This window comes from Pinus tabuliformis, chromosome 4_1 (assembly GCF_031772625.1).
Source record: "Pinus tabuliformis cultivar Carrire ecotype Pingquan chromosome 4_1, CPIR1, whole genome shotgun sequence".
NCBI classification, from domain to species: domain Eukaryota; kingdom Viridiplantae; phylum Streptophyta; class Pinopsida; order Pinales; family Pinaceae; genus Pinus; species Pinus tabuliformis.
Window position 1 is genome coordinate 663,231,152 of NC_142303.1, and position 72,089 is coordinate 663,303,240.

Consider the following 72,089-nt stretch of genomic DNA (forward strand, 5'->3'; position numbering starts at 1 on the left):
TTATTCAAGAAAAGTATTTTCCTAAAACTGACACATAGTCATGCGCTTTAATGCTAATAAATGAGGTAGTTGCTAGTTTTAATGGATTATGGGTGCGTGCTTATCGAAAGAATCATTTCATGTAAGGTGGTATGCTTCATACGTCTGTGGCATTTAAAACTTTTCCCATCACCTTTCCCTATCATTCATTTTCGCTTCACTTGTGAATTGCAGGAACGAAGGACAAAGGCTGATACAAAGCATTACGCAAGTTGAAATGGGAAAGAAAGGCAAAGCCCCGAGCTCAGAAGAAAAGGAAATGGCGCCCTTATATATAGACATGGCCTGTAACAGAGACACGGGAATAGATACATGGGAAGGCATGTATAATCTACTCGAAGAGGAAAATCCCAGGGTGATGGAAGTAGTTGCTACCGCGGGCGCAAATGGTTCTTCAAAAGCATCCCTTTCAAAGCTAGCCTGCTCATTCTTACACCGGATAGCAGTAAGGCCAAAAATCCTCCCATATACAGACATGGTCAAGTGGATACTGGACAGCGCAGAAATCAGAAACAAACAGTTTAAGACTCAAGGTCAAGAGTTCACAGAAGTATTAGTTTTACAAATTTTGAACTTTATATCTATTGGAAGGAAAAAGCGCAAAAGGCGAAAAACGCATCAAGGAAACCTAGATCGAGAAACAGAGGCAGTTTCCGAGGCACGATTAGCACCTAGCGCCTAGTGCTAATTGCGCATCGCTGAGAAAAATTTCTAAAAAATGAAAGCTGTTAGTTGCCCAGCCACCTACAAGTCTCGAAAATCACAAGAAAGTAAAACCACAGGCAGATTGGAAACAGAGAGCTCAAGAAAAGGCATAAGCAATCCAAGGGTTAACCAGGTTGAACTGGGATTATTACTGGGTTTGTTTGGTTAAGCCACACAGCCAATGGATGACTGTTAAGTGTATCAACAATTCGGCCGAAAAGATGGCACTAGCACTTGTCGATTCTGTTTACTCAGCTCAGCTAAAAGTGGAAGTCAGCCAGCTGACTCTGCTCAAACAGATGCTGCATGCGTGCAATTTCAAGGACCAAATACAGAAGTAGTTTAGTGTTAGATTTAATTTTAGCTTTAATTTTGTTTTATTTTCTTGAAAAGAGGACGGTCATTTAAACTGCATCCTACATTTTTGTAATAATTTATTTTTAGAATTAGTTAAGTAGTATTTAAACCCTTCTCATGCATTTAGAGAAGGGTCTTGAAATTTATCAAAAACTTATCCCCAAAACATGCACTTCTGTACCCTCTGAGGAGGTTTTGATGAATGAATGGAATAGGATTTATTAATGTTTGCATTTGATATCTGCTACTGATGTTGGACTTTTGTACTCTTAATGGATATTTGATCAAGGAGAGATAAATCGTGATCACTTGAAGCTCATGAGTAGGACTAGTTATAAATGGTATTTCTATCTCTTAACTATTTTTGCCTTGTGTTAGAGTGATTTCCAATTCAGTTATTTATATATTAATGTATGAATTCTTGAGTTATCATTTGGCACTTTTGTATGGTGATAGCTATTTATTTATGCTTAGTGTATGAATAGCTCATTATGCGATATGTTTTGCACAATTGTTTCGTCTAACTTTTTTTACGAAGTAGTTCATCTGTACTGAATTCTTTTCTTATAACAACTGAATGATATTTATTACCAGTTGTTGTTTGAAATCATTTTAGATCGCATAGAAGAAAAATCACACCCCGGGTTAGTGTAAATTTACATATTTCTGTCATTAGAATATAGTTTCTTTATTATTAGATTAGAATTAGATTAAGAAGTATTCCATTTAGAAACTGTTAGAAACAGAGATATTAGATCTTTCTCACACACACACACAAATTGGTAAACTAGTCCCATATCCCCAGTCGAACCCCCTATACCAAATGGAAAAGGAGCTGCCAACCAAGGTCTGGACCGGGCAGGTATCCCCGTTGTTGTAGACCCGATTTTTAGGGCTTCAACAGGTCACTCTTTTAATGTTGTAATTACAGAGAAAAGGATAGAATGCCTCCACTTATTTGGGGATGATCTCCTACTCACCCATCAACAATTTATGGATGACACTATAGGCATGGGAACCTCAACAACTCATGAAGCTTGGCAATTCACTAATATTCTAGAACTGTCATCTACTACTTCATATATGGATGTAAATAAAAATAAATCCCAAGTTCTCTTCTTTAATACCACAATTGCTATCCAATGTCATGTGGCTCAAATTTTTGGTTTCCAAAAATGTAAATCCCTGCAAAATATCTAGCTTCCTCCCTAGTAGTGGAACCTATGGGAGGAACTATTATTCAAATTTCACAATAAATCGACAGGTTGGAATTTTCGGTCCCTTAACATTACTGGAAGATTGGTGCTCTTCAGAGCAATACTGTAATTCCTCCTCCCACATTTACCTAATTTCACTGGTCTTCCATGGTAAACATGAGACGAAGAGTTACTATGACATGACCTGATCTCCTAGCTCTAGTTAAGGAAGTGGGGCTGACAACTAAGACTTATAGACCACAAACTGATATCCTACAAGACTTACAAGGCACTCAAGGGAAAAAGAACCACCCCATAGTTAGATAACTTTTTCAGTGACCTGAGCCCACAACTACACCCACAACAAGACATGCATGTTGTTATAGGCCTCCAACTGCATGCACAACCCTGCATCCATGTGGTTATAGCCCAATTTCTCCAGTTCTGAGCATGCGGTACCAAGATCTATGCCACCTTTTCAGGCTTGCCTCCAAACCACTGCCCAAAATTTCCTGAGACTTTACAAAATCATAAATGACATCATGACAATGTTATTCATACAAAACTTGAATAAGAACTTGACCTAACCAAGCCTAACCATAACAACGATTTCATCAAACATATGGTGAACATGTAAACTACTAGTCATGAATGCATATATGATCGTAGGAGTTTGAAACATATCTAAGAATCACCAAGAAGGTCTAATTCTCTCTCATAATAACTGCAATAGCACTTGTTAGCCCATGCATTCATTAACCATCAAATACTTATCAAATCTTGAACAAGTCATAGCTAGAATACAGTACAAATCCATGCTTATAACCAACATATAACCAATTTTTTAACCATGACATAACAACCATCAAATCATCATAATAACAAGTACAAGTACTCATAGATTGCACTAGGAAAATAACTCTTTATTAGCTTATCCAAAAACCAACCAAGTCAGGGACTTCCATGTACCACCTAACCATAGATTGGACTAAACCAAATATTTCTTTCAGCCAATCACCCTCGTATCATATTCCAAGCATGAATGTGGGATCTCAATGTTGGGTGTGTGTTATATTCTTTTCACGACTACCCCACATGGGGGGGGGGGGGGGGGGGGGGGTCATGGGGGGACGACAACCCCCCCTGTATGTTGTGTCGAGTGCAACAGGGGGGGCAGTTTCCCCCCCTATTGGGCGGTATGTAGGGGGTGGTAGCCCCCCTATACGGGTTCCGAGGTAGTTCCCCGGGAAATTTTTTTTGGACCCTATATTAGGTGGGTGGAACTGTTGAAAATAACAACAAGAAATGCTAAAAATAGAATTGCTAAAAATAGCACTGCTATAAATAGCAATTTAGCCAGTGTTGATCTTAGCAACAATGGATGGAAAAATGGAAGTGCTAAAAATAGCATTCTATAAATAGAATTTCGGGATTCCTTCCTATTTTATTCAGTCCATAAATTAAAATAGTAAAATAAAATTCGAATTTGATCTTAGCAGCAGTTTGTAAATTAATTAATTAATTCATCTTCAATTAATTAGTTAAGTAAAATGAAACTTGAAGTCTATGTGGGGACATGCAACAGTTTCTCCATTAATTGAGGAATTTATCCATCAGTTAAAGAGATAAGGATGAGTTGTAATTAGTTGACTTAGTTAACTGAGTCAAGTCCAGTTAGATTAATCCAAATAGTTTGTTGAATTAATGTAAGTTCAGTTAGTTAATGCTTGCATGCATGTAACTACTGCACTTCAGATAACTAAGTATTCTCTCATAAATAACTCATGCATGTCAGTTCAGACAGAGACCTAGTTGAGATCAGATGGAGGGGCAGTGTACTATTAGTTGCTAGAATATTCCATTGTGAATATTCCTTGCATGCAGAAGAAATTCTTTCCTTGAGGATTGCGTAGTTACTTCTTCAGGTTTAGTGAGTGTGATGAGGCCAATTCACACATGTGGCTTCACTGGACCCCAAGAAAAATTGCGCAAGGAAATAGGAGGCTTGAAGGGCTTGAGGAAGACATATACAGTGTCTATTTAGTCTGTGAGTTGTATTGTTTGATTACAGAGAGAGCAGTATAGCTTGAGAGCTTATTCTTTTTGTAACTTGAACAAGATTTCCACTTGTATGATAATACAGAGTTGGGGTTTTAGGTTGAGGCTTTCCCCATGATATTTCTTCTGTGTTATGTGTGATTGATTTCTCATTCTCAATTATATGTGTTCTCTTGATCTTGCTCAATTCGATTAAGCTTCCATAAAGTGTTGTAGAAGTAGATCGTGTATTGTGTTTTAGTATATTGCATAATTTGTTGATCTACAGTGGGAATTTCTACAAGAACTACATATGGTTTTGTGCATGGATTTCACACATGGTTTTGGGAATGATGGTTTCTATCCATGGTATTTTGTAGATCCAGTCAAGGGAACTACGATTATGTTCTAATCTAGGGTTAATGGATTGGGGTTTATGGATGCTTCAGCATGAATATATATGTATTGTAACATTGAAGGAATATAATGAAAAATCAATCTGGTAGTCTCAGTTTTGGGATCTAGGGGAAAATCTCTGTGAATATATGTTTTATGTTTTATGCTCTTTCCATCGTTTATTTTATGTTTTTGGAACTCATATGTAGGTAACTTCTGTACGGGGTTAAAACCTACATTTGGTATCAGAGTTGTTTTGGCTTCAAGGGGACGCCCTTGTTGCTGAGGGGTTTTGCTCAAGCCTATGGTAGACCCTGTTCAGTGGAAGATCTGCGGGATTGATTGTTGTGGTGAAAGAAGATGATGAGCAGTGGAAAGATAAAGATTGAGAAATTTAATGGTCAAAGTTTTAAGTTGTGGAAACTCAAGATGGAGGATCTGTTGGTGGATAAAGATCAGTGGATCGCAGTAGATCTAGATACTAAACCAACAAAAATGTCAGCTGAAGACTGGGTGAAGTTGGATCAGAAGGCAAAGAGAACAATACGATTGTGTGTCTCAGATTCAGTGTTGTTGAATGTATTAGGGGAATCTTCGGCGAAGGCTTTGTGAGACAAGTTAGGGACTTTGTACCAATCTAAGTCTCTGGTGAATAAACTGTTCCTACGGAAAAAGTTGTATAACATGAGGATGAAATATGGAGACTTGGTGAAAAAGCATCTGAATGCCTTTAATACTGTGGTAAGCCAGTTATTATCTGTTGATATTAAAATTTCAGATGAAGATAAGTGCATCAGTTTTTTGTGTTCTCTACCAAATTTGTGGGATAGTCTGGGTGTTGCAATAGATAGCAATGCAATTACCTTACAGTTTGATAAAATAGTCTCATCCTTCTTGTCGTAGGAGATGAGATGGAAAAATATGGAGGGCAAAAATGGTGATTCCTTGTCTGTACGAGGACAGTCGTAGAACAGAAACAAAAATAAGTCCTCGAGTGGGAGATCTAAATCTCTAGGAAAACTTGTAAAGGTGTGTTGGAAATGTGGAAAGGAAGGGCACTTCAAAAGGGATTTTAAATCTAAAGCTTTTGAGAAAGGAAAGGGATCTAATGATTCTCCTTCTGTAGAGGCAAAAACCACCTCAAATGAAGGCAGGGATGTGTACTTGGCTTCTTCTTCAAGTACACATGTAGATCATGAGGCATGATTGATTTACTGAGGTGCATCCTTTCACTTCACTCCCCATAGGGAGTGGTTCTATGAGCATGAGAAATATGATGGTGGTGATGTCTTCTTAGGGGATGACAGGAAGGCTAGAATCATCGATTGTGGAAAATTCAAGTTGAAGTTGAAAGGTGGAAGGATTAGAACGCTTATGGGTGTTCTGCGTATTCCTGCATTGGCTAGAAATCTGATTTATGTAAGCAAGCTAGATGATGCAGGTGTAAAAACAATGTTCGAGAAAGATACTTGGAATATGGTTCAGGGAACACTGGTATTGATGTGGGAGTTTGGATTGGAACTCTATACAAGCTTCAAGGTAGCACTATTATTGATGGGTGCAACAGTTCTATGGTTCCTGAAAGTGGAGCAAAAAATCTGGTGGTCTCTAGAGACAAGACCATGTTATGGCATCAAAGGCTTGGAAATATTAGAGAGAAGGGCCTTCGAATACTTCATGGTAATGGTATGGTAGAAGGTATGCCTAATTTCTCTCTAGATTTTGATTTTTGTGAAAATTGTGTATATGGGAAGCAGAATCAAGTGAGTTTCCCCTCTAGTGCTAAGAGGGCAAAACATATATTAGAGCTTGTGCACATTGATGTGTTTGGACCTGTGTCAGTTACATTACTGGGTAAGTATGTGTACTATGTATCATTTATATATGACTTCTCAAGGAATGAATGGATATATTTCCTTAAGAATAAATCTGAAGTCTTTGACAGGTTTAAAAAATTTAAGGCTCTGGTGGAAAACCAGACAAAGTAGAAGATAAAGGTGTCGAGGACAGATATTAACGATGGAGAGTTTTGCAAGAAGGAATTTGAAGAGTTATGTAATAAGTGTGGTATAGCATGATAGAAGACTACTCCATACACACCTTAGCAAAATGGAGTTGTAGAAAGAATGAACAGGACATTGATGGAAAAGGCAAGAAGCATGCTCAGTGGTGTCAGTTTAGGATAGGAATTCTAGGCAGAGGCGGTGGAGATTTCATGTTACCTGGTCAACAGATCACCTTCATTAGCGTTGGAAGATAAGACTCCACAAGAGGTATGGACTGGTACGAAGCCTTCTATTTCACATCTGAGGGTATTTGGATGTGATGCATATGTACATGTTTCAAAGGAGAAAAGAACAAAGTTTGATAGTAAATTTGAAAGGTGCATCTTTATTGGGTATAAGGATGGTTTAAAAGGTTACAAGCTTTGGAACCCAGAAACAAGGAAGGTTGTCATGTTTAGAGAGGTGAAAGATGTTATTAAACATGAATTCCTTCCAAAGGAACCTTAGAAGATAGAGTTTGAGCTAAAGGAGGAAGAATCAGACTCTACAATAGAAGAGGAATCAAAAAATGAAGAGCCACAAACTCTAGCTATGAGAATATCAGTTCAAGAAAGAAGGAAACCAGAAAAGTATAATCCATCTGCTTTTTGTTCAAATTTGACTTTATCTATTACTGATGATGATCCCAGAACTATGAGGGAAGCAATAGATTCAGAGGATTGAAAACTCTGGAAAGAGGCCATGGTTGATGAAATTGCGTCTTTGCAAAAAAATGAGGCTTAGGATCTGGTGGAGTTGTCAGTTGGAAGGAAACCCATTGGTAGCAAATGGGTGTTTAAGAAGAAGATGAATGCATATGGCAAGGTGGAGAAATACAAAGGTCGGTTAGTAGCAAAAGGTTATTCCCAGGTGCCGGGAATTGATTTTGGTGATATTTTTTCGCTTGTTGCCAAGGTAGCTTCTATTAGATTACTTTTATCTGTTGTTGTTGCTTTTGATTTTTAAGTAGAACAAATGGATGTGAAGACAACATTTTTTCACGGCGATATGGAAGAAGAGATCTACATGAAGCAACCTGAAGACTTTACGGTGAAGGGTAAGAAAGAATTGGTACACAAGTTAAAAAAGTCTCTGTATGGGTTAAAATAGTCACCAAGGATGTTGTATCAGAAATTTGATACATATATACGGAGACTTGGCTTCACTAGAAGAAAAGCAGATCATTGTGTGTATTTTAAATTAATTGGTGACACTGTTATTTATTTGGTCTTATATGTGGATGATAAGTTGCTGGCCGAAAAAGGCAAAGAAATTATCTAGGATTTGAAGACCCAATTGTCCTCCAAATTTGACATGAAAGATCTTGGTGCTGCAAACTATATTTTGGGCATGGAAATTAAACAAGATCGGGCAAAGAGGAAGCTGTGGTTAAACCAGAGGAGGTATGTCAAGACAATACTGCAGAGGTTTAATACGCAGGATAGTAAACCAGTGAAGGTTCCTATTCTTGTAGGTGTACAGTTATATGCTAAACAGTGTCCCAAGAGACAAGAAGAGGAAGAGGACATGTCCCATGTTCCATATGCAAGCGCAGTCAGTAGCCTGATGTATGCAATGGTCTATACTAGACCAGACATTGCACATGTAGTGGATTATTGAGCAGGTTTATGTTAAAACCAAGGAAGGAGCATTGGACATAAGTGAAGCAGGTTTTCAGGTTTTTGTGTGGCACTAGTGATTATGGGACAAATTTTTGGAAATTCATGGCTTTGTTGATGCAAACTGGGCTGGATATCTGGATCAGAGAAGATCTACAAGTGGGTAGGTGTTTAACCTATTTGGAGGTGCGGTAAGTTGGCGTAAGAGACAGTCTATAGTGGCACTTTCAACTACAGAGGCAGAATACATGGCAGCCACTCATGCAAGAAAGGAAGTAGTTTGGTTGCAGATATTGTGTTCAAGTATGGGGTTAGTACAACGAGCTATAAGGATATATTGTGACAGCCAAAGTGCAATTTTCTTGGCAAAGAACCCTGCTTATCATTCAAAGACAAGGCACATTGATGTTCAATATCACTTTTTGAGGGATATGGTTGATGACAAAAAGATGTTGTTGGTAAAGGTGGACACTTTGAAGAATATTGCAGATGCATTGACAAAGTCTGTGAGCACTAAGAATTTCTCTTGGTGTAGAGAAATAATGGGCGTTGTAGGGCTGGATCAATGACTAAGCTCTACTGTGGCCCCCTTTGGAAAGAAAACAACAAGTGAGAGAATGTGGAGTGTGTGTTATATTCTTTCCATGACTACCCCACGCACCAACGAGTCACAGTACATTCAGTTGGGAGCAGTAGGGGGGCCGGCTACCCCCCCTATCGGGAGGTATGTAGGGGGGCGGTAGCCCCCCATTGGAGGAATTTTGATGTCTAAAATGGGCCTCCTAAGAAAAATGTACAACCAAAATAAACTTTATAAGAACCAATAGGATTCAATATGATGATGTCAACCATGGGGGTTGATTCACCATTTTTAGAGTAAAAAAATAAAAAAATAATAAACAATAAAACTACTTTTTCAACTCGTATTTTCAACTTATCTCCCTAAGGATTTTCTCAAATTTTGAATGGGAGTACTCATTGGATGCAAAAGTTAATTCCTCATCCAAAGAGTACCCATGTTTCCTACTTTCGATGGACCCTGCTACACAAAAATGAGAAATACATGAAAAAACGTGATTGCAATCACGTTTTTTATGTATTTCTCAGTTTTCGTGTAGCAGGGTTCATCGAAAGTATGCAACATGGGTTCTCCTTGGATGAGGAATCAAATTATGCATCCAACAAGTGTTTCCTCTCGAAATTTGAGTAAACCCATAGGGATATAAGTTAAAATTACGAGTTGAAAAAATAGTTTTTTCTTTTTTCCCTCTAAAATTTGATGATGTCATCTAATCTTGTTTTATTATTTCCACTATTATTTTATAATTTCCTTAGGAGGCCCATTTTAGACATCAAAAATCCCCTAATTCTATATGGGGTTTGGGGCAATGCCCCAGGAAATTTTTTGGGACCCTATATTAGGTGGGCGGACCTACCTATGGTTTTGTGCATGGATTTCACACATGATTTTGGGCATGATGGTTTTCTATCCATGGTATTTTTTAGATCCAGACAAGGGAACTACGGTTATGTTTTAATCTAGGGTTAATGGATTGGGGTTTATGGATGCTTTAGCATGTATATATATGTATTGTAGTAACATTGAAAAGAATATAATGAAAAATCAATCTGGTAGTCCCGATTTTGGGATCTAGGGGAAAATCTCTGTGTATATTTGTTTTATGTTTTATGCTCTTGCCATTGTTTATGTTTTTAGAATTCATATGCAGGTAATTTCTGTATGGGGTTAAAACCTACACTCAAGACATAAACAACCAGGGCTTCTCGAAGATTAAATCACCTCCACTATCATGCCATCATGATCTTGCCAAACCAGTCAAGAGATCAAATAAGAAAACCAAAACACAAAAAACCAAGGCTTTTCGGAGATTAAACCACCTCCACCCTCAGGCTATCGTGATCTCGATAAAATTGGTTAAAAGATCACTAAGCCCAAAACAAGCTTGGATGCCTATGAATTTCTTCACCATTACCTTGAGGAATTTTCTTGTCTCTACCCACTTGTGGAGGACTTCCGAAAGATTAAACCACCTCCACCCCCAACCCTTGGGAATTTTCTTGATACCACCTCATCTGGTTCCAAAACCTTTCAGAAATCAAAATCTCAACCAAATAAAAATTCCATCACACCATTTCTATCTAGAAATGGAAAGGAAAGGTTGAAGCCATCGTCAAACTAGGCAAAACCCATGCCAATGAAAGAAAATGAACCAAATGAAAAAATGTATGTACCATGCATTCACACCTCAGCTAGGAAATCACACATGCAACCTATTACCAACAAAATCCTCTTGCTGAAGTTGCTTGATCCAACCTTCCTTTCTTGCTTTCCTTTTCCTTTGCTTGCTTGTCCAAGTGCTTGTTCTCTTTTCCTTTGCTACACCTACTCCAAAGATGGGCAAAATTTGAGCAAAAGTTGGGCAAAAGCTGTCAATTGATTCTCAGGTGCCTTTTTATCATTGATGTCTCTATTTTCTTCATTTTCCTCTATTTTCTCTTCAATTTCCTTCTCATGAAAATCTATGACCTTTCATCTCCCTTTTCTCTTATTTTCCTTTATTTTCATAAATAAATGCCAATAAATTCATTTTTTCCTTTCCAAAGTCTTTTCCAATGCCTTTGCCAATTTCCTTAGCCATAATAAACAACAAGTGATGCCCACTAGGATATTTTTCCCAACATTCATCTTGGAATACGTGTCCCATGACCTTGGTTTTATTTTGACTTTATTAAATTTATTACATTAACTTTTAACCTGGGGCTGTTACAGACCCCTTCCCCTTGGGGGAACATTGTCCTTTGTGTTCCATGACATGTATGACCAACAAACCATTGAAAAGAAAACATACTGCCTATGGGGCTTCATAACCTAGCTCGATGCAATATTTACAATCACCATTGCTGCAAAATATGATAATCATACCATTTACTAGAGCTTTATAACATAGTTCATTATGGTATTTACGATACCAACCACACATACTTATGCACATTTTCTTCAACCAGAAAATAACCATACTCTCTGTGTGATCCGAGTTGACTCAACTCCCGAATTTAACCAAGATCTTTTACTTTCGTGATGTAATTAGAATTGCATTTAAAATAGCATAATTGAACATATATGCATGTTGTAAAGAAGAAGTAACATGACAATCATCAGCAACATAAAACACAAGACGTTGATAATGGAGTTCATCCAGGATGGACTACGTCTCCGGGCCCCGGTGTTAAGATGTTATAGGCCACTACATTAAGTGCTGGAAAAAGTGACAATGTACATAGGTGGTGACATCGCTATCATACAAGGAAAATTCCCTCACACAGGAGTGGCTCCAAGAGATGTTCCACTACAGGATCTCTCATTCAAGAAGGACTCCTATCAGTATGACCTAAACTCATGCATGATGATAATGAGCATCCCACCAACATGGCATAAAAGGGATCTCAATGCAAACATACATGGTGACACATGAGTATCCCATCAACATAACAACAAAGGGATCTCAAACAAAACATGACGAATCATGACAACAAGTACATCCCACAGATGATTTCGCATCACATCAAGCAAGAATCATGAAACAAGTAATAAAACAAGATCCCACATCAAACATCAAATAGGAATTTGTGCAGCACAATGCATCTCATAGCAAAAGAAGTATATGAACATACTTCATATACCTCACATCCTGGGGCCATCTGAAGAAAAGGATGTCAAACTGCTGAAGTTGGTTGTACCATCAATCTTGCAATGTCGAATCGCATGGATAGGACTACTCGCACATCGAATGCTGACACCTACACTACACTTTGAAAAGTGGCCAAAAAAAGAAATGATCAAATGGAAAATTTGAATGCACCATCAGATTTGTGGCACCAAAGAGGGTAAAATCAACTGTCAAAATTTTCAATTCTGAGAAAGAAGAAATCTGGGGCTCAAGGAATCTTTTAGATTCCCCTTAGATTCCTCAAAGATACCCAAAGATACCCTCCTTCGGGTCATCTGAAAATTTGCTGCTCATATCAAAATTCTGACTGCACCATCAAGTTCATTTTGCTGAGAGGTGTAATATCAACATAAAATTTGTCCAATTTGGACAATTGCAAAATCTCACCCTCCTGGAAATTGGCTCAGTCATGGTTCCACCTGCCTCTTCTCTGGGCTCATGGTTCCACCTGAAAAATTAATAAAAAAATTAATATGTCTAGAAAAACACACTCTCCTCTACCTGGGAACACTAACGAAATGAGGGTTTATATATAAAATTTGTGGCGAATATTACAATGAAAAGTTGTTTGACATTGTGGCTAAGTCTAGCGTGCATGTTGGCAGTGGTTCCGGGTTCAAATCCCTACAGAACCAAATTCAACATATATTTCTTTTTCTAAACATAGAGCAGTTATGTTACATTTTTTTCATTTTGGAATGCTGCGTTAATTTTTGGGTGCGCAGTTTTGAATGGTGGAACCATGGCATTAATGGCGGAGGTTTGTATTGAATGCGGTTGGCTGGGTTACCGTTTTGGGTTGCGCATTGTGTTTAGTTGGAATGGGGTTTGTGAGGGTGCCCGGGAGGCGGGTCGGCCACACCGGCCAGGTGGGTTCAAGCCCTGCCACCCTCGGTTCATTACATGGCAACGTTGGTGTGGGTGTGGGCCTAGTCCATCGAAGGTGGCGCGCCCAACACCTATACATAATACTCACGGTGGTTGGGTGGTTGAAGGGTTCGGCGTGGTAATGGATGCCGACCCATATTTAACATTAATTTTGTTATGAAGTTTGGGGCCGGTGGGGGTCATGGCCTATCGGCCCAATTTTAATTAAAATTTGTTTTATAATATAATGTTGGGTCCAGTGGAGGTGGCGGGGATCATGGCCCGCCACCTATATATATATATATATATATATATATATATATATATATATATATATATATATATATATATATATATATAGATATATATATTTAATAACAAATAGCCAGTGTTTTGATTTTATCTAATATAAGGGGTATTAGACAAACTAACGGTCCAACAAATTCACCCGCTTTCAGGAGCTAGGTTTCATGCCTTGAGATCGGTCAAATTGTTGGACACTTAAACCTGGCCCACAGTCCAACTTTGACTGGCTCATTCTCCCCCATACGAGCTCGGATTGACGAACCGTTCACATCGTTGTAATCAGGAGAACAAGATCTATGCTTTGGTCTTGGTTTGAAAGAATTCTGATCACTTTGATTTTTGAGCTTCCATAAGCTTTCTTTGCCCTGTGTGTTCCCTGGAGCCACTTGGATCAATCCTCCCCACTGAGGAGATTTTGGTCCTCCAAAAACATGAAAAATAATCTGCAACTTCTTTGTACCTTGTCTACATCACAAGTGTCCTGAAAAGGTCTCGCTTCCATCTCCTTCACCTTTGTTCTTCGGAGCCTTAAGTGATGAGCTGACACCTGCAACCTCTACAACCTGTAGTACATTGTTTTGCAAATTACATGCTTGAATTACATGACCAGCTAATGACCCAAGCATCCTATACTTGCCACGAGTTTATAACACATACTCGATGGTTAAGTTTACATCAAAATGGAAACAATACCCTAGCTACGAAAACAAGGCCAACATATAATTGTTGCTTCAACAAGTGATGGAAAACACATCATCACTGAAACACATGATTTACAAAGATAAGGCCAAACACTATCTTTGCTTTGACAAGTGATGGAAACAAAACATCACTTTCAGAGTGTAAAATGCAACACAAAATAAGACCAGACATCATTGTTGCTTAACAAGTGATGGAACACACATCATCACTTTGACATCTTAAAATGCAACAAATGATTTACAAATGCATGACCATGACAAGATAACATATCTAGAAACCATTTTTCACTTATCAATGTGAATGGGTCGCCTCGTTGTGGCGCATTTGTTGGTCGAACAATCGTTTCATCTGGTTCATGCACCGACACTCTGTCTTTAAGGCGCTGCACTGGATGGAACCTCCAACATGTGGCTCTTAGATGGCCACCTCTATTGCAATGACTGCAATACATCTGTTTCCTCTAGATTGCTTAACATGTTCTTTACCTACTGTTGAGAGGGTCTTTCATGCCTCCTCCTTTTGGGTGCTGTTATTCTTTTCCAACACTTAGAAAATGTATGGTTATGTAATCCACAAAAGGTACATGTTTTTTGATGCCATGTTTTACGTTCATCTTTAACAATATGATTATAATCGAAATGAACATTCAAATATCGAGACTGGTTATACCTTTCCTTGTTGTCTTTGGTGTCATTATGGTAATGAGAGCTTGCCTCCACTCTTTCCCTGCAATGGGCATTGTCATGGGATTATGGGGATGTGTTCCCATCATTCTCTTTCCTCGATGATTTCGACAATGTCTGGGAAGAATCTGACACCTTCAAGCATTCTCCTTTGGTGTATCCCAAGCCTGCAAATTGAGGTTTATGCACAACCTCCAACGGTTGAGTTATGCCTTGGTTATTAACACCAAGTTATTTTTCCTCCTTGTACCTCATCCTCATAAGGAGCCTCATGTTTGTCCCTTTGTAATTGGTATCTCCACATCTCCAACAGAAATCATACTATGTGAAGACAAAACTGAAGGGAAATCAACATCTTTTACTTCCTTTGTTGATTTGGAAATAATTGATGAGGGCTTCTCATCATCTTTTGTTGGTGGTTTGCTAGCTGTCTCCGTGCATTCCCCAACTTCCCTTCTGACATACCAAAGTCCTGCCTGATGAGGTAATTCCTCTACTTTGATGGGTTTAACCATGCCTTAGCCATTAATGGCCAATCATTTTCCTTCATAACCCATTTTCTTCAATAGTTTGGAGCTAATTCTTGTGGTATGATTTTCAAAAACAAGAAATCATCATCAGGAAACATACATGAAGATGGAGAGTTACTTTTTACCTCACATGGGTCACGCTGTAGCTTTTCGAAGGCCTCGTCCTTTGCTTGCAGCTGTTGTAGTAGACTATGTTTCTCCTCTTTCTCTTCATGTAGAAGCATCTTCAATTCAGTATTCTCTGTTTGAAGATTTTGGTTTTTGTGCTTAAGTTATTCTAGGGCCTCTTTCATGGCTCGCAACTGAAGCTACAATCACTCCTTTTCCTCTGTCTCTTTTTGTAGAGCTTCATACACTATTTCCACCCTTTTGGAAATTTTGAGCATGGTCTCGTACATTGCTTTTTCATCCTCTGTCGCTGCACATTCCATTGTTCACGCTTGCAATTCACATCCATGCAAAGACCACTCTAATACTAAACTTGATCCGAGTTGACTTAGCTCCCAGATTTAACCAAGATCGTTTACTTTCGTGATGTAATTAGAATTACATTTAAAATAGCATAATTGAACATATATGCATGTTGTAAAGAAGAAGGAACATGACAATCATCAGCAACATAAAACACAAGACGTTGATAACGGAGTTCGTCCAGGAGGGACTAAATCTCCGGGCCCCGATGTCAAGATGGTGTAGGCCATTGCATTAAGTGCTAGAAAGAGTGACGATGTACATAGGGGGTGACATTTCTATCATACAAGGAAAATGCCCTCACACAGGAGTGGCTCCAAGAGATGTTCCGCTACAGGAACTCTCATTCAAGAAGGACTCCTATCAGTATGACCTAAACTCATGCATGATGATAATGAGCATCCCGCCAACATGGCATAAAAGGGATCTCAATGCAAACATACATGGCAACACATGAGTATCCCATCAACATAACAACAAAGGGATCTCAAACACAACATGATGAATCATGACAATAAGTACATCCCACAGATGATTCTGCATCACATCAAGCAAGAATCATGAAACAAGTAAGAAAACAAGATCCAACATCAAACATCAAATAGGGATTTGTGCAGCACAATGCATCTCATAGCAAAAGAAGCATATGAACATATTACATATACCTCACATCTTGGGGCCATCTGAAGAAAAGGATGTCAAATTGCTGAAGCTGGTCGTACCATCAATCCTGCAACATCAAATCGCATGGAAATGACTACTCGCACATCGAATGCTGACACCAGCACTCCACTTTGAAAAGTTGCCGAAAAATGAAATGATCAAATGGAAAATCTGAATGCACCATCAAATTTGTGGCGTTGAATAGGGTAAAATCGACTATCAAATTTCTGAATTCTGAGAAAGTGGAAATATGGGGCTTAAGGAATCTTTTAGATTCCCCCTAGATTCCTTAAAGATTCCCTCCTCCTGGTCATCTGGAAATCTACTGCTCAGATCAAAATTCTGACTGTGCCATCAGGCTCGTGTCGCTGAGAGGTGTAAGATCGACATAAAATTTGTCCAATTTGGACAATGGCAAAATCTCGCCCTCTTGGAAATTGGCTCAGTCATGGTTCTGCCTACCTCTTTTCTCAGCTCATGGTTCCACCTACAATTTAAAAATTAAAAAATGTCTCGAAAAATGCGCTCTCCTCTACCTAGTCAAACTGACGAAATGAGGGTTTATATATGAAATTTGTGGTAGATATTACAATGAAAAGTTGTTTGGTGTTGTGGCTAAGTTTGGTGTGCTTGTTGGAGGTGGTTCTGGGTTCAAATCCCCATGGAACCAAATTTAACATATTTTTCTTTTTTTTTCAATAGCGTGGTTATGTTACAATTTTTTCTTTTTGGAATTTCACGTTAATTTTTGGGTGTGCGGTTTTGAATGGTGGAACCGCAGCATTAATGGTAGAGGTTTGTATTGAATGTGGTTAGCTGGATTACCGTTTTGGGTTGCGCGTTGTGTTTGGTTGGAATGGGGTTTGTGAGGGTGCTCGAGAGGCAAGCCGACCACACCAGCCAAGTGGGTTCAAGCCCCACCACCCTTGGTTCATTACATGGCAATGGTGGTGTGGGTGTGGACCAAGTCCATCGGAGGTAGCCCACCCAACACCTATACACAATACTCACTATGGTTGGGTGGTTGGAGGGTTCGACGGGGTAATGGCCATCGACCCATATTTAACATTAATTTTGTTATGAAGGTTGGGGCTAGCAGGAGTCACAACCTTTCAGCCCGATTTTAATTAAAATTTGTTTTATAATATAATGTTGGGTCCGGTGGAGGTGGCGGAGGTCAAGGCCCGCCATCTAATTAAATATTTTTTATTTTATTTTTTATAACAAATAGCCATTGTTTTGATTTTGTCTAATATAAGGGATATTAAACAAACTAATGATCCAACAAATTCACCCACTGTCGGGAGCTAGGTTTCATGCCTCGGGGTCGGTCGAATTGTAGGACACTTAAACCTGCCCACAGTCCAACTTTGACTTGACTGGCTCGTTCTCCCTCATACAAGCTCGAATTAACGAACCGTTCACACTGTTGTGATCAGGACAACAAGATCTATGCTTTGGTCCTAGTTCGTAAGCATTCTGATCACTTTGATTTTTGAGCTTCCATAAGCCCTCTTTGTCCTGTGTGTGTCCCTAGAGCCACCTAGATCAATATGGAGCTTTACAAACATAACTCGATACAATATTTACAATAATATAGACATATATACATATACACATTTTTTCTAACAAAAAAATAAAAGGATATGATGCATGAATCCGTAACAAGGGAATCCAGAGGCTCACACTTCCACCCTCAAAGTAATACCAGGATTCACCTCCTTCTGAGGAAGTCAAAAATCCACTACCAAAGTCAAACCTACATCCAAGTTCCAATGCCACGATTCTAGCGCTACTTGTTCTCTCTATGAAGAATTACTGGCTCATTGTTCTAGGGAACACTCCCAGTATGCTTTTGATTCCATTTGGAAATTCTAATGACCAAAACCAATGTATTCCCCATCCTTTCCTTCTCTGCTACACAATCCCTTGGGAAATCCAGTTACTCCATTCCATGCAATCACTCACCTTCCAAGTTCCCCAACATCCCCTTCCCGGGCGATCCATCCCTTGGCAAGGTTTCCTCACATCGAAAGGTCCAACAACCAAGGCATATCACTACCTCAAAACTATCATACCATTCATAGCATGATCATGGCAATCAATGGACACTATTGGGTACTAGTGTTCATAACAAACTTCTCATAAATACTTTACCCATATACTACTTCCTGTTCCAAATCATTTTTGTTGTTGCTGCTAATTCTTGCAGTAAGTTTCAACCACCCAAATTGGGCATTTCCCTGATTTCTTGTGCCAAGCACATAATTTCCATTAGACTCAATAGGAATTGAAATAAATTCAAATCATACCTCTCACTGGTGGCCCGTTAATAAAGTACACTTATAATTTTGTTTACTTCCTGTCACAACAAGTCAAACTAGCATTTTTATCAAATCATCATGTATAAACATATCACATCTGGTTAGCTCAAAATGCAACCATCATAAATTAGAACCATAGATCGCATGTAACCATCATAAATCAGAAGAATATATCACATGCCACCATCATAATTCAGAATCATAGATCACATTCATAGTTAAAAACTGAAATAAAATATTGATACTTATCTTTCAAATGATTATTTTTCTTTTGCCCTTATTCTTTTTCCTTTCTGTACCCACATTGAATCAGCTGCCAAACTCGACAACCACCCAGTTCCTCCTCTTCTCTTTAACCACACACCAGTTTGGTTTCCTAAATCTGGAAAGCACCCCATGCCTTCTCTTGTCTTCAATCTTGTACACATGCTGGATCGATTTCTAAACTCGACAAGAACTTAGTGCCTTCTCTTCTCTTCAAAGCAAAAAGGGAATCTAGAGACTAAACTGCCTCCTCTCTCAATATCAACAACAAGGGTATCTTGAGACTAAATCGCCTCAACCCTCAATATGAGTAATAAAGGCATCCAGAGACTAAACCACCTCAACCTTTAATAGCAACAACAAGGGCCCAAATAGTCCCATACCTGCCTATCCTGTCACACTATGACAACACATACACATACATAGTGTACAACACAACACATACACCTACACTTGGTGTACAACTCCACACATACACCTACACTCAGTGTACAATGCAACAAATACAACTACTCTTGGTGTACAACACAACACATATATTTATGCACCGTACAATACAATGAATACACATGTCGTGACACAATGGCTACACAATACCACATATACACAACACAACATGTACGACATATACACAATACCAGATGTACATAGCGCCACTTGCACAACATGTACACAACACCATATGTACACAAAACCACCTTCACAATGTGTACACAACACCACATGTATAATGCACCACGTGCATAACATGTACACAACAACACCTGCAAAACATGTACACAACACCAAATGTACACAACACCACATGCACAATGTGTACACAACACCGCATGTACAACATGTACACGACACCACATGTACAATCATGCACATGACATTAAATGTACATAGCACCATATGTACACAACACCACATATACAACATGCACACAACACCACACATACAACATGTACACAACACCATATGTACAAAACACTGCATATACAACATGTACACAACACCATATGTACACAACACTACATATATAACATGCACACAACATCATATGTACACAACACCACATATACAACATGTACACAACACCACATATACAACATGTACACAACACTGCATATGCAACATGTACACAATACCAGTACTTCACATTCGGAGATCACACTGTCTCTACCAAGCAAACTTGCTTCTAGTGTCTTTCCACTATCCATGATTATCCCAACATGTCGTTGACTGCATTTCTTTCATTCCATCGATGTATCCCTCAACATTACCTGTCATAACATAAACATAGGCATAGTATAAGCACATAATATGAATTCATATCCACATGATACTAACCTCATAGATTTGTCAGGATTACTATTCCCACTTGATTCCTTATGAAACTAGGAACCTCTTCATGCATGCGATTCACCTGCTTAAGCAATCATTCCTCCAGAAGCATGATCCCTGATGACCCTATCAGACAATGATACACATACATACATGTATACATATAAAAATTAGCATAAAGCAATCATGATCCTTAACGAACCTGTCATACATCAACATAATCATAATCACAATACAATTACCAAATGTGATAAGGTCAAGGTTAAGAGTACTCCCTTTATCCATGCATCACATGCACAACATCGAGAATGACAACTCCTAACTTAACAAGGGCATTTGATGCCTCAAGTCCATTTACTTTACCTTTCCTGTTACCTTCCTCATGATTATTCTGCCACCGTACATTTACTCTAAAGGACCCAACCAATCTAACTAGTTTTCATATTCCTGCCTTCAACTTCCCTTCACTCGTGCACTGAGCTTCATCTGGGTCTTACATTATCTTTTTGGTTTCATTCATCTCTCCCCGAGCTCCATTAAATTTCCTCTTTCCCAAAACAATTCCCAAGACCATCCAAACACAAAAGGCAAGAACAAGAAACAAATAAGAAGAAAACCACGAAAAACAATACAGCACCACAAACAAAGTGGCATGGCCATGCACCAAACACAAATAAAATCTCAAATCAAGCACAACATATCAAAAAATACCAAAAGCACAAAATTAGCAACATAGACCATGACTCAATCCCCATGGATTCCCAATAATTCCAAGGGAAAATACAACTTGAGTCTTCTTCAAGATTTCATGGAAGTCCCTTTTTCCATGCAATTTCTTGCATCTTACTAACATAAATACACAAATTTCAGTGTATAAATAAATATAACAATGTACCAGTTACCTTACCTTGTTGTACCCAACACGTTGACTTGCAACTAAAAACATACATATATCATCTCTCAAGGGACTCCAATTCCTTGACGAATGCAGCCATAACTAAAAACCAATTGTTATGCCTATCAAATACATGTTCATGAATATAACAAAGTGGTGTAGCTCCTAGAGGCAACCCTCGGGTTGGAAGAGGTTAGTGCCTAGGACATCTTAGTGTCTCTTGAAGATAATTCATTGTTTCTCAAAAGATAAATGTAAAGTGATTTTAAATTTTGTTTAAATATACACATCAACAATATAGATCATTCCCAATAATAAATGTTTAGGTATGGTGGCCTACACATAGTAAATGCAGCTTAATGAGTTGTTGTAGTAAATATGGGAAGGAGAAATATACATAAGGAACTCAGTACAGAGGGCTAGACAAACCCAAAATCCTAAGCAGAAAATCCTAATAGAATCATGAAAGAATAAGGAAATGAAGTGCATAAATTATGGAGTGTATTTTAAGGGTTCCAACTCAATATTTCACAGATACTTTCTGCTATAATATAACATAGTAAATATGCAATCTCACATGTATTGCTTGCTACAACATAACATAAGTAAATCTATGATTTATGAGTGAATATAACAACTAGAAATTAAATAATTTCTGATGAAGGAAAACTCACATGAAGTGACATGCAAAGGAAGAATGCATACTGCACATTCCTATGCTTGGAATCACCAGATATTCTTCATTAATCTTCAAAAATGGAGTACATATCACAAGCTCAAACTGGTGAAATTTGTAGAACAATTACCACCTCAAGAACAAGAAATTAAACCAAAACTTGGAACCTCTCTCTGAAAATAGAATTCAGAATCATTTAAAAGAAAGAATTTGGAACCGCTAAGAACAAAATTTGGGAACCTCTGTAATGAGTTTTTCCTCCCTCTTTATGGGGAGAACCAAAATGAGAACGATTACAAAATATCTTTGAATCCACAATTGTATAAACTACATAGTTTCCTGAGTGTTCTGTTATCCTAGTTGTCCTAATGATTTACATAACATACTTGATTCTATTCTTGGAAAAACAAAAATTAACAAAACATGAAAAATATGAGGTTTCATGATTGACACAACAAAATATCTCCACTGTCGATTCCTCTGTCACTTTCTCTCTCTAATTGTTTAATTTTCCCTTTTGGATTTGGTTGTGATAGGGTGAGGTGGCATTGAAGGTGCTCAGTAACTTAGTTGCCAACCCATCCATCTTCCATACTCTCAGTACTTTGGTATTGGAGTCCAATACATCTCTTAACATTACCATAGTGCAACTTTGGGGCCGCAACATATCATAGCTTTACCTTAAAATGACATTACAAACTCAAAAAATTATAATGCCTTTAGCCCTTTTTCTCTTAGCCCTCTTCTTGTTTTTTCTCCATGGGACCACTACTTGTGATTACCAGTATAGAATTTAGGTGTTGCAATATCAGAGCCTTCATCCATAATAACTCTATTTAAAAGAAACATTATGAAATAATACCATTTCAATGCCTTTAGCCCCTTTTCTCTTAGCCTCCTTATCATATTTCTTCCATAGAACCAGGTGCCATGACGAAAGACTTGGTGCTTGGGTGTTGAAGCCTTTAGGCTCCTATCGAGGACCTATCTCTTAGGGTTATCCGCTCTTTCCCTTGGTTCTCCGGGTTACCACAATCAAATGACAACAATGCATCAGAGCTCCTTTCCCCAAGAGTTTTCAAATTGCAATTAAAAAAAAAGTTATGATGTACCCTTCCTTCGATATTCTCCATAGCACTTAGATGATTGGCCCTAGTTTGCACCCTTTTTTCTTTGTGTCCTCATGACCAAGTGCCTCTCAATGTCAGAGTTCCCTGGGCATCGTAACTTTTTCAAAATGATTTTACAATATAGTTTTGATATCTCCATCTTCGATTAGTTCCATAGCACTTGGGTGCTCGGCCCTGGTCTGCACCCTTAGTTCTTTGGGTCCTCATGACCAAGTTCCAATCATACATCAGAAGCCCCTTACATCGGAACATTGTTGAATTTCCAATACAAACGAGTTCTAAAATCTCTTCCTTTTGAAACACCGATCTCTAGATGAGGTCATGCTGATGTCATCATCTCCATATGGCGCCTCCTGAGTGGTGACATGTGTCACACACATTTTCCCCACTAGACCACCTAAAAACACTGAAATTGACTGCCACGTGTCCTCCATACTTCCACGTCATGTTGATGTCATCTGCCTCATCATCCCTTGAGGGCCAATCACCTACTGCCATGCGTCCTGTCTTGAGGAGAGAGAGGTAGGTTGGATCGTGTCATGCTCCAATTACTCGATCGAGCTCTAATACTTTCATTCAAGCTGCTAAGAAATTCTTAGTCGAACTATTAATACTCCCGTAGTCTATGCAAAATGGTGCATGCACACTGTGGGTGGGGATATTAATAGAAAAAAAAAAGCTTGATCGAGGGTTTATTTTTAACCCTTGATCGAGCTATTGTTTTTAGTTCTCAAGGGGCTCGATCGAGTGCTTTAATTGCTTGATCGAGCCCTCTCTTTTGCCACCTAAATGCACCCTCTCTTTCCAAAAAGTGTAACCCAACTCCATGTTATCACCCTTTCAAAAAGGCATATATTTATTAACTAAACAATTCATGTGCATGATATGTTGACACTTACTATCATTTATTTATTAACCAAATAATTTGTGCGCATAACATGTCAACACTTGTTATCCATATTCTCCTATTCTCATTGCACAATAAGATATGAACCAATCATATGGAAAATAAATAAATTTAAATATATCAAACAATAAGAAAATCTATTTCATAATGTTAAACTATGGAAAAGCTTTAAAAAAAATTGGTCAAAGACAAAGTAATTCCTTTAATACCTAGTCAAAATAAAAATCCAATGTGTAATACCATACTTGCGGCAGATATAATAAGAATATATAAAAATATTTGCATTGAGACGATGTTACAATATATTTTGTATATTTTATTATATATATCTATCCACCCACCCTATCTATTGAACATATATATCTATCCACCCAACTTATTTTTCAAATTCAAATTCAAATTCTCATTTAACCCAATAGTGGTATCGGTGCTCGCAGCAACATTACTTGTGTGCAATCGAACCATGGGATCAATGTTCCCATCAACATTCTCTAGGTGCAACCCAACAATGGGATCGGTGCTTGCAGCAACATTTTTCCTGGAGGCTACCTGATGTTATGTGTTTCAAAAGGTCGGGCGAACGTCATCCATAATCATTATAATTTTCCAATGAATAGGCCCCAGTGCGAGAGGAAGCCCTTATGGCATGTAGGCAGACATCGATTGATGTTTAGGAAAATATTGAGCAACATTGACACTAATAGAAGATCTTGCAGACTCATTAGTTACATGCAAGATGTAACCATGCACTTTGGGCTCATAAGAAACAAAGAGAGAGTATATGCATTCATTGATATAGATGCTAACAATGAGATGGAAGTTTTATCTATCATTTCTAGAGAGAATCAGGTCTTGGGAATTAAAACAATGGGGACAATATGTGCAAGACAAAAGAATTCAAGGCAGTGAGGTCATTTCATTTTACAAAGATGATAATGATGAATAGTTTATTAGAATATTCTATCATAGGATGGTGTAATCAATGGAGCTGGGGGTTGAGGGATTGGGTAATGTTTCTATTCCTTATGTCCATGTGCTTATCAATTCGTTTATGTTAATATATTTTCAATTCTTAGTTATAACTTACTTTCTTTAATTACTTATTTTTTACGGGTTCTATGAATTGTTTAATATTTCATAATCTATCTATGTACACACACCTAATTGAGTTTAACATTTGATAATATATCCTTTAAATCCTCCCAAGTGTTCAAATTAGTTGGTGTCAAAGTTTTTTGTTGTTGTGTTTGCTCCAACATGAAAAGGAATAATATGTTATGGTAGTTTAGATCTGCTCAATATACTTGGATCAAGGGGCAATGCCTTCCTCCCCTTCAACAACACTTTCATGCACTAGGCTCACAATGTGAGAAATAAATTCCTGTTGTGCCTCCATACAAACATGTAAAACTTGGTTGAAGAAACACTTCCAAGACAAATGGATGATATGTATTAATATTTCATTGAATTGAAGAGGAGATTTGTTATAGACATTTTTGTGCCTTACAGCTCTGAGCATGAAATGTCCATAAACCAAGGGATCCAAAGTCCCTAAAAGTGTTGTTCTTGCCCCTAAAGGAACAAGGTCAGCAAACTACAGCTTCTCCTAGAAGTTCTCCACCAGAAACTGCTCAGAATCAGTCAAATCAGGATCATTTCAGTGGCTCCACTAGCTGCCTGCGTTGCATAGCACCCCAGTACACTAGCTAGGTGCATTGCAACGCACCTAAATGCACTACCAGGGTGCGCTAAGCAGGAAATGACAAATGGCAATGCCATTCCGCGAGGTGTAAAGACAATGGAAGCTTCCAGAATCTTCCTCCATGACACTTGCCTCACTGAGTTCGACCAAGGATGAGTAAGAGGCTCTCAGCCTCCAAGTGGAAGCAAGAACTGAAAGAGAGAAAGGACACTAGTCAGATGACAAGCTGACTCATCCTCTTTGCATACATCTATATATGGATCCCTCATCCCAGAGATCCAGAGGCTGGAATTTTGTACATTGCAGAGAATTGCTGTTGGTTTGAGATTGAGATCAGTGCATTGGGTGATTTATGCTTTGTTGGAGGTGAAGAAGGGATTCCTTTGCTGGGAGGTTGATGCTGGATCGGGACTCACTTGGTTGTATCTCCTCCTGGATCTTCTTGTTATATCAATAAAACTATTTGAGTTTCTCCTACATGCTTGTGTATCATTGATGTATGTTTCATTAGTATGTTTAGCTTAAATCTGATCCTAAGCTATTTATGAATATGAATCCATGTCTTTGTGTAGTTTTCCTCTTCTGTGATCTTGCAGGAACTTGGTGAAGCTGGGCAAGTAAGGGAGCAGGTAGCTGGAAGCTGTCAAAGAGAAGAGAAACCGGATCAAAGGACTAGCGCAAGACACAGGTTGGTTCATCTCATTTCTCTTCATTTGTAATTCATAAAGAAGAATACAAAAGTAGTTTTCTCTGTTTGTTGCTAAGGCACTGTCACACCTTAGGTGGATAGGGTCGTCCTGAATAGGCACTTTTCCCCACAACAAAATGGTGACTCCGCTGGGGAGATCTGTCTAATTAGTTTATTTGTGCTTCTCTTACTGTTTGTTTCATAGACTTAGAAGTAGCAATCGAACTGCATTTGCCATTTTCAAATGCAAAGTAGACAACTGCTACTTCAATCCACTCACTGGATTTGTTTATGATTTGAACAGTGGATTCACAAATGATCTGATTGCCCTTTGTGATAGCTCTTAGTCCTCCTTTAAATCATCCCTCTGATTGTACCTTACTGATTGCTTTTACTCGGCCAAAAACCATAGATTAAACTGCAAACCGTGACCCAGAACCCGGATAGAAGTCTCGTTTCTGCCCCAGCGCAGGCTCTGTGAAGAGACTCTGCATTTCAACGCAGGTCCCGAGAGGGCTACCTGCGCTGCAATTCAGTTTCTCTGTGCAACAGGTGCGCTGATCAGCCCTTGCATTGTGCAGCTGAGGTTCTTTGCTTCATTTTGTCCAGTTTTTTATCTCTGATTTTTGTAGCCTATGACCAGTGAGTGTACCTATCTGAAAACTCCTTTTCTCTGCCTTAATTCCGCCTCCTTTGTACAAAAAGACTGTAGGTGTTTTTGTGTGTTTGTGGCATCATTTACAGTTTTCCATTGCCAAAGTGAAATAGTAACACTGTCGTCCTTTGATTTAGATCTGTCGTAACTGTCGATTTTGGTCTTAGGAGAAAGTTCATTTGCTGTTGACAGTCGATTATACATTTACTTTTGCTTTCGGTTTGAATTTGTCTCTTTCTAGTGTCGAAACAAGTGTTATTTCGAAAATCGTAAAGTGTCGTAATCTTCTCTACCTTTTGATTTCGAAAAAGAAGCTTGTTTGTGTTTGTCATTTGAAAGTGAATTCAGATTTGTACATCAACTTTCTTTTTAGGCATCAATATTAAGAAAGTGAAAAACAAATACATGCACTTGTGCATTTTCATATTGATAGTTTGTATGGTTTGATTTAGGAAAAAGTGCATTTACAGTGTGCTCTTTGCTCTTTGAGAAAAGTTTGTGTCTTTCTTTTCCCCTTGTAGCTAGGATTTTCATTGTCGAAAAGAGATAAAAGATTTGCTTATCATCTTTAGATTGCATTTAGGAATTACATCTACATCTCGTGGTGAACCCAAAAGGCAAACTTCTAAGAAATATCAACTTAAAATAAATTGAATGAATCTAACAACGCATTGGAACTTAACGCACAACATAGAGGTCTAGGCTAGAGACGTGTTCCGGCGTCGTAAAACCTGGTAACTGTTGGCCTCACTGATGGTTGGGTGATTCCTCCACTGTGAGACGATAAGTGCCAGTACGGATTTGTGCTCCCACGTACCGTCGAGTATATATTGGGAGACCCCTATAGGCTTAAAACCTTTTATCCATAGGAAGCCGTGTCGGCCGCCCTACTGATCGCAATGCACCGAACACAGCATTCAGGAAGATTGACTGCCGTACCGTAAAACGTATTCTGTAGTTTTGTGATTGGTTTGGCACACCCTCTACCTAGATCTCCAGAGCAGTCCCTTTCGTTCCTTTTCAGACTCCTTAACGGAAAAGGTCCATCTGAGCACTTGTCACTTCAGGCTCATTAAAAATCGAAGGAGACTAGAGTCATCTTTTGTTTTTTCTCGACTCTTTAAAATTGAAAAAACAAGTTGTGTCTAAAACGTCTAAAAATTTATTTTAAACAGCATATTCATCACCCTTTTCCTGCGTTGATCTTTCGGTTGAGAAAATGGAGCCTACCAACCAAGGAATTCCCCTTGGTGGAAATCCTAGTCCCTTCTCCTCTTGGGGAGATGTTGGTGCGCCCCATATGGCCACATTGTCGCTTCCAGGACTGACAATTGGCTTGCCGGTCTGGCTCTTCTCAACCAATGTCGTTCAGAACACCACTATTCCTGAACAATCGAATCGGTAATTAGACGAATCCAGAGTTACCCACCAACCTTCTACTTCCTCTAATTCTTCTTCTCCTCCTTCCTCTTCGCTTGATGGGGCTGGCAAAGCCGAAAGCCAAGTTCCTAAGGAGAAGAAGGAAAAGAAGAAGAAAGAGAAGAAGAAGAAGGAGCCAAAAGCGAATGGGGGCAAACGAGTGTCGTCTAATGAAAATCCACACACTGCACCGACCAGGCCTAAATCGCCATGTGTCATATTCAAGGGAGACCACTTTCACAGAGATTGTCCTTGCATCCCTCGGATACTAAGGGACTGGTCTCCCCGTTTGCACAATCCGGTGTCGTCAACCTCTGATAGCCATGTTGACTGCACACCGTCAACTAGCGAAAGTGAAGCCCCAGGACAAAAAGGGAGAGCTAGATCTCCCTGCAAACTGTGCGAAGGCGATCATGCCATCCACCGTTGTCCCTTCTTAGACAAAGCTAAAAGAGTTTTGGATGATCGTCTGGTTTCACAGTTACGACTTCCTCCTGGATATAAAAAACTCTTGCCGAGTCCTTCGTTAGTTGAGAATCCAGCTGGCCCGCTCAAGTGGTCGGCTGAAGCGCCTGTCATTGAAGATGAACCAGCTAAATCCATACCAGACGAAAGTCAAAAGGTCGAGGCGGCAGTTGACCCGGTCTTGCCTTCAGAGGTTCTATCTTCGAATGATACCGTCACTGAAGAAAACAAGGATGACACCATCCCAATTCTCTTCATCAACACCGACTCCGACGAACAAGGGGGCAATTTACCCATTCCTTTACCGCAGGAAGGAAGTTCGTTAGAGCCGTACCCGGTCGTCTACTCGGTCCCACCTCCAAGCAACTTAGTTGTCTCCTTCGACTGGAATCAACTAGGCAGACCCCGCTTACCAGCAAGCATACCATTCAGAATTATCGTCCAAATATATAGAATGGTCATGGCTGGTACCATCATAGATGAGGGGGATTCTGTGAGTATCCTTTCCTCTACTGCTTGGAAAGCGCTTGGTTTGCCATCGCTTTTGCCTGAGATGAGAAATCTGACAGGCTTTGATAAAGGAACCAGTCGACCTTTAGGGATCCTTCCCAATGTGCCCATAACATTGAGAGGGAAGACAGTTCAAATGAACGTAATGGTAGTTCAAGGACCCTTGGATTATAACCTACTCCTTGGACGAGACTATATTTATTGCATGGGAGCCATCGTCTCCTCACTCTTTAGAGTAATGTGTTTTCCGCACGAAGGAAGAGTGGTCAAGCTTGTGGACCAACTTTCATTTCCCGGATCACGCATAGCAAATAGTCATATACCATCCCTAAATGGTCTCTTCACGCAAGAAGTGTCTCAACCCACGGTCCGTCCTCCCGATGAGCGCGAGTAATTCGGAGGGATATGACTGGAACCCAGGGGGCATGCGTCCTGGTCTGCTTCGGCAGGAAAACTTCGGGTATAGAGTAGGTTTCCGCGGGATAATATGACTAGTCTGTACCCCGTCCGTCATTGGAAGAGGGGTTATTCTAGAATAAGATTCTCTTGTCAAAGTTATGTGTTTGGCGCTCGTTGTCACTCACCTTTGTCTATGTCGGTAGACATCGCCGAAGAAGTGTTTTGTTTGTTGCGTGAATGAGACAATCTTTGGTAACCTGAAAGAGGTAGGCCTTTCCTGATAGAACAAATGTTTTGTCTGCAAATTGAGGGGTAACCTTGAAATCGTATTTTATACCTTGGGGCATGCAAACCTTTTGGAGTGCAAGCAAGGGGCGTCTATTTATTTTTTAAATTTTTAGGTCCTCCCTTTAAACCTGTAGGCTAACCCTTTAAACTCGTAGGATTAGTCGTCACCTAACTTGCATAAAGAAAGGATGTGGGGCAAAAATCTAAATGTTGCCGTTCTATATGAGACTTTCTTATCATATGACTGGATAATCGAGCAGTTTTAGCACATAGTTCAAGCTCGTTAAAAAATAAACGCAAGACCGAGCAAGTGTTTCAATCCGCGTTTAAGCTCGTTAAAAAATGAACTATCCTCCGATAAATAACCACCGTGAATGTACCATTATCAGCCATTAAAGCCTTGGTCGTGTTTGCACCGTCACCTCCACTTTTCCATTGGCCGATCATTCACCTCCATTTGATTGTTTACCCATTTTGAGGAACAGCTGCGAAGAGTGATTTCACTAGCCATCCTTGTGACACTACCATGATTGGAAAATTCCAAACCTTACCTGGAATCAGCTGCTACCCATTTTATCACTCGTTCCTCAAAAGACGAGTCTTCTTTAAGCTCTTTTCATCTGACTAGTAAAATATGAAAAGATTGCCGAGTTTTGGCCTTCCAGCTCGTTAAAGCGACCGAAAGTGCTATCCCTCCTCTAGATTTTAATCTTTTTGGACCTGAGGGATTATTGCACAAAAAGATCGAGCGCTTGTTTTGTTCGGCTTGTTAAAACTATCGAAAATTCATCCCTTCTGTATTGTTTTATACTTTTTCGGGCTTAAGGGATTAGATGACGAAAAAGGACTTCCGGAGTTAACTTTACGTAACTTTCAGACTCTCTAAAAATGAAAAGGACCGAGTTATCTTTGTCGTTAGACTCGTTAAAAACATTAAATAGCGACAAACTTGTCTTTAGACGAGAACGAGTTTCACTATCGCTAGGCTCGTTAAAACATAGCAATGGGTTTGCCCGAAGGGCAAATTATAGAACAAGCATATGTTATCCTCCTCAAGCTTGACAAAAATAAAGAGGTACTGGTCAGCAATGACTGGGGAAAAAATTGGGAAAAACTCAAAGAATCTTTATTGGTAGCAAGTCGCTCTTGAGCATGACACTTCTCCTCCGTACCAGAATCGGGTTGGGTTGTTTCATTCACCGGTTACATCACCATGGTCACGCCATACCATCCACATTTGGGGTAAATGCTACCAATCCATCACATAAGTGTCGCCGATATGTTCAAGAGAAGTCATTCAGAGAAGTCACCTGTGTCCCATCCACTACCATACATTATACTTCATTCTTTCATGACCGCCACCCTGAACCATATATCATCAGATCATTTTCACCTCCATCAAAATCATTTGCTCCGTTCCGTATCATTGATGTGGGATACATTAAGGCCCTCCTTTGACGGATCGCTTCTTGTCGACATCAGCTCATTATCCAAGAAGTTGATCTAGGAACACCCCCTTCAGTACTTTGAAGCTTGCATGCCTCAATGGCAAGTTTCTCACTTCCGGCGACAGGTATACATCAATGACCTTCAACCGAAAGATTTTGCGTGGTGTTCGACGCCAAGTCCTTTATTCACACCACGTGAATTGTACTGCAGTACCTTGAGGGTCATCATCATTATCGGTGATTCCTCTCGCACTTGTTAACAGTTTACATCATTGACTGGTAATCAAGCGATGTCTTTCCATGTTCGACTTCAGAACATTTCTCGCATGGATCGACTTGTACTTCGAGTGAAGATCGGACGAGATTGAAGACCCCGGATCTAGTTTCATCCATCCGGGCTGCGATATATATTCAAGAAAATAAAGACATTGAAATGTACAGCATTGCAGCACAGATAATCATCCTACCAGAAAGGATGATGGCTCTATCAGAATCATCAGTCTACCATCAGACGATTGTCTGTCCTATGTACACGAAAATTAATTTATAAAGCTGAGCATGGGAATGCCCGCCTCAGCTAGATCATGAAAACAGTATGAAAATAATGTATTGTATTGTATCTTATTACAGGTCTCCTCCCAGCATTGAAAGAACTTCGGATCCTCCTAATAAAGCATTTCACCCGATAAACGGCCTCATACTTTAGGGGGCAACTGTTATAGACATTTTTGTGCCTTACAGCTCTGAGCATGAAATGTCCATAAACCAAGGGATCCAAAGTCCCTAAAAGTGTTGTTCCTGCCCCTAAAGGAACAAGGTCAGCAAACTACAGCTTCTCCCAGAAGTTCTCCACCAGAAACTGCTCAGAATCAGTCAAATCAGGATCATTTCAGTGGCTCCACTAGCTGCCTGCGTTGCATAGCACCCCAGTACACTAGCTAGGTGCGTTGCAATGCACCTAAATGCACTACCAGGGTGCGCTGAGCGGGAAATGACAAATGGCAGTGCCATTCCGCGAGGTGTAAAGACAATGGAAGCTTCCAGAATCTTCCTCCATGACACTTGCCTCACTGAGTTCGACCAAGGATGAGTAAGAGGCTCTCAGCCTCCAAGTGGAAGCAAGAACTGACAGAGAGAAAGGACACTAGTCAGATGACAAGCTGACTCATCCTCTTTGCATACATCTATATATGGATCCCTCATCCCAGAGATCCAGAGGCTGGAATTTTGTACATTGCAGAGAATTGCTGTTGGTTTGAGATTGAGATCAGTGCATTGGGTGATTTATGCTTTGTTGGAGGTGAAGAATGGATTCCTTTGCTGGGAGGTTAATGCTGGATCGGGACTCACTTGGTTGTATCTCCTCCTGGATCTTCTTGTTATATCAATAAAACTATTTGAGTTTCTCCTACATGCTTGTGTATCATTGATGTATGTTTCATTAGTATGTTTAGCTTAAATCTGATCCTAAGCTATTTATGAATATGAATCCATGTCTTTGTGTAGTTTTCCTCTTCTGTGATCTTGCAGGAACTTGGTGAAGCTGGGCAAGTAAGGGAGCAGGTAGCTGGAAGTTGTCAAAGAGAAGAGAAAGCGGATCAAAGGACTAGCGCAAGACACAGGTTGGTTCATCTCATTTCTCTTCATTTGTAATTCATAAAGAAGAATACAAAAGTAGTTTTCTCTGTTTGTTGCTAAGGCACTGTCACACCTTAGGTGGATAGGGTCGTCCTGAATAGGCACTTTTCCCCACAACAAGATTGTGCCTCCAATAAATAATCATGGAAATGCAGAACCTAGAATCAATGCATTGCTTGGTGAGACTATTTTTTTAAGGTTAAAGGAAGCATTGACATTCAACAATTTAAAGGTGATGTTTATGCAAATACTCTAGATGAGTGACTTCAACAAATGGAGTACTATTTTTTTTTTTAATAATTTCCTTGATGTTTAGGAACTTTAATTTACTATTATGAAATTTGCCCCATATGCCCTTTGTTGGCATGAGTCCCGTGTTGAATAGAGGTAGGATGTGGGTGAGACTATAATACATGACCACATGGGAATGTTTCGAATCTCAAAACTACCTTGACGAGCATATTTTACCTCATGAGGCACTTGGATGATAAGAGTATCTACCGTGGAAATAATTGCATTAGAAGCAAGGCCACTAGCTTGTAATATTCCTTATGGAAAAGTCCTAGGGTATTTTTTTAGACCTTAGGGTTTCAAAATATATATATATGTGTGTGTGTGTGTGTGTGTGTGTGTATATAGATGTATATATATGTACATATATATACATATATATGTGTATATACACATATCTATGTATATATATGTACATATATATATACATATATATGTGTATATACACATATATATGTATATATATGTATACACACACACACACACACATATGTGTGTGTGTGTGTCTATATATATATATATATATGAAACAATAGCAGTGCATGCACATCCATTCATTTGAACAACATAAGGCTTCCCAACAACAAATAAGATATCCAATAGTGATACGACACTTCAACAATTCATAATGAACTAGGGCTAACTACCCCAAGAGAAGTAGACCCACTTCACCAAAAATCTCCTAGTACACTTCTGATTATAATATAAAAATTTAGTAAACAACTTCTAATGGTAACTAGCTTAATGATGTAACTATGGACTAAATATCTAACTCTACTTATGTATTTTGTTATCCTTACTTCTAGTTTCTATTGAGATGGAACACTTAAATGTTGTGTTGGTTGTCCTTGGAAATAACAATGAACAGGTTGTGCCTTTACTTCAGAATTGTGACCTGCCACTCCCTTAGATTACCTCTGGACTACTCTATAAAGGAAAGCAACACTCAATCTATACCATGAAACTCCTCTACTACCACTAAAATATTTAACCAGATTCATTCCCTTGACATCTATAAAATTATGAGCACTACACTAATTTTTTTATGCTCTATTTTACTCATAATTGTGTTTTCCATGAAGTCCTTCCCCTATAGGCATGCTTTGTTTCACAAGTTATGCTTCTTGGTTTTAAAAGAGTTACCAAGTTTTTGAATGCTCAACCAGATTGAAGTTTCTTGTTCTCTATGGGTAAAAATGATGAGAGTATTAAAGTCACCCTAACTTTTGAGTTCTGTAGCTTGAAGATTATACGTCGATAGATGTTTTGGATGTGGATTTTTTTTTTAATTTGTACAGAAATTGTTAGTTTAAAGTGACCACAATTTGAGCCATAAATAAAAGTGATTCATTGCATGTTGTATGGAGTATTGAAGTGTAGTGTTTTGAAATATTGAATTGTTTAGTGTCGATGAATAATTAAAAATATGATTTGTATTGTAGCTTAAATATTACAGTTCAATAAATGTTTTGGGTGAAATTTTTTTGAATGTGTAGAGAAACTCTTGGTTTTAAAAAGTGACTATGGTTCAAGTCACAATTAAAATTGATTATTTTGCATGCAACCCAATAGTGGGATCGATGCTTGTAGCAACATTTTTCCTGGAGGCTATCTAATTTTCTGTGTTTCAAAAGATCGGGCTAACGTCATCCATAATCACTATAATTTTCCAATGAATAGGCCCCAGTGCTAGAGGAAGCCCTTATGGCATGTAGGCAGACATCGATTGATGTTTAGGAAAATATTGAGCAACACTGACGCTAATAGAAGATCTTGCATACTCATTAGTTACATGCAAGATGTAACCATGCACTTTGGGCTCATAAGAAACAAAGAGAGAGTATATGCATTCATTGATATAGATGCTAACATGAGATGGAAGTTTTATCTATCACTTCTAGAGAGAATCAGGTCTTGGGAATTACAACAATGGGGACAATATGTGCAAGACAAAATAATTCAAGGTAGTGAGGTCGTTTCATTTTACAAAGATGATGATGATGAATAGTTTATTAGAATCTTCCATCATAGGATGGTGTAATCAATGGAGCTGGGGGTTGAGGGATTGGGTAATATTTCTATTCCTTATATCCATGTGCTTATCATGCTCCAAATGAGTTTAGTTTTTCTTGTTGAAAGAATTGAAATTAGTTCCGTTTATGTTAATATATTTCAATTCTTAGTTATAACTTATTTTCTTTAATTACATTTGTTTTATAGTTTCTATGAATTGTTTAGTATTTCATCATCTATCTATGTACACACACACCCTGGTTGAGTTCAACATTTGATAATATGTCCTTTAAATCCTCCCAGGTGTTCAAATTAGTTGGTGTCAAAGTTTTTTTTTTTTTTTTTTTTTTTTTTTTTGTGTTTGCTCCAACTTTAAAAGGACTAATATGTTATGCTAGTTTAGATGTGCTTAATATACTTGGATCAAGGGGTAATGCCTTCATCCCTTTCAACAACACTTTCATGCATTAGGCTCACAATGTGAGAAATAAATTCCTGTTGTGCCTCCATGCAAACATGTAAAACTTGGTTAAAGAAACACTTCCAAGACAAATGGATAATATACATTAATATTTCATTGAATTGATGAGGCGATTGTGCCTCCAATAAATAATCATGGAAATGCATAACCTAGAGTCAATGCATCTTTTGGTGAGACAATTTTTTGAAGGTTAAAGGAAGCATTGACATTCAACTATTTAAAGGTGATGTTTATGAAAATACTCTAGATGGGTGACTTCAACAAATGGAGTCCTATTTCATTTGAAGAATTTCCTTTATGTTTAGGAACTTTAATTGCTATTATGAAGTTCACCCCATATGCCCTTTGTTGGCATGAGTCCTTTGTTGGGTAGAGGTAGGATGTGGGTGAGACTATAAGACATGACCACATAGGAATGTGTCAACTCTCAAAACAACCTTGAAGAGCATATTTTACCCCATGAGGCACTTGGATGATAAGAGTATCTACCATGGAAATAATTGCATTAGAAGCAAGGCCATTAGCTTGTAATATCCATTAGGGAAAAGTCCTAGGGTAAAATTTTTAGACCTTAGGGTTTCAATACACACACACACACACACACACACATATATCAAAAGATTAAACAATAGCAGTGCATGCACATCCATTCATTTGAACAACATAAGGCTTCCTAACAACAAATAAGATATCCAATAGTGATATGACACTTCAACAATTCATAATGAGCTAGGGTTAACTGCCCCAAGAGCAGTAGACCCACTTCACGAAAAATCTACCAGTACACTTATGATTATAATATAAAAATGTAGTAAACAACTTCTAATGGTAACTAGCTTAATGATGTAACTATGGACTAAATACATAACTCTACTTATTTATTTTGTTATCCTTACTTCTATTTTCTATTGAGATGGAACACTTAAATGTTATGTTGGTTGTCCTCAGAAATAATAATGAACATGTTGTGCCTTTACTTTAGAATTATGGCATGCCACTCCCTTAGATTACCTCTGGACTACTCTATAAAGGAAAACAACACTCAATCTGTACCATGAAACTCCTCTACTACCACTCAAATCTTTAACCAGATTCATTCCCTTAATATTGTTAGGTCAAGGGGTCATCGAGGATGAAGGGGAACACGTGAACCTACAAGTTCAATAGCCCAATATATGGTAGAATATTCAGTTTCCACCTGTGTGCAAAACACCCCCCCTCTCCCTTGAAATGAGAAGGAAAATTCAAAATGCAAAAAGAGAAGCAAGGATTGAAAGGTGGTCCGTCTCTGATACTGAAGTAGAAGAAGAGGTGGGAAGTTGGGTTCTAACTACTGAGAATACCAGAACTAGAGAAAATATGTGTAGACAATTGATTTGTATTAGCAACTAAAAATAATACTGGAAAAATTGTTGGTTGAACAATCATAAACTCAATAGGCTATTCTACTTTGCATTAATTAAACATAGGCACATATGTGGAAGCTCAGTGATAAAGTTTGGGTGTTGGCCAAGAATTTAGCAAATCTAGAGTTCTCTAACTCTAAGGTGGACAATGAAGTCCTATACACCATCCAGGTGGACTCACCTTAGAGAAATGCTCTCAGTGATAAACTCTCATATGCATAGTAATATTAGCAAAGCTATAATCATAGGAGATGCAAACTAATAGTTTTTAAGTAGATTATTAAGTTTTTTAAGATTCACTGTGTCGTTATTAGACAATTTATATGAACCTTAGTCATATTTTTGTGCTAGTGCTTTAGTGTCAACTACAATCCAAGTAACCATAAAAAGACCTTTTTGTTGAAATTTCAACTAACCATAAAAAGACTTCTATATATTTTTGTTGAAATTTAATATAATCACTCCCCAACTCACAAATATGTGAAAGAGATCATGATTAAATATTATTTAAAAACATATGATTTTATTAAAAATAGCCTTTAAAAAAATTCCAAAAAATATTAATTTTTTTATAAATATGATGCCTTTAAAAAAATTCCAAAAAATATTAATTTTTTTATAAATATGATTTATGTTTAAACTATTTTTTATTATGTAATAAAAGTTAAAACTATTTTTAACTCATTAAAAACGATTTTTTTTTTGGGTTAAAATCACTAACATCCAAAAATATACCTTTTAAAAAACACTCATAATTTATTTTTAAATATTACTAAAAAAAAAATCATTACATATTTATAAAAAATAACTCATTAATATTAACTAATTATGGTAATCTTAGATGCTTGCGAAAATTTAACCTATAACAATGACCATGAGTGATATCATCTTTGACATAATAACCCTTAATTTAACATATTCGCATTAGACCCTTTTAAATATTAGCAAGATAGATAAGAAATTCTAAATTTTTGTTGCAATCATTGTCGACTAGATGGGAATTTGAGGTTAATATAGCGGTTTCTTGTCATCGTCAAAGATGATGAAGTAAAATGACACTTCATTTATGACGGACGATGAGCCGGTGAAATCTTTTCCACATAAAATTTCGCTTTAAAAATTCATACCGTGCATTATGAACGCTAGTTAGCAAAATTTATATTTTGTTAGGTTTTTTTTTTTTTTAATTAATTATAAAAGTTTTTGTTTTGTTTTGGTTTGGATATGTGGAGGTTATCTCGGGTGGTTGGGACAGTTCATTAATGATCTCCCCACTCGGGTTGAATCATGATTTATACATGATGTGTTGCCACGGATCATTAATGACATCCCCACTTAGGTTGAATCACAATTTATACACGATGTGTTGCTGTTTGTTGACACAACGATGTTGTAATAAGGGTTGCTCCCCTTTTAATTTTTATTTTTTAATGGTGGAAATCGATTTAGCATTATCAAAAACTTTTAAAACACTTAATTTTCAAGTTTTTATTTTCTTTTAAGATGGAAATAGATTTAGTATTATAAAAAACTTTTAAACCACTTAATTTTCATTTTTTTTGTCAGAGATTTTAGTCAAAATTTTGCCAAAATTTCCCTAGTTAAACTATGACAAAGATTATGAAAGATTCTTATGAGATTTTTCTATATTGTTGTCGCTTTTTTTGTGGGTTTTTCCATAGTTTTGTCCTTTAGCATTTTTTAGTAAGAAATTTAGGTATTTGGTATGGGTATTTAATTTTTGTTATGAAATTTAGGTGTTTGGTATTAGTGTTTAATTTTGTATTGTTAAGAATTAATAAAAAAATAAGTTGTTGTGGGTTTTTCCATAGTTTTGTACTTTAGCTTGTTTAGTGAGAAATTTAGGTGTTTGGTATAGGTATTTAGTTTTTTTTAATGAAATTTAGGTGTTTGGTATTAGTGTTTAATTTTGGGTGGTTCAGAATTAATAAGAAATTTAGGTTGTTCTAGGTTTTTCCATAATTTTGTTTGTTTTTTAGTTTCTTTAATATGAAATTTAGATATTTGGTATAAGTATTTAATTTTTTTTATGAAATTTGAATATTTAATATTAATGATTAATTTTATATTATTCAGAATTAATAAAAAATTTAGATAATTAGTATGAGCATTTAATTTTTCATCAGTCAGAATCAAGTGCATGAAAATTTGCTTAAATGTTAATTTAAATTACCCAACTCAAATTTTTAAACATATCAGTACATTCAAGATATCAGTAGATTCAAAGTTTCAAATCAATTTAAATTTGTAATTGAAAATCACTACATTCACAAATAAATTGTATCAACTTAAAAATTTCTAACCCAATTTTGATCAAATTCAGGGAAAGAAGCCACCAAAATAACTGCAGTTTGTTTCAAACCTATGCTTGTGTCAGAATTAAAAGAATATGCACACCTTCTGGAAGCATGCCATAGAACAGGTGGTGTGCAGAAACTATGAAACTCCCAAATTCTTTTAATTGTTCATGTTTATAGTTAATGAACAACCACACAGTTGGATATTACATTCACCATTGATTCTGGAAGCAACAGGAAGTCATGCCATACAACAAGTGGCATGCAGAAACTATGAAACTTCCAAATTTTTCTAATTTTCATCTTTACAATTAATGAACAACCACACAGATCGCTATTATATTCATCACTGATTCATGTCCACCTGATTTGTAACATTTTTCTTATAATTAAATACAAGGTTGTACTAGCTAAGATGCATGTTAAATTAACAATTTAATACCGTGTTTGCCCATATCTGCTGGTCAGGAATAAACAACTTGGCTGTCCAACCATCTATATTGATTTCTTCCACGGTTTAGGGTGAGGGCAGTTTCTAACCACGTATTTCTGGCTGGGCAATTTCTAACCACATTTTTGGAAAGATGCCACAAAATATTATTATTATTATTATTATAAATTAGACTTACTAATTATATATGGTTTTGGAATTAGGTAATATAATTTTAGATATAATTTAAATTTAAATTTTATGTGTATATATATATATAATTGTATTGAGTAAGATGTTATAGTATGAATATGATTTTAAAAGTATAAAATTTTAGACATAAAATATGAAAAAAAAGATTTAAAATAAAATTTTAGATATAAAATATAGAAGGAAAAAACCAAAATTTAATTTTTTTTAATCTAACTTTAAATTTATTATATTTCTAAAGCAATTAAATCTCTCAAAATACAAACTTTCTTTGTAAAAGACTCTCTCTCTCTCTCTCTATATATATATATATATAATATTTTATTTTTATAACTGAAGAGGAGGGAACGAAGTATTCCTAGATCACTATAATTGTATTGATTCAATAAGTCTAAGAAAGTTGATAGTGTGACATACATTTTGGAAATGGGAAGTAAGAGTGGGGTTTCATCTTCAACCTTCTTAGTATCACATGATTACAAATTCTTTTATCCCAAAATATTAATTTATCACAAAATTAATAATATAAATTAAAATTGTTCAAATTTATAAAAATATCATAACCCTTATTATTTAATATTTAATTCAATATTTATTTTTTATTAATTAAATATGTTTGATAATTTATCAGTTTATAAAAAAAAAAAATTCTTATATTTATTTTTATTTAATAAACATTTAATTTTTTTTATCAACTTCACATTGAATACTGACAGAATCACACATGGATCTCATTCTAAGTTATAAAATGAACCTCTCTGCACAAACTCAATAAATTTTTTTGATATCCATTGATATAATCCATCAGTTAAGTTTCAGAACCACCATTCATTCATAGGCAGCCTGCGTGACTGAAGTGTCTTATTCTATCCAGAGCAGTAGTTATACTTGTATTGAATTCAGCAGTGATCACTGGTTGAAATTCATGGATTCCAAGAGTTTATGAATGGCTCAGAAACTTGCGCGCGTCTTAGAATATCGGCATTAATGGAAAAGTATAAAAACAGCCAAAATAGACGGCTACGTTCATCCCTTTTACACTGCGTTTCATGGTTGAATCATTAATCTGAATACATGAAGTCACAAGTAAGTCATGTTTTCGTCACCTTTTTCTTGTCTCAATCACTCTACATATATAACACTTGCTGCACATCTGATTTTGATTTCTAAAATGAATATACCCACAAGATTTAGATTTTCATGGCACTTTTGTGGATGTAATTAGCACGAATTTATCCTCCACTTTTCTGAAATCAAAGATCCAGGTGGACTTGAGTTTGTGGTGTAGGAGTTGAGTGCCTTAAATACAATGGGGCCCACCAGAAGACTTTAGCCTCTATTCGGTTCCTGTAATTGCCATTTGGCATAGCTCTGGCCTATAAAAATGGCCACCGTTTCCCATAAGGCAATGCAAGTATTGATATTCAGTTATAGGCCTGCTGTTGTGCCATGGATGATAGAATCAATATGCCTCGCTCTAAGTTACTGGCCATCAAACGCTGGACTTGTTTTATAGCAGCTATATGGCTGCAATCTATCAATGGCACCAACTTTGACTTTTCTGATTACTCTTATAATTTGAAGAAAATAATGGGAATTAATCAACTCCAACTGAATAGTTTGGCTGTGGCCTCAGACCTTGGAAAACTCATGGGCTGGGTAGCTGGACTGGCATGTGCGTTTCTGCCAACCTGGGCTGTTCTTGGCATTGGAATGAGCTTGGGATTGGTGGGCTATGGCGTTCAGTGGCTGATGCTCACTGAAATCATTCATCCATTGGATTATTGGCAGGTTACACTCTTTCCAAATTTTGTTTGATTTTGCTGTTATTTACACATATCCAAGAATGGATTTTTAAATGTAATTAGATGGAAATGAATTGTTGTTGTACACTAATTCCCTCCTACAAATTTTCCTTTATTAAATATATATATCATTTTTTCGAGGAAAGAAATCAATTCTATTTTAGCTTATAAGCATAATCATTTAAAAGTTTAGAAGGGTCCAAGTCAATACAACAATATTTATAGACACAAAGCAATTACAACAATATTTATCATGGCATTATAGTTTGTCATGTTACCAGTGAAATTTTGAAGATTTGAATTTAGGTAGAGAAGATAACAGCGATTCCACCCAACCACTAGAGATAATCTCAATTAACACTATTTATAATATAACCAGCATAGATCTATTTTAAATATGGATCTAACATGAGCAGAGAAGAATCTAATTTCTTCACATGCAAATTCTTTTATGAGTAAACATTATTTAAATATTTTTTATAATAATTATTATTATTATCATTATTTTAATTCTTATTTTTGGCTGACATAGCAAAATTTCAACTTTGATGCCAGGCAAACACCTTTACACATCATATTCGACTATAGAATGAGTCTCTCCACTCAATTAAACTAGCTTAATGTAAAATATAAATATAAATTAATTATTAAATTGTTTTAACATATATTTTTAAGTGTTGCAGTGTTATACTTTGTTGGGTGCTGGCTCTTATGAGATTTAATTTGTTATTTTGGACCACACAGGTGTATATATTGTGTTTTGTGACTGGGAATAGCATCTGTTGGTTCAACACTGTGAGCTTCAAGGTTGCCATTGAAAATTTCCCAAGTGAGAGAGGAATGGCTTCTGGCATAAGTACAAGTTACGTTGGTCTCAGTCCTGTTATTTACACCTGTCTAGCTTCCATTCTTGACCCAGGGAATCCTTCACTATACTTACTTTTAAACTGCATAGTCCCAGTTGTAGTGGGTGTAATTTCAGCAATAATACTCCATGTCTCACAATCAAAAATGGCAGCCATAGCAGACAATACAGATAAGGAATACATGATTCTCTGCACACTGATTGCCCTTGTCACTGCTTTATATTCTATAGCTTTTGAGTTCTTTCCCCATGGGAAGCGCCAGCTTGAAGGAGTCTACATTGCCGTGCTTATTATCCTCCTGATGGCCCCTACATATGTACCATTCAGGGTTTACTTAAACAATATAAGGAATGAATTGAGGGTAAATGTGTACAGTTCAAGTCCAGAGCAGCAGAATCCTAGAAAAGAAAGTCCCACCAAGAACCAAGGCAGTGAATTGGGCTTTATTCAAACTGAAGAGCATCAAATCAATATTCAAACCCTGGATGTAGAACACCCATTGCATACTGTACATAATTCCAATCATAGTAATAGCAGGAGATTTCAGCTGACATCAATTCCACCACTGGGAGAGGAGCATGGTATCCTACAACTTCTAAGAAGTATTGATTTCTGGCTATATTACTTTGTATACTTTTGTGGAGGAACTATGGGGCTAGTATATATGAACAACCTAGGTCAAATTGTTCAGTCCTTGGGATATTCCAAGACACCAATCTTGGTATCTCTTGTTTCATCTTTTGGATTTTTTGGGCGTATTGCAGCAGGGCTTCCGGATTATATTCAGGTATATTTATTTATATTTATTTTTAATTGTATATTTAAAATAAATATTAAGTATCATGCATTAAATCAATAATTAGGTTATTCAAATTTATTATTTTTTTAAGTGAATTTATTATTGTATGTGAATTAGCAATGCCGAATGTTCAGAAAGTACAGTCCCCTGCCAAGGCCAGGATGGATAGGCATATGGATGGTTCCCATGGTTATTTCCTTCTTCATGCTGAGATTCATAAACCCAACTGGCACTGCTGTTCTTTACCTGTGCACTGCCATGGTTGGAACTTCAGTGGGAGCTATCAGTGCCATAGCCATACCAATTTCTTCAGAGATGTTTGGAATGAAAAGTTTTGGTGTCAACCACAACATTGTTGTCACAAACATTGCATTTGGTTCTCTTCTCTTCGGTGAAGTTGCAGGAATAATTTATGATGATTCTTCTTCTTATAAAAACCCACGAGACTCAGCTGATCGGCATCTCTGCATGGGAAGAGAGTGCTATGAAAAAACTTTTCTATTGTGGGGGTGTGTGTCTCTTTTTGGAATCGTTCTCTGCTTTTTTCTCTGCACGAGAACACGAGAGTTGTATGAATCTATTTACAGAAAACAATACCGGGAAATAGATCAGAATTGAGTATATGTATTTATTTATTTCGAAAAAAGTTAATATAAATCTCTTCCTTTGTATTTCCTGGAGAATTGTAATGATTTTACATTTTGATCATTCACAACATTAACTGAAGAACCTTTCGTTGGCGATTCTGTGGAACGGAGGTCACAAACGTAGCGTGTTCTGAGTCACAATTTAGTTCATTAACTGCAACGTTGAATTCTTAACCATGTATGCTTCACTTATGCTTTATAGAAATATTTGCCATCTAAATTTGGTACGTAAAATTCAATTTGTCCTTCACTTGTTGCTACGCAGGCACAGCTTCGGTGTAGCGTCAAACGTACAACACTGATCGGGATGAGTGGGACTTTGAAGTTATCGGTTTGTGGAGTTAAACATAAAACACGATAATCTGAACAACACCACCCACACGATAACGTACGTGCGACAGGTTACTTCAAATTTATCACTCTCATGTGATCACATACCACGTGGCATGGAATTTGAGGCTAAAATTGTTTGTTACAGGGTGATTTGCTTTTTAAATGCAGTTAAGTTAAATTTTTTTCAAAGCCTTAAGATTTTTGGTTGAAACTATAAAAATTGATAAAAAGATTAAAAAACATGTCATCATATACCACAAGGCATGGAATTTGAAACTGAAATTGTTTATTACAGGGTGATTTGCTGGTCAAATACAGTTAAGTTTAATTTTTTTCAAAGCCATCAAGATCTTTGATTGAAGCTATAAAATTGATAATAAAAAAATGTAAAAAACTTTAAATTTATTTGTTGTAATAATTTTAGAATCCAACATAATTTAGTTGTTAAACTCATAGTGAGACATGCTATTGGTTAATATTCATGATTCTTTACCATTATTTAAATAAAATTTTGAGTTTTTTTTTTTATATTTCAAAAGTTATATATAATTATATTAAAAAATAGTGATAAATATATATACTGTCATATATTATTTTTAAAATATGAATAAAAAATAGAAGTTATTTTATATATAATTATATGTATGTATAGAATAATACTAACACAACCACCTTAATAAATTTGGTATATCAACAACATTTATTATTATTTATTTATAAATATTAACATTTATAATTTTTTTATTATTATTATTAAGCACTATTAATTAACCCATAAATATATCATATTAATATTCATATTCATTTTAATATTAATATTAATAATTAATAATTATTAAATATTAAATATTAATAATGCTAAATAATTATTAATATTTAATATTAATAATTATAACTATAATTAATAATTAATAAACATAGTTATTAATTATTGTTATATTAATTGAGGTTAGAGGGATCAAATATCTTCTTAAAATAAAATGTGTTATTTTTCATTGTTTAGATTGTATTTTTGAATGCTATATAGAGTATATATAGGACCAAATATACGTTTTAACAAAAAAAAATTGTATATAGATATAATGAAGTTGATATTGACATAAATTAGTTAACAGAGATCTTCAAATATTTTATTTAAATCTCCTATCGAAATATTTTTGAAAAGTATAAGATTTAAACATTTACTCTTTTTTTACTTCTAATTATTTTATAGCATATTCATTTTTTAAAATTATTGTTGACATTAATTTTCTGTTTAGAGCATAATTTTTATTTTAAAGGGACATGTGTCAATTCAACAGACGGACAAACTTACACATCCCCTCATTCTATTGTTAATTATTAATAATATTAAATATTAATTAATATTTAATATTAATAATTATAATTATAATAGTTAATAATTAATAAATATAGTTATTAATTATTGTTATATTATAATAATATGATAATATTATTAATAATATAATAAATCTTGATATTATTGAGCCCAGAGGCTTATTCTACAACTGAGTATGAGGGGATGTGTAAGTTTATCCGTCCACCATTGAGTGTTAACACGTGTCCCTTTAAAATAAAAATAAAAATTATGCATCCCTTTAAAATAAAATAAAAATAAAAATTAAACTCTAAATAGAAAATTAATGTCGATTATAATTTAAAAAATGTATATGCTATAAAGTAATTAGAAGCAAAAAAAGTGTGAGTAAAATGTTTAAATCTTATACTTTTCAAAAATATTTCAATAGAAGATTTAAATAAAATATTTGAAGATCTATGTTAACTAATTTATGTCAATATCAATATAATTATATCTATATACAATTTTTCAACTTCATTATATCTATATACAGTTTTCTTTTGTTAAAACCTATATTTGGTCTTATATATACTCTATATAGAATTCAAAGATACAATTTAAACAATGAAAAATAACACATTGTATTTTACACTCTAGAGAAGTTTGTACATGAAGAAAGTTGATCCCTCTAAGCTCAAATTTGATCCCTCTCACCTCATATTAGATCTGTACTTCAAATGGATCTATGTTGGTTAATAAACCCACAAGATTATTATAAACCCAAGGGATTTATATTAAACCCTGGATTAATATTATAAACCCTATGAATAATATTATGCCCTAGCAATATAGATCCTTAGATTAATAAACCGAAGGGATTGATATTAAAAAACCAAGGGACTAATAAACCCAAGGAAATAATATTACAGCATTTGTCCAACCAAGGCTATGGGACTGGTAACTCAACCCAAGTTGTTACAGGGCTCCAAAGCATTTGTCCAACCAAGGCTCCAGGAACTAGTAACTCAACCCAAGCTAAGGAAACATGAGAACCAACCAAAACAAAACAAGGAAATAAACCCACAATTTCCATGGTTATTCACAAAATGGCAAGGCTAGGCAATCCACTGTCAATCTAGGCAATCCTCCATGCCAGTGACATATCATAACCAATAATCCATATGCATATGCCATGCATGCCAAAACTAGTGAGGAAAACATACATGCAACTCAGTACCTGCAAGCCAAATTCGTTGTAGCTGCTCATCCCAATGTCCTCTTGCACTTTCCTGCTCTTCCTTTGCCTTCTTGCTCCAAAAATCCAAGTGTGCCACACTCTCCAAGAGTGCTCCAAAAAACTCTAAGTATCCAAGAATGAGAAAGAGAGAATAATGAGAGAGCTTCAAAACTGAATTGACAAAAATCTGTGAATTGATCCTCATAAGCCTTTTTATGAATGAGGCCTCTATTTTCTCCATTTTCCATTATTTTCCTCCTCACATGCAACCTGTGACCTTTCACCTCTCTTTTCTCCTAATTTCCATTATTTTCATAAATAAATGTGTCAAAAAAGTCATTCTGCCTTTCCAAAGTCTTAGCCATTGCCTTTGCCAATTTCCTTAGCCATTAATAACCAAATGAACACCTACACTAGGATGTCTTGCCCAACATTCAGCTTGGAATAAGTGCCCCATCAACCGTGGGTATTATTTTTCCTTTATTAACTTTTATTACGTGTAATTTTCACCAGCGTTGTTACAGAACCCTCCTCCTTGGGGGAACACTGTCCTCAGTGTTCAACAACACCTATAACCACAAGACTGCTATAAGCAAAACATATTGCCGATGGAGATTTATAACTTAACTCGATGTAGTATTTACAATGATCAACCTATTGAGAAACAAACCAACATGAAACATAACAACATAACATCATAAGTAAATGATGCCCATACCTCTTATTGGAGCTTTATAACATATCCCATGGCAGTATGTACATCCATATACATATGTACATATACCAAACATCACCAAAACATGTACCAAAACATATACCAACACATATACCAACACATCATACCAAAATTGTTTTGCCTCAACCGGAAAACAAGGAAGGATACATAGCCTGCATTTGATCCGCCATCTCCCATGTAGCTTCATTGGGCCCAAAGTGCTTCCACTGCACCTTAACCTACTCAATTGCTTGGTTCCAGAGCATGAGTACCTTTTTTTGCAATATACATTGAGGCTCCAGTTGGAATTATCCATTTGGTTCCACCTGCAATACAGACCAGTCAATCACATGGTCAACATCGTTAACATACATCTTAAGCAATGACACATGGAAAACATCATGGAATTTCGCTGTCAGAGGCAGTGTAAGTCGATAGGTTACTGCCCTAATCCTCTAAACAATACTGAAGGGTCCAAAAAATTGTGGTGTCAGCTTGGCACATGATCCAATCCATAAGGAGCTCTTCTTTGATTTGATGCGCAAGTACACTTGTTCCCCAACCTAGAACTCCTTGAACAACCTATTTTGATCTGTATAGCTCTTCTAGCAATCTTGTGTTGCCTTTAGATTTTTCTTGATCACCTGCATTTCCTGTTCCATGTCTGCCAATATGTTCGGTCCAATCAACACCCTGTTAACTGAACCACTCCAACTAATGGAAGTATTGTAACTCCATCCATACAATGCCTCAAATGGACTCATCCTTAAAGATTCATGATACCCATTGTTGTAAGAGAACTCTAACAGTGGAAGGTACTCTTACCACTTCCGATGTTGATGCATCACATACATCCTCAACATGTCCTCCATTATCCTATTGACCCTCTCTGTCTGTCCATATGTCTGTAGATAATAAGTTGTACTGAAGTCCAACTTTGTACTCAAACTTGCAAATAACTCCTTCCAAAACATGGAAGTGAACTTCGCATCCCTGTCCGACACGATCTTCTTTGGAACACCATGCAATCTGACCACATTTATCATGAATACCCATGCCACATCGCTAGCTGAGAATGTAGACTTCACTGGAATGAAGTGCGAACCTTTGTCAACTTGTCCACAATAACCATGATGGAATCATGTTGTCTCACTATCCTCGGAAAACCTATGATAAATTCCATGGAAATGACCTCCCATTTCCATTCTGGAATTGCAATCAGCTGTAGCAGTCCACCTGGATGTTTACGCTCTACCTTCATACGCTGATAATCGAAACACCTAGCCACAAACTCTGCTACATCCTTCTTTAGATTCGGTCAATAATAACACTTATTTACTGTGGTTAATGTCTTCTGATAGCCTGGTGACCTGAATATGGTTTTGCATGAAACTCTCTCAAGATCACCTTCTTGAGCTCACTATTATCTGACACATATATCCCGTCTCTGAATCTAACTAATCCATCTATTGTAAGGAAATAGTCCACATCCTGTGCACCTTCACCTATACCACCACATGTACTTGTACCTGTAAATGTAACTAACACCTATACATGTACCTATAATTGTACTACCACATGTACCTTTACTACTATTCGAACTCTATTGCAACCTATGCACAATCTCCATATACCTGACATCTTGCTGACCTGCCTGCAAGATCCTATCCTATAAGTCTGTCCCATAGGAGGTCATAGGTGCTAAGTGTTTTACCTGTACCCACCTGCTAAGAGCATCTGCCACTCTGTTCTCTTTACCTTTGATGTATCTGATCTCAAAATCAAACTCATTGATTGTGGCCAACCATCGAGCCTGCCTACCATTCAAGTTCGGTTGGTCAAATAGATATTGTAACCCACTGTGATCACTCATCGACACAAATCTCCTTCCCAGAAGGTAGTGCCTCCACATCTTCAATGCAAGCATGATTGCTGCCAACTCAAGATCATGTGTGGGGTAGTTCTGCTCATGCTCATTCAGTTTTCGACTCGTAGCATACCACCTATCCATCCTGCATAAGAACTCCACCAAGCCCCCTTTTGCAAGCATTTGTGCACACTACAAACTCTTTGCCTGGATCTGCAATCTTTAACACTGGTGCATGTGTGAACAAATGCTTAAGCTACCCAAAACTAACCTCACACTCCTCTGTCCACTCAAATTTATTACCCTTTCTATGCAATGATGTAATAGGATAAGCAATCTGTGAGAAATTCCTGATGAACCTCCTGTAATAACCCGCCAATCCCATAAAATATCTCACCTCATTTACATTTCTAGGAGCTACCCACTCCATGATGGCCCTTATCTTTTTTGGATCTACTACAATACCCTCCTTGGAGACAACATGCCCCAAGTAATGTACCTCAGTCTAAAATAAACTACACTTGTTGAGCTTAGCATACAACTAATGCTCTCTCAACAATCTCAACACTGCTGCTAAATGCTCTACATGCTCTTCCTCATTTTTATAATACCAATATTTCATCAATGAACACAATAACAAACTTATCCAAGTACGGATGCAACACACTATTCATCAAGCACATAAAAGTAGATGGAGCATTAGTCAAACCGAATAAAACTACAACAAATTCATAATGTCCATACCTAGTCCGGAAGGTTGTCTTGTAGATGTCTTCTTCCTTAATGTGTACCTGGTGATATCTGGATCTCAAATCAATCTTCGAGAACGTTGTCTCTCCCTTCAACTGATCGAAAAAGTCATCAATCATCGACAATGGATACCTATTCTTGATGGTCACTTTGTTCAATTGCCTGTAGTCAATGCATAATATGAGAGTACCATCTTTATTTTTCACAAAAAATATTGGTGCGCCCCAAGATGATACACTTGGCCTAATGTCTCCCTTGTTCAACATTTCCTTCAACTACAACTTCAACTCTACCAACTCAGGTGTGCTCATCCTATAAGGTGGCTTTGATACTGGAGCTGCCCCTAACACTAACTCAATAGAAAAGTCTTCCTCCCTGTGAGGTGGCAACTCTAAAATATCCTCAGGAAATACATCCTAGAACTATTGTATAACTGGGTACCTACTCAAAACATCTACATATTCAACTTCCTTACCTTTGTCACTATAAATGTGCACTATGAATAACGTACACTCTTTCCTGTGACTACGCTTTGCCTGCATAGTAGTCCCCATCCTAACTGATGTGGCTTTCTTCTTTCCCTATAAAACTCTTGGTTCTCCATTGTCATCCAAGCACTCAATGGCCTTTCATAACAATCCACCTTGGTTCTATGAAGGTACAACCAATCCATGCCCAACAACATACACTATGATCCCAATGGTAGTACATTAAAATGTGCTACAGTAAGCATACCATTCAAATCAAATGCACAAACTCTTACCCAATGGTGAACTTGCTTCTTTGTACCTGTAGCCAACTACACTAATCAATTTTCTGCATGAAATTCCTTACTCAAAACACACTTATCCACCAAGTCAAGACTAACATAGCAATAATTAGATCCAGGGTCAATTAGAATAGAAATAACTTGATCACAAATCTTACTGTCCATCTCAAAGATAGATGTCTGATGGTATGCTTGCTTGTCATCCAGTGTTGCATAGATATGAGGAATGCTCTAACCAACATCCCCAATAGTCTATGTGTCCTGCGCACTATATATCTAAGGCCTACCACCCTGATTCTGTGGACAATCTCTCCTGCGATGATCTTTTCTACAAGTTCAACAATTTATAGTCTTCCATCATGCATCCTTATTTTTCTCCTTAGATCGAAATCCTTGTCCTATGTTTGATGCATTGAACTTCTTTGATGGAAATACATTCTCTTTATTACCTGTACCCTAAGGTCTTGCTTGCTTCTTGTCCCATTTTCCTTTGTTCTTTGCATTACCTTTCCAGTTTGGTTTAGTCTCAGATTTGTGCTTTGATTGTTCATATCAATGCTTTAGCTTTTGGATGGCCTTCTCCAATGATCGAGGTTCATCAAACTCAATCCTATCTTGGAATTCCATTGGTAACCCACTAGTGAATCTCTAAATATTGACCTCCTCCTCCTTGAGGTAAGGCACATACCTTAGTAGCTCCAAGAACTTGCTAGTGTACTCATCATGTGTCATAGATCCCATCTTTAGCTCATAGAATTCCTTTTCCCTGTCATCAAAGTATCTCTCTGATAAATACATCTTCTTGAATAACCGCTCAAACTCACTCCAAGTAAAGTATTCCTCAAGTTTACCTCTAACATTCTTCACATCTTCCCACCAAATTTCTGCTTTACCTTTAAGGTTGGATGTAGCTACTCTAGCTTTCATGTTCTCTAAATAGTCATGGAACCTGAAGAACTTCCTCATACCAAGCAACCATGCCTCCGCATCCTGTGATTTCTTCACTTCTCCATCAAATGTAGGTGACTTTTCTTTCTTGAACTCATATGGAAAGTATCACCTATCACTCCTCCTATAAGGATGAAAACGATGACGATCATAGTGCCTATCTGAACCAGAACTAGAATAGTACCTGTTTCTATCCCCTCTCATATCTGGAGTGTCCAACAATCTACCATCTCTAACCCTATCATCTCTATCTAACCTGTGACCACCATGCGACCTAATGCCATGGTCAATCCTACAATGGTCCCTGTCACTACAAATCTGACAAACTCTAAAGTATCACTGCGTTTACCTCTGCTAGCTTCTCCTGTTCTTGTATGATTATGTAATTATCCACCTTACAACTCCTTATTTCTTCCTCTAAGCTCCTTAGTGTATTTGCCAAATCGGAAGAATTCCCAACACCATACTACTCATTTGATTCATAGGGGGATTATTTGTAGTCTACCATCTTGCTAGCCATCTTTGATATTATTCCTGCAAGGTATATCATGTCAGCTAAACCAAATCACAATAAAAAATGTACCTTAGTATAGCTTGGGGAGGATACCTTGTCTGCAATATCAAAAAATCAGTGTGATACATGTATAACATAATCATGACAATGTATAGAAACATAACACCTAAGCATATAACATGCAACCAGCATTATAGCTAGGGTCCAATCATCAATCCATGACCTTATCAATAACGCATTCCACGACCTCATGCATGACAACCACCATTACATCACTGTACATTTGACCACATGCAAACACTGACATGCATAAGCAACATGTAATCCACTGCAAACACACATAAACACATATAATCAAGCGTAAACGAACAATACATGTAACCAAGCCTACAAGAATGATACTTATAACTAGCATACAAGAATGATACACGTAAGTGACATATAATGACATGTAACCAGCATACAAAAATGATACACATAAGCGACATATAATGACATGTAACCAATCATACATTGATGACGATGCATCTCACAACAACACCATCAACTTCCACATGGCGTCATCACTACAACCATGGTCAACACCATGCAAATGAAACAAGCACATGGAGTACAAGCATAAGAGACACACATGCAACCAACATGAATGCATGAACAACACAGCCAACCCATCCAGTCTGAGGGGTGAGACATGCTCTGATACCACTCTGTGGTATTGAATATGACCCAAAGAGAGCCAACCTTCTCTGATACCACTCTATAACACCCTCCTCCCACATCTACCCAAGCAACCGGATAGCCTAGGTAAACATGCGATGAGAGGCCACTATGACATGATTCGACCTCTTAAGTCACATTAAGGAAGTGGAACCAACGGAAACACACCATACATACCTTCAACATCAACATTAGGATCCTCGGGAACCAACCAAACCTTTCTGCCAACCAGCCCCTATGTCCCACTAACATGTTGGACCACTTGACCCCCAGACACTCCCATGCTATAGGCCTACCAGCGTCCAGGAAGCTCTAGACACTCTCATGACAAGGCATGCCAGCATCTAGGGACTATTTTTCTTAGTGATATGCCAACATCCCTGATATTTGAGCTACTCTTTTAGGCCCAGAGCCCAGGTCACTGCCCATAATTGAATGACACCTTCATAATAGTAAGATAACAGGGAAATGACAGTACAAATGCAATTACTTGAACAAGACCTGACTGGACCCATACTAACCTTGACATGCATTTCATTAAACATATCACGAATATGTAATCTATAGGTGTAACTAACATATCTGGGCATAGGGGTCTCCTACTTAGCTAAGAATTGCTAAGAAGCATTGATGCCTCAACACATTAACTGCCATTTCATCCATTAGGTCATAGATACATTGTTCATTCATTTACTAGTAAAAAAATGATGAGAGCCATAGATAACTACTATCATAAAACATATACATAACCAGTATAATAGCAACAAAAATACTAAGGAAATCACAACCATATAATCCACATAGAAACCAGTATAATACTCATAGAAACACAAGGAGAAATAACCTCATATTGATGATGCAAAATCCAAACCCGGGATGGGACTTCCACGTTCCACCCGACCGTAGAATGGCTGAGCCAAATTTGTCTTCAGCCATTCACCCTCGTGCCATATTCCAAGCATGAATGTGGGATATCATAGAACACATCAATCCAAAACTATCTAAGGCTTCCAGAGGCCATCCACCTCAACCCATAGAAACCATCATCAGATTGGTCTCTATCTAAGCCTTCTAGGGCTCTAGAGCGTTTGTTCCAACCAAGGCTCTAAGACTAGTAACTCAACCCATAGTTTCTGCCAAGATCCAAAGTGTTTTTCCAACCAAGGCTCCAGGACTAGTAACTCAACCCACTAAGGGCTCCAGAGTGTTTTTCCAATCAAGGCTATGAGACTAGTAACTCAACCCAAGCCGTTACAGGGCTCCAGAGCATTTGTCCAACCAAGGCTCCAAGAACTAGTAACTCAACCCAAGCTAAGGAAACATGAGAACCAACCAAAAAAAAAGGAAATAAACCCACAATCTCCATGGCTATCTAGGAAATGGCAAGGCTAGGCAATCCACTATCAATCTAAGCAATCCTCCATGCCAGTGATAGATCGTGACCAATAATCCACATGCATATGCCATGCATGCCAAAACTAGTGAGGAAAACATACATGGAACTCAATACCTACAAGCCAAATCCATTGTAGTTGTTGATCCCGATGTCTTCTTGCGCTTTCCTTCTCTTCCTTTGCCTTCTTGCTCTAAAAATCCAAGCGTACCACACCCTCTAAGAGTGCTCCAAGAGACTCTTAGTATCCAAGAATGAGAGAGAGAGAGAATAATGAGAGAGCTCCAAAACTGAACTGATACAAGTCCATAAGTGATCCTTATAAGCCTTTTTATAAATGAGGCCTTTATTTTCTTCATTTTCCATTATTTTGATTGATTTTCCTCCTCACACAAAACATGTGACGTTTCACCTCCCTTTTCTCCTAATTTCCATTATTTTCATAAATAAATGTACCAAAAATGTCATTTTGTTTTTCCAAAGCCTTAGCCATTGCCTTTGCCAATTTCCTTATCCATTAATAACCAAATGAACTCTCACACTAGGATGTCTTGCCCAACATTCAACTTGGAATAAGTGTCCCATCAACCATGGTCATTATTTTGCCTTTATTAATTTTTATTACATGGAATTTTCACCAAGGAATTTACATTTATAATCCCTTAGGTTTTTAGTATTAATCCCTTGGGTTTATAATATCGATCCCTTAGGTTTATTAATCTAAAGGTTCATATTCCTAGGGTATAATATTATTCAAAGGGTTTATAATGTTAATCCCTTGGGTTTATTGATTGTCATATTGCCATATTGATTGTCAAATATGAGAATTAGTTATAATTTTATTTTATTTTAATTACAATATTAATGAAATAGTTTAATAAAAAAGAAATAAGAAATTTTCTAATTAAAGTATTTTTTTTAATAAGATTAAATAATATTAAAGTAGTATTTTGTATAAATTGAATTGATTCATTTAGTTTCTTCTAAAATTATATTTATAAAATTTTAAAATTGAAAAATAAAATTAATATAATTTAAATGAAAATAATAAATATATTTATGAATAATTATAAGTAAATATAAAAAGTATATAAAGTTATAATAAATATTATAGTTTTGTATTTTTAAAATTAAAAGAATTGTTTTAATATTATATTTCAAAAATTATTTATAAATGTATTAAAAAGAGAAATCAATTTATAAATGTGTACAAAAATACTTCCTAATGATAATTGGCTTTTAAACCCAAGGGAATAATATTAAACCCAAAGGATTAATATTATAAACCCAAGGAATTGATAAACCCAAGGGATTAACATTAAAATCCAAGGGATTAATATTAATCCTTTGGTTTTATTAATATTAATATCAATCCCTCAACTTTTATAATATTAATCCCTTGGGTTGCAATATTAATCCCTTCGATTTATAATACTAATAATCCCTTTGAGTTTATTAATCTATTTGGTTCATAGGATTAAATAATTAAAATTACACTATTATTCTAAAATTATAAATCTATATACACAATTAAATCATTTTCATTTTATATAATTATATTTAAATAATTTTAAATAATTAAACATATTATATTTTATTGTTATGATGATGATGGTGATGATTAACGTCCACTAAGACCAATGTGGTCTATCAGACCTCAAAAAAAGAGAGTATAATTGTCATTCTTCAAAATCTTGGTTCTATGATGAAAGAGCAAGGAAAGAAGCATTCCAAGATCGTTATAGTTGGGTTGGCTTAATAAGTCAAGAAATTGGAGGTGTGGTTGATGATAGGGAATTGCGAGCGGATGTGGGCAAGGGCTGGGAAGTCTAAAAGGAAGTGCTTTTCATTTTCCACCTTCTTAGAATCACAAATCTGACAAATTCTACTATCCCAAGAAGTCTTGAGAGTATACCACCACCCGGTCTCACTCTGAAGCTCATGAGAGTTAGTTCTAATGCTAGCAATGTTCATTTTCTTCTTAGTTCTAGTCAACATAGAGAGATAATTCTGGTTATCGAGGGTGGGGTTGATCACCTCCTTATAGTACCTTAGCTTCCTTTTACCCTCCAACTCCTTAGCATCCAACATCTTGTCCTTAAAACTGGAGGTAATCGTATCTTTGATACTATCCTTGCTTCCCATGGTGATTTTCTCCTTAATCCCCCAAAGGTTGAGCCAAGACAGGGCATCCTGATGCCACCCACACTTGAGGCGCAGGTGGGGGTTTTGACTAAAGTTAGAAGCAATTTTTGGGAGCCTCTTGGATTCCATATTGTGAAGCTTCTTCTTATACATCATATATCTAAACATAGCTGCACTTTCAATGGGGACAGACCAACTTCGATCAAGAGGATAGTATAGGGAGTATTTCCTTTGATCTTGTGGTTATAGGTTATGAATTTCTTTTGGATCATCTCACTCTTTCTCCACAACTCCCTAGATATAATGCACCCCCAAACTTCACATCCATATAAGATAACAGGGGTGACGAAAGTCTCAAAGAGGAACATTTTTTACTCCAAATGTAAAGATTGGTTGGCTTACAATTGTTTTCAAGCTCATAATAAGGTTTCCAACGTCTAATAATTATTTTCTTGATGTTATAATTCCAGTTGAGCTGATGAGGAAATTCAATACACAAATATTTATAGGAAGAAACCTGCTTAAGACAATGGTTATCATAGACGAAACCACCATGGGTGATCTTTTTTTATTTAATGATCCTACTTTAGTCTTGTTGGTATTGACTGTCATACCCATCTTGGAGTAGTAGACATGAAGAGACTTAAGCTACTTGTCTAGGTCATCATGGCTCCTTTCAAGAAGAACAATATCATCAGTATAAAGGAGAAGAGTAATGATAATACCAGCGAGCTCGGTGCCTTAGTAGCCCACAGTTTCTAGACACTCCTCTAGCTTATCTATGTAAATACCAAAAAGGGTAGGGGAAATGGGACAACCTTGCTTAACCTTGATATTACATTTAATATCTTTAGACCACCCTTCATTGGTCTTAATCTTGGCAATGAGAGTCTCATAGAGGCGAATCACAGTAATCCTTAGTTTAGGGGGAACCATGATCTCTCCAAGCCTCTCCCAGAGCTTATCTCGGGGGATAGTGTCGAAAGCTTTTCTAAAGTCCACAAAACAAAAAAAAAGAGATCGGTTTTACTATTGCGACATTCCTTCGTGATGATCCTAAGGGTGACAAGGTGGTCAATGGCTGAGTGATGTCTCCTAAAACCAGTTTTCCCTTCAGATCTTTTATCCTAGTTCTCAAGCCAAAGGCTAAGATTTTTTTTTTCCAGAATCAGCCCATAAAGCTTGGCTAGGATGTAGCTAATCATAATGGTCATGTGGTTAGAGGGAATGCTTTTGTCCCCATTTTTGAAGATAGGCACAATAAGGCTTTGTGTTCAGAGCTTAGGGAAGCCATGCTTTACAACCAAATTCAGAAGCTTGTGGAGATGTGGAATGAGGATAGTTTTTCCCATTTTAAAGATCTCAACTTGGTAACCTTCAATATCTTTGGCTTTCCCATTAGCGAGCTTATTAATCCAAAACTCAACGTCTTCCAGAGAAAAAATATCATCCTTAATAGGAGTGTTTAAGATGGTGCCCATGGTGTCTGGAGAGTCATACAACTTCTTAAGATAGTTATCCCAATTTTCTAGGGGGATAGAATGATTATCTTTAGTTTTACGAACAAACACATTCCACTAAAACTATATGGGCACAAATTTAGAAAGGTGTAGAAGACGCTCTTGTCTCTTATTAATATATGACCTCTTCTTCCTCTTAATAAGAACTTTGTATATACTTATATTCTAGAGCTTAATGCTTTCATTAGGGGTGTCTTTGATTGCTTTCCTAACAATTTTAGAGTCTTATTCATACCAAGGATTGGAAGTTCTATTATTTTTCTTATACGAAGTCTTATTAAAGAATTTGCTAATGGTGGTGGAAAGGGTAGTAGTAAAATGGTAATAGATTTGATCAATGATTTTATTATAAGTTAGGGAGCCTAAATTCCTTTCCAAATCCCTTAAGAAAAGGCTGACATTACTTCTATCGAGGTGAATGAGACTTTTGTTTTCATTTTTCTCCTGCATGTGGTTGGTATGCATAAAAAAATTGAGGGATAAAGACAAAGGTTTATGGTCAGAGTCATGCTCATACATGTTAAGAAGCTCAAAATTTGTAATGTGGTTGAGGACATGGATGTCAGAGATCGTATAATCCATGATGCTGCTACCCAGCCCATGGAAATAGGTCATTTGACCAGAGAGAGGCCATTTATTAATACCATTACAAATGATTAGGTACTGGGAACTACCAAGTTTGAGGAGCTCGATGCCGAATAAGTTCTCGATTATGTCTTCATATTTTCTCTTGAATCTATTAGCTAAGTGACCATCCTCATCAAGCCACAAGGGGTCGGGGTTAGAGTTGTTACTTAACATACTAGCTTGGTTAGTAGCAGTCCAAGCATTAAATTCCTCAAGAAAAAGGATATTGCCATCATTCCTTAGGTTGTAGATGTCTTTTTCTAAGGTATTGAAAGGATAATTCTTATCCAGGTTATTTTTCTTATAGGATGTAGAGTTGATAGGAGCGATATAACATATTGCAAGGAAGATCCTATTGGTTGTATAATCAAAGATATCAATCCAAATGTATTGATTGAAGGGGTCAATTTTATGAAAACGTATGTTAGAGGAAATAATGTTCCTAATATAATAGGTTATACCACCAAAACCTCTCCTGGAGGATTTATTATTCCAGGCGGACAAAAGAGTGAACCTGTCAAGGTGAGGGACCCTAGATTCACCATGCTCCCAAGTTTCAACTAAAATAATAAGATCAATATCACTCGGGATCTAACTTAACATAGGACCCTTACACCATGGAAAACTGCAGCAAATCCAGAAGAGGATCCAGAGTGATGTTATTCCCTATTTATCATTTGTGTTTGGGACTCTGTCTCTAATAATAGCTTTTATATTCCTAATGATTGCCCATTTCCCCTCTTTTCTTGCCTCCTTGACCTTTTGAACTTCTTTCCTAAGTTTAGCTTGGTCGTCTAGAATGAGGTCTTCATTTATAAAGATTCTCTTTCATTTTAGGCTCGGGGATTTCCTAAGTATATCTAATTTATGATCATTACAACTGACTAGTGACACAGATTAGTCTATGTTTATGCTCAAGTATCTTTCCTACCCTTATTGCTTTGGTGAGATAAGTTGTTTGAATTTTGAATTTTGTCTTTAATTGTTCTTTAAATAATTCTAATGTGTCTTCATTGTTTTGTTCTTCTATACCAAAAATTACAAGGTGTAAGGCTCTTTTGTGGCGCTCATGGTCGAGTACAATTAGTTTATTAATTTCTTCTTTTATGGGTTTAATATCTAATTTATTCTCTGTGATATTTAGGGATAATTTATTATGTAGTTGTTCTTTTATTTTTTTAATCTCGTTTTTCAAAGTGTCAATTTCTTTAACCATTACTTGTTTGCTATGTTCGATTTCTTGAATTCTACATTTCATTCCTTGGAGTTCAGTCTCGAGTGAGAGTATTTTATTTTCTAACGATTTGTGGTTATTGTCAAGCATTGTAGTTAATACTAGTTTAAAATGGTTTTCTCTTTCTTCTCTTCGTCTTTCTAGAGATTCAATGTAGTCATAAAGAATTTCTAGGGTAATTTTACTTGGTCTCCATTTGCTAGAGGGGGGTTTAGAAAGATGAGGATAAGTACTCATAGTGGAAATAAGAAAAACTTAACAAGAGAAGAATAGGTGGGAACGTAAGCACCTGTCAAAGTTGTCCGTAGTTGAACTCATTCTTCTGGATTAACTTGTAGTTGACTTGTAGTTTGTCTCCCTTTGAGAGTGCGTACTCTAATAGCTACTGTAAGTAGCAAATTTCCTAGCTCTGAATCTGCAATATTAAATTTCTCACATTCTGCAACAACTACCTGAAATTGGAGTCCTATAGTCAACACAATTAGATGTTCCAGTGTGGATCGAATTACCTGTGAGAGTGAAAGTGATGTCCCATGACATAACATAGAATCCTAAGGTAATCTTGTAACACCCTCCTCCCATATCTACCCAAACAACCAACCAGCCAAGGTAAACATGTGACGAGAGGCCACTATGGATAAGATTTAAACTCCTTGGTGACTTTAAGGAAATGGAATCAAAAAAGCAATAAACTGAACAAGATCATAACCAGAACCCCATTAGCCATGGTAGGAGTTTCATCAAACATAACATCGATATGTAATCTATAGGTGTAAATAAAATAATTAAGTGTAGGGATATCATACTTATCTGAGAATTGCTATGAACCATTGTTCCCTCATGCCATTTGCTGCATTATCCTCCATTAAGTTATAGACACAATATCCATTCACATACAAGTAAAATCATGCTGAGAGCCATATGTAGTTGATGTCATAAAATGTGCATATAACTAACATAATAGGAACATAAATACAATAAACATATCAGCCATCAAATCCATAATTACATCAATACCTTTACACATGAAAATCAAGAGAATGAATTTCTCATTATTGAATGCAATGAACCAACCGGAGATGGTACTACCACGTTCCACCCAACCGTAGAATGGCTGAGCCAAATCTCTCTTCATCCATTCACCCCCGTGCCATATTCCAAGCATGAATGTGGGATCTCGTAGTGTTGAAAAGTGTGCAACAAGAAATGCTTGTTGAGAATGCAACAAGATGATGGAGCTTAGTGGAAAGGAGTCGCCTTCACTAAGTGGTCCCGCAGGCAAGTTTTGGCGCAAAGTCTATTTTTAGACTATGTCTATTTTTAGACATATGGATCATGGTCTATGAGTTGCAGGATGCTGTTTATGGATGATTGGTCATGTTGGGAAAAATAGATGGACTTCTATTTTTGGATCACAGCAGGAGTGATCAGAGTCTATTTTTAGACTGCTAGTCAAAAATAGAAAAGTCAAATATTATTGTCTCATAATAATATTTAGACTATAAACTTTATCTTATCCCATTGGAGCACTTCAGTTTGAGCTACAGATGTGGCACATGCAGCTGACAGAAGGAAATATGCTTTTCTTATGTGTTAGTTGAGCTATTGCATGAAGGACTTCAGTTAGAACTCAAGTGGTTGAGTTCTGTGGAGTTAGATGAGCAGTTAATGGAGTTGTGTTCAGTTTGACTTAGTTGAACTAGTTGTATTTAGTCTAACTGGCCAATAGACTAAGTGATGAGTTGTGTGAATTAGTTATTAATTAATTCACTAATTATTAACTCATAATGCAACTGAAGAATACATCAGTTAACTCAATGCATGTACAGTTCAGTGGAGACAGGTGTTAGAGGTTGAGATTGCTATCAGTTGTGACTATAGTTGTGCATGAGACTTTGCACAATCAAAGGATTGAGTATGCCCATGAGAATGCCTAGTAATATAGCCTGTGCTCACGTGATTTCCAGTGTGAGTGATTTTCCAAAGTAAATAGAACTTGGAACGAGTTTAGATTCATTTATTCTCTTGCAGGATTGTGCAGTGGAGGCAGGCAAAGTAGCGGGGGAGATTTGGAGATCAAATATGAGCTGTATTGTGTGTAATAGGTGGAGATAGTGCTGGATACTTGTGAGGAGTATTGTACTATGTAATGTTACATGTTCTCAATCATTAATATACAGATAGTGTGGGGTTTTGAGCTGTAAGCTTTCCCCGGGTTACATACTGTGTTAATGTGTGCATGCGATTGATGTTTCATTGTTTTTGATGCTGCTAAATTGATGATCAATGTAGAGGAGCTTATGTATTGTGCATGTATTCCGCAATAGTGCATGATCAGGATAATCTCTGTTGAATATGTGTTTATTATTCAAAACTTCTACATGGTATCAAAGCTGTTGATCATCAAATCTACTATTCAGAAAGTGTTTACATTTTATTTCTTCAAGCAGAGTCTGTAATCGGGCCAGGTAGCTTCTGGATTCATCCTTCTTTTGGAAGGTGAGATATCTGGTGAATGCCCATACAGTCAATCTCTGTACGAGAAATACTTTGTTCTCACAAATTTTAGATCAGAGGTGGTTGAGTTTTTGAGCTGGTGGAATTCGAATTTGCAGTAGTGTTGTTGAAATGTCTTTCAACGGATTGCAATTGTTATTCCAAAGCAAAAGCGACCTAGCGCTCAAGGATAAACTCAGAAACATCAAGTGTGAGAATGGATCTTCATCAAAGGTATCTGATGAAGAGAATTGCACTTTGGTTGCCAAAGCAAAGAAGGTGTTGATGCCCCAAAAATTGTTGTATCAACATTGGGGGATAACCACCCGGTCCGGACCTTAATACAGCTCCTTTTCCGTTTGGAATGGTGGCTCCGACTGGATATAATGGGACCAGTTTCCCAATAATGAATAAAAGGGGATGGATGAGTGATTGATTTCTAATAAATGATAATGAATGGATGACTTAATCCTTCAGCGAAAATATAAATAACTATTCTATCCCGGGAGGCTTCTATTATCTGAAGTGCAACGTTTGATGATCTCTGTTCATCGATAAGCATATAGATGACTCTAAGCAATAAACATAGACATTCCTTTACTTAATGATTACTTTGTTCAAATAGTTGAACAAAGTGATTAACACATTGTTACACCTATCCTTTTATATTACCAATACATGTATGATTAAAAGAAAAGCATGCTGTAAACATCCAGTAGTGGAAAGTGTAAAGAATGCTGTTAAAACACATGCATATATCTTATAATAGCAAGAGCGATCAAACAACAATTCACATAAAAGGAATGAACTCAGACATAGATAATAGTACCATATGAGCTACAAATCACTCCCAATATCAATCGCTATTTGGATTCCTTCTTCCGACGCAGAAACACTTTTAAACAAAGGCAGTAGTGCACATTCACATAAAAGCTTCGTTATCAAAATTGGAATAATTGGACGAGTCTTTATAAAAAAATATGCCTGAAGTACAGTAGTGCAACTTCAGGTTTTAAGTTATATACAAAAACTTACGACCGTTTCTAAATACATGAAAGGGTCTATAAATACTTGATTAAAACTAACTAACTATGAAACTAAAATCCTACTTAATTGGTACAACTTGATTCGGAATATCTTCCTCACGGAAATCTGGCAATCGGCAACATGATTCATCACTTAGGTTGTTTGCCTTTAGACCTGAGTTGGCATATCGCAAGCATTGGTTCCACTTCTGGTGGTCGGTTGAGACGAGAATTGAGTTGGGCAGCATAGGTGGCATCTTGTATATCGGGAATGATACACCCGATTGTATCTGTGAGGCACTTGAGGGCGGCTCTCTGGCTGTATGGTTTGACTAAGAACAACCAATAGGTGTCCCATGTCAAACTGTTAATTCCTGCGATTAATCTCCCATTTTTCTCTAGTTCTTGATAACATGATTGCTCCAATGTTTTAGCCGATAACAATTTACCTGGGGTACATTGAGAGATCATATTAGATAAGTAGAGAGTATCATTAATCAATTCAACCAAATTACTTGTGGTTAATTTGCATCTTGAAACTGCTCTCTCTACTTTCATTAACTAGGACTGCCATTCCATAAATAATATATCTTTATGCGATTCTAGGATTTTTGGCAAATTAGCTGCCTGTCCCTCATCAGTGTCTTGCCACTCAAGAAAATTAGTCAAGTTCTCATCGGCCTGCTCCAAGTCTGTTCTAGCATCAGCCGATTTATCACTTATTGATACTGTTAAGTCACATAAAGGTTCTGCTTGGGCTATTTGTTGACATAACAGCCTTATCTGTGTCACCAATGCCTTGTTTATCTGTAATGCCTCTGCTCTGAATTCAGCTGGCTGCGGAAGATTCTTGGTTTTCTCTATTTAGGCTGATAGTTGAGAAATTTGGTCATCTTTGGACTTCAGCATTTGTTCATTCATCGCTTTTAGTTTTTCCAATGCATCTGACAGCTCTTTCTACTTTTGAACCGCACTCGAATCAATTCTCTGTTTCTCTTCCTGCAATTGTTTATTCAATTGATTATTTATTTGTTGTTGTGTAAATAATTGCCGTTATACTTGTTCTGCCTTCTGTTGTGCCTCTGATAGTTGTGCTTGTAGTAAAATGATTTCCTGGTCTTTTCCTTTTAATAGATTACTCACCTCTGATGCCTTGTCTATGGTGGCTACCGAATAGGCTCCAGCATATTGGGACAGTTTTGTTAGGTCATAAGAGGGATCAAACTCTTCCTTCCAAGCCATGTTTCCCGTCACTGTTTGTTGAGGGAATAGGGAAGGTTGATCAGTCCTTCTCCTTTTCCGCTGTCGTTTTACTACAGCCTTGTGCTTTGGGCTGTAAAAGACATCCAAGGGAGGAATTTCTTCTACTTGCAATACAATCTGATCGGAGGGATCCTTATGAATTATCTCTATTCCTGTAGAACTGGGTAGGCCGCTGGTTCCACTTGGAACCTGTTTAGATGTTGTCTCCTGTGTGTCAGCCGCTTTTGATGTTTCGGCTTCCTTCGAGCTCTCAAGATTGCTTATGATTGAGTCGAATTGCTGCCATTCCTGGAGCAATTTCGGGTCAATCTGGGCATCTACATTCACCTCTGTGCTGCTCTGTTCTTGCTCTTTTCCCTAGGTTTCCTCTTGCTCTTTTGCATGCACTTCCTCCTGCTCTTTTGATGTAGGAGGAGGTTCCTTAGTAAGTCGATGCTCAGGCTCGCTTGATTCTGTCGTTGGGGTCATTGCTAACAGATCTAGAGGCAGAGTTTGCAACCTCTGTTCTCTAAGTCTCTTAAATTCAACTAACCCGTCATCCTGATATTTCATTCTGGCCAGCGATTTAACTTGGAATATTGACTCGGCTGAGGAGAACAGGTCATCAAACATATCTTCTTTATGATCAAATTTAGTTAATTTTGCCTGTTCAAGTGCATTGTAGGCGACTTTGTTTGGATCAAATCACCTATTAGGAAGAGTGGCTAGACTTAGTGCCTTGATTTTATCAGCTTCTTTCTCTGCATGTTTAAAGTCATGCAGAGCGTAGACACTGCATCTTAGAGGAAAAGGAGGCCAAACCTGCTTCTTTTTGCTCTTTAGAGTTTGTGTAACTCCTTCGGATGTAATCTGATAGGCTACCTCCCTGGCTAACAATTTATCAGGTATGTACAAAGGAAGGACATGAGGTTTGGCTTGGCTGCCGAAAACTCTTACATAGGTGAATTTTTCTTCTCTGAACCATCTTCCTATGGATGTCAAGTCAATCCCCGCTTGGTAGGAAATCTTAGGAGCAGGTTTATCAAAAATGGAATAATGAATGGGTAACATAAAACCGTTGCAAACTTGATATAAATGGTCCTTATAGTGAGCTTTCCATAACTTCTGATGGTATATATGAATGGGCATGGGGTCTTGTGGAGTCCATCTCCATCCAAGCACAGGAAATTTAGAATTAAAACACAGGGTGTCCAAGATATAGGCACTATAGTAGAATGGGGGAATGACCCTTTCGGTAATGCGGGATTTGTTTCTAAACTCAAGGACTGCGGTTGCTAGCTTATCAGACAATATAGTTGCCCAATCCATTATTTCGCTATTACATGCTGCCTCCATCAAAGGAACCATCTCTATAGTGAAATTTGCAGAATTATGTAACCCCCACAATCTACACATCATTATCCTGGCATAACAATAAGGAGAACACAAAGAATCGACAGAGTACTTACTCGAAGACTCATGCTTGTGTTTTGTTGGGTTTTTCCTCCAATCCCGAATGGGTTCAGATTCAATTTCGTTCTCATTTCTGAACTTCTCCAAGAAGGCCTTGTTGTACTTCTTCTCCGGTACAGGCAAATGGTACATTTGCCTCAAATCATCAGGTTGAAATGAACCGAAGATTCTCCCATCCATGGTGCAAAATGTTCTGTTTGTGACTGGGATTTCTTCAATTGCCCACTTCACCATATCTGTATATGGGAGAATTTGTTCCCGGGCTGTTATCTGATGAAGGAAAGAGTCGGCTAAATCCTTTAGAGTAGCATCAGATTTCCGAGTCGTGTCTGCTGTGGCTTGCACTGTTGTTACCTCAGGCCCTTCGGCCTCAATTAAATTATAGGTGCTTAGCCAAGTAGTTTTGCTGAGTCCTAGACATGTAGTGTCGGATATCAGTCCTTTTCTGTTTGTTCCTGGATCGGCAGTGGGTTGCCCTGTAGCTGGCGAAGCGGAAGCTGTTGCGGTCTTCTTAGATTTCTTCCCCATTCTGCTTGAATTTACTGCTTCGGAAGAGCTCTGCACAGGAGTGAAAATGAACGTAATGTGGAGAATTGATAGCACAAACCAAAGAAGAATGAGATATATCAATCAATGAATAGTGGAGGATTTGAATTAAGATGGCCACAAATGCGATCTCCGAAGAGATTTTAGACTTACTGTTTCATTAAATGGCCGTTTAAATGTGTCAATCCTTTAAATGCTCATTATGTTGTTTATTGGCCAAATGATTCACTTAAGCGTGGCTCTGATGTTTTGGCGGTTGAGTGCAAGTGAATCGCTATCGGGAAAAGGAAGGCCATTAATACTAAATAACCATAAAATATCCCGGCTTTACCAATCCTTTTTGAAATCTGCGCTTTAGCTTTATTGCAATCGGCGATCGGGGGAAAGCTTAAGCTGTTATATTGGTTCCTTTCGGAATCCCCGATTGCCGATAGCGATATCGCCAAGTCGCATCGGGAGTTTTAAATGGGGGCTTTGAAATGCATGCATGGTACATCCCCGATCGCCGATAGCGATATCGCATCGCATCGGAGCGAAAAGGGGCTTTTGTTATGTATCCTTTGTTATTGTGATATACGATCTTGCGATTGCTTTATCACAATAATAAGGGATTATTCACTTTTTATTATAAGACCGCTTATGTGATTTATCAAAAGGTTTATAATATTTTATTTATCTTTGGATCTTTTGAAAAATACTAAGTTGATACCAATTTAATCCTAAAAGGACCCATTTCATATTATAGTTATGAAAATAAAATTAGTATGAAATGGGGGGTTGTTGTAGAGCACAACAATTGGCGATTCGCTGGAAGGAACAAGTATCTCTGAAAAGTACTGAAATACTTAAACTTTCTCTAAATAGGAATCTCATCAAAGAGGAAAATTCTAATATACTTAGGTATATATGCATTCCAAATAAAATAAAACTATCTTTGCTAATTTCCTCTCCTGTTTAAACTTAGATACATTCTAAGTTTTAAATTGGCCTATATTGGTTGATAATGATAAAACAGAAAACCTTTCCAAATCAGCTTTTAGAATTGACTCGTCTGTCATAGGTAGAGCCTCTGCTACCAGCAAACGTTCATAGTTTCGACAGGGATACCTTTTAACCACATTATTGTCCATTATCCCATCCACTTCAGAGTATGATTAACAGAATGAATTCAAAACATGCTTACATATTTTGTATTTCTTTTACTTTTCTGTTATTTTGTAAGATAAAAAGTCATTGTCCTGGTTTGGTGACCAGCTGAGTGACAATTCCATTCACTGGTAGTAATTTAACCGAACAAGCTGGTTCGTGATGAGACCCCTTGTCTTATAATTTTAAGCCATTACCCTGTTTTGGTATGCAGTGTTGGTAATGTCGGTTAAACTATTTCCCGATGATCATGGTAAGCAGGCTTGTAATAAGACCCCTTATCTTTTATATCAAATATTTTAGAATTACACTCTGAGTAATTATAAACTTTGATGAATGGGATGGACAATTTTATCCTTAAGAGAGAATGGATGACAGGGTAAGAATTGAAGATGCTGAAATTGGATTAGTTCCTATTTTGATATTGATAACCTTTTTTGCAACCAATTTGAAAACATAAAATGATTTACAATACTTCTAAATCTTGAGAAGAGTTCACAAAAATTGAAATGCGGTTTCAGAATGCAATTATACCTAGTTTCCTAGAAATTGTCCTTTTTGTCTAAGGCTTCTATTATTTTAAAAGTAAATATCAACACTACTTCTTTGAGCAACTTTTTCATACAGCAAAAGGTCAATGGAGGCTACCTTACAACTTTATTTCCTAATGGTCCTACAAACTACGAATTTTACTAAACTAAAAAGGAGAAGGGGTTAGCTCCTCAATTGAAGAATTTCTTTAAGATAAGGCCATTAACAGGGAGAGAATCTCTCAAACCTGATAAATCTTGTAATATGAAGGTCGAATGGCCTATCTTCTCGCAGATCTGAAATGGCCCAAGCCACATTTTCTGGAACTTGGTGTGTTTTCCTTTATCTTCATGGGCTTTGTCCCATTTCAGAACTAAATCACCGACTTGAAACTGTTTTGAACCGGATGAAATTGAATCAAAGGATGACTTGATAATTTGCTGATGTTTTGCATGAATAACCTTGGCTTTTTCTCTTTCCTCTTCTAATTTTAGGATTTGATCATATCTAAGTTGAATAGAAGAAGAAGGGCTTTCCTCAATAAACTGAACTAGGGCTAGAGAAGGAAGGACAAGATTTGTTGGTAGCACTGCTTCTTTTCCATACACAAGATTGAATGGAGACGAACCTATGGAAGCTTTCTGTGTTATCCTATCAGCCCATAGTGCGAATATTAAAGATTTATGCCAGTTTTTATGATTCTGTTCGATAGTTCGCTTAATAATCTTAATTAGATTTTTATTGGTAGATTCTGCTAAACCGTTACCTTGGGGATAGTAATTAGCAGAATATTTCAATTTAAATCCTCTTTTAATAGCGAAATCAAACATAGTATTGCCTGAGAAATAAGATGCATTATCAAAAACAAGAGCATTTGGGACACCAAACCTGGTAATGATGAATTGATCTATGAATTCTATAATTGCCTCAGAATTTGTTGTCTTTAACAAAATTGCTTCAACCCACTTAGTAAAATAATCCGTGGCAGTAAGGATATACTTATGCTATTTGGAAGAATGTGGAGTGATTTCTCCGATGATGTCCAATCCCCATTGCTCAAATGGTTGTTCAATGTTGACTAGTTGCAAAGGGAAAGCTGGCTTTCTTTGTCTTCCACTAGAATTTTGACAACTTCGGCATTTCCTTACATATTCATGAGCATCTCTAAACAGGGTGGGCCAATAATATCCAACATGAATGATTTTGTGGGCTGTTGTGTCAGCTCCGAAATGTCCTCCTGCTGGTCCATCATGTAATTCTTGCAAAACCTTTTGTGCTTCAGGTTTTTCTAGGCATCTTAATAAGATTGAATCATAATTTAGCCTAAAAAGTACATCATCAACAATTGTGAAATTTCTTGCTTTCAATCTAATGGCCCTCTTGTTTTTATAAGACAGGTTAGGAGGTGCATATCCATTTTTTAAATAAAAGATCAAGTCTGCATATTAGGATTCAGAATCCGTAATACTTATCTGATTGATTTCTTTGATATGTTCTGTATCACCTGGTTGTTGAATGTCGGATGCTCCTGCCAATAACCTGCAAAAACCTTGGCCTCTAACAATCTTTGTTGGCTTGATTTCCAAGTCATATTCTTGAAGTGTTGTAACCCAGTTTGCCCTTTTTTCGCCTAATTCCTTTTGGATTAATAGTTGCCTTACTGCAGAAAAAGGAACTATGACTTTTGTATGGGCTTTTAAAAGGAAGGGTCTGTAATGTTTGACAACTTTATATACAGCAAAGGCTTGTTTTTCTACTTCGGAGTAATTCAGTTCGGCACCCTGCAAGTTTGAACTATAAAACTAAATGGGTGCTTCCAAGTTGTGATCATTAATCTAAGTGAGTACTGCTGCATAAGACAAATCAGATGCGATAGTATACAATGTGAAATGATTAGAAAAATTAGGAGTATTTAAAGCGGGGGCATTAATTATTGATTGTTTGATTAAATCAAACACTTCCTTTTCTGCTGATCCCCATTTAAATCAAACGCTTCCTTTTCTGCTGATCCCCATTTAAACATTGAATTTTTCTTAATCATAGTTTGTAGTGGCAAAATGATGTGAGAAAAGTCTGGAACAAATCTTTTGACAAAATTGATTTGGCCTAAAAATGACTGCATGGATTTTTTATTATGAGGAAAAGGGATTTCAGAGATCTCTTTGATCCTACTCGGATCAATATAAATGCCATCTTTCGACACAATAAAGCCCAAAATCTTTCCTTGGTCAAGAGCAAAGAAGGATTTTTTAGGATTGAGTGAAATACCGTACCTTCTGCAGCGTTGAAAGATTTGGTTTAAATCATGGAAATGATTGGTTCTCTTTTTAGAAAATATAGTAATATCGTCTAAGTAGACAACTACTGTTTTATTGATCAATCCTTTGAAAGCTATATCCATCGCTCTTTGGAACGTGGCTCCAACATTAATGAGTCTGAAAGGCATTTTCTGATAGTCATAAGTTCCCCATTTTGTCATGAATGTAGTTTTAAGTCTGTCATCAGGATGGACCAAAACTTGGTTGTATCCTGAAAAACCATCTAAAAAGGACATCAATTCAGAGCCTGCTACTGAATGGATTATCTGCTCCATAATAGGTAATGGAAAATTGTCTTTTAGGCTTGCCTTATTCAGATTTCTGAAATCTATACAAATCCTGATATCGCCATTTTTCTTCCTAACAGGCACCATATTGGAGACCCAGTTCGAGTGTCGAATGGGAAAAATAATCTTGGCCTTTAAGAGCTTATTAAGTTCAGTTTTAATTTGACTCTCTAGGTTCGGATGTATTTTCTTGAGATTTTGTTGAACTGGTTTTTGTTCTGCAAGCATTGGAATGGTATGCTGGATGATAGATGTATCATATGTCTTTAAATCATCATACTTCCAAGCGAAGACATGTTTATTCTTTCTTAATAGTCCAATGAATGCCGTTTTTTCTTCCAGAGAAAGTCCTAATCCTAGATTAATGTTTTGAGGATTTTGTTCAATGCCAAGATTAATCAACTCAAACCTCAAGGTGGAACTGTGGAGCTTTGTATTGATCACAGGTTTAAATCTATCTTTAATGTCATAAATATCCTCCAACTTCACCACAGGCTTCGGTATTGAGTTTTCCTCATGCTTTTCTCTCATCTGAAGATCATGATCGCTCTCCTCTATAATCTGATCATCATAGGACTTTTCGGAAGT

The 72,089-nt window shown here is 36.9% G+C and overlaps 1 protein-coding gene across 1 annotated transcript; it reads left to right on the forward strand.

Annotated features, from left to right (window-relative positions):
* The first annotated feature begins 41,645 nt into the window (after positions 1-41,645).
* On the forward strand, positions 41,646-44,402 carry LOC149177852 (protein NUCLEAR FUSION DEFECTIVE 4-like). The gene is made up of 3 exons (XM_089423474.1): positions 41,646-42,042; positions 42,801-43,709; positions 43,839-44,402. The coding sequence occupies exons 1-3, from the start codon at positions 41,701-41,703 to the stop codon at positions 44,337-44,339; spliced, it is 1,752 nt and encodes a 583-aa protein (XP_089279600.1). The 5' UTR covers positions 41,646-41,700; the 3' UTR covers positions 44,340-44,402.
* The last annotated feature ends 27,687 nt before the right edge of the window (positions 44,403-72,089 follow it).

Excerpts from the sequence above, each read along its gene's own strand:
- LOC149177852 (XM_089423474.1), top strand. The coding sequence starts at position 41,701 with ATGGATGATAGAATCAATATGCCTCGCTCTAAGTTACTGGCCATCAAA. Across the intron at positions 42,043-42,800 it reads ATCCATTGGATTATTGGCAG|GTGTATATATTGTGTTTTGT; the intron begins GTTACACTCTTT and ends TGGACCACACAG. Across the intron at positions 43,710-43,838 it reads GGCTTCCGGATTATATTCAG|CAATGCCGAATGTTCAGAAA; the intron begins GTATATTTATTT and ends TATGTGAATTAG.